We start from the raw sequence: 72,089 nt of genomic DNA, 5'->3' as shown, positions 1-72,089 counted from the left end.
ACATCCCATGCTCATGGATAGGAAGAATTAATATTGTCAAATAGACTTCCTGCCTAACGTAATCTACAGATTCAACGCAATCCCTTTCAAAATACCAACAGCTTTCTTCAATGAACTAGAAAGAATAGTTCTAAGATTCATATGGAACCACAAAAGACCCTGAATAGCCAAAGCAATCCTGAGAAGGAAGAACAAAGCTGAGGGGATTATGCTACCCTACTTCCAGCTCTCCTACAAAGTCTCAGTAATGAAAACAATTTGGTAGTGGCACAAAAACAGTTCATAGATCAATGGAACAGGACAGAGAGCTCAGATTTAAACCTACACATATATGGCCAATTAATATACGATAAAGGAGTCATGGATATACAACTGGTGTTGGTAAAACTGAAAGCTACATGTAAGAGAATGAAAGTGGATTATTGTCTAACTCCATATACAAAGTAAACTCAAAATGGATCAAAGACCTGAATGTAAGTCAGAAAATCATAAAACTCATAGAAGGAAACAGGCAAAAATCTATTGAATATAAACACGAGCAACTTTTTCCTGAACACATCTCCTCAATCAAGGAAACAAAAACAAAAATGAACAAATGGGACTACATCAAACTTCTGTAAAAAGCTTCTGTACAGCAAGGGACACCATAAGCAGAACAAAAAGCCATCATACAGTATGGGAGAATATATTTGTGAACAACATATCTGATAAGGAGTTAACATACAAAATACATAAAGAGCTCACATGCCTCAACTTCCAAAAAGCAAATAACTTGATTAAAAAATGGGCAGAGGATTTGAAGATACACTTCTCCAAAGAAGAAATTTGATAGCTAATAGGCACATGAAAAGATGCTCCACATCACCAATTATCAGGGAAAGGCAAATTAAAAGCACAGTGAGATATCACCTCACACCAGTTAGGATGGCCAACATCCAAAAGACAAGGAACAACAAATTCTGGTGAGGATGCAGAGAAAGGGGAGCCCTCCTACACCGCTGGTGGGAATGTAAATAATTCAACCATTGTGGAAAGCAACATGGAGGTTCCTCAAAAAACTAAACATAGAAATACCATTTGACCTAGGAATTCCACTCCTAGGAATTTACCCAAAGAAAACAAGTTCTCAGATTCAAAAAGACATATGCACTCCTATGTTTATTGCAACACTATTTACAATAGCCAAGATGTGGAAGCAGTCTAAGTGTCCATCAGTAGATAAACGGATAAAGAAGAGTGGTACATATACGTAATGGAATACTATTCAGCCATAAGAAGAAAACAAATCCTACCATTTGCAATGACATGGATGGAGCTAGAGGGTATTATGCTCAGTGAAATAAGCCAGGCGGAGAAAGACAAGTACCAAATGTTTTCACTCATTTGTGGAACATAACAACAAGCAAAACTTAAAGAACAAAACAGCTGCAGACTCCAAGAAGGGACTAGTGGTTACCAAAGGGAAGGAGGTGGGAAAGGAGGGAGAAGGGCATTAAGGGACATTATTATTAGCACACGTAATGTAAGGGGGGCACGGGGAAGGCAGTATAGCACAGAATAGACAAGTAGGGACTACAGCATCTTACTACAGACTGATGTATAGTGACTGCAATAAGGTGTGGAGGGGTACTGGACAATATGGATTAATGTTGAAACCGCAATGTTGCTCATGGGAAACATTCATAAGATTGTATATCAATGATATCTTAATAAAAAAAATAGATTCCACTTCTTATCCCAAATCTACTAATTATGAATTTCCTGGGCTAGGATCTAGGACCTGCATTTTAAATAAATATCCCAGATGGTTCTTGCTCATGCTAAATTTAAAATGTCTTGTCCTTGGTGACCAACTTTCTCAAAGTGCAATTGATTTGTTTCTTGCTCTTCACCTTTTGAGGAAGTAACCTTATAATAGCACCTAGGGCGTAGTATCTAGAGAGGTGGGAATCCTTAAGGGCCTCTCATGCCTACTGAGCCATGGAGAAATGCAATGGAGCTTGCTAAAGATTTAATAATTCTAGATGTTCTTTTAGATGTTAAATGCAGCTCTTTAGTTGACCTGCTGAAATCTGAAATTTTCCATTTTGTTTTTACCTATGTAAGGAATCATTTCTGAGAGGCCAAACTGTGGTGTGTATATGTATATCTGGCCAAGTAAGGAAAATAAAAGTGTGTGAACTACTTAATTTTTTGTGATTCAACTCCTTAATAATCACAAAATGTAAAAATCAGAGATGATATCTCTTGTTCCTTAAGGAACACTAGTCCAATTTCCCTAGTAATTCAAGAATACCTCTGACAACATCATATTATTAGGAGGAGCTAATAACAACAGCAAAAGTAACATTAATGTGTAACCTGGTTTATTATGAGGTTACATATCATACTACATGTATATCATGCCTCACAATGAAGCCCTTTCCATTGTTTTACAGTTCAAATGATTAGGAAGTACTTTGTAATATTAAACTAAATCTGATTGTTTATGATTTTCATGGTACTCTGGTGGTAAATAGAAAATGCTGATTTCCCCTTAACCTCTCAGCTGGAGTATTTCCACTACATGCTCACTCTCACCCAATTTTCCAAACAATACTGGCCAAGACACAGGAATTGTAATAACTGCCACATCCCCCACGAAAGGGTCTAACATTAGCCTTGGAACTATAGTTGTGAATGATGAATCCAACATATCCTAGGTCACTCATTCAAACCTCTTTAGCTCACCATCCATTTTATCTCCTCTGAAGCTTCTTTTGTCCTCATTAGGATGTCTGTTGCCTTGATATCTCTCATCATATCTTCTTCTCTCTCTGTGTTATTCTTCCTCCTGGATGTACTTCTTTTTCACTCCAAATTGGATCAGTACAGTGCGCCATTTTTTTTCTCTTGCTAGGATATTCATGACTCCCTACTTTGAATCAATGCAATGATATATCTGCCTTTTAGCTCAGGTAAGCAGTCAATGCCAATTTAGAATTCTACTGCCTGATGCAAAAACTACTCCAGTTTCCATTTACCATAAAAATTCCTTTGTTTACCCATTTATTCACTCATTCAATAAATCCTTACTGATAACCTATTCAGTATCTGCTACGCCTGATGCACATCCCTATATATTCTCAAGTTCTCCTGCCTGTCGCTTTTGTTTCAGTAGATTTGCTAGACTTCTTTGCAAAGAACACTGATGAAAAAAACCACGAATTCTTCTAATTGTATTTACTCACCAACCTCTTTTCATAAATTCAGATACAGTCATTTCTGTTTTTAAAATGAGAATTTGTTTCAACACAATTAATATATTAAGAAACAATTTAAACATAACTCAAATTTCATGTTTGCTAATGAAGGATTTCATCCAGGAGAAACACTAGGTAAACAGAGAAAACTTCAGCAAGTTGAACTGATTTGCAAAAAAATAAACAAAATACACCCAACAACCCACTTTAAACATTGACCAGTTCAATTTCCCAGGGGTGTTATGAGCCACACCCATCCACATCCAGCATTGCTACTTTTTGGCCAATTTTAGCGGACTCATTCCACCAACAATTTTGCAATAATTCAAAAACTTTGCAACATCCACTTCCACAAGTATACCAGTTTTTCAAAATAAATTGACATATTTATTGTAGCATTTATATATTCCTTAATCATTTAAAGAAAGTACACAGCTGTGCTCACATTTTTATTAGGTATCCATACTTTTGTCTGTTTTTTTATTTTTTTGTCATATTTTTCACTGATGAAGGTTTTGAATGTGGTTCTCCCAATCCCACATTTTCCGTAACTCCTGTGGTTTTTATTGTATGATTTTGCATAGCCCAGTCTCATGGGTAATTTTATAGGCTAGCTTAACCAGCCTAACTGGCCACAGTACCCAGATAGTTGGTCAAACACCAATCTGGATCTGGCTATGAAGTTATATTTTAGGTGAGATTAAGATTTGAATCTGTAGGCATTGAGTAAAGTGGATTACCCCTCCATAATGTGGATGGTCTTCAACCAATTAGTTGAGAACCTTAAAAGAAAATAGACTGAAGTTCCCTGAGGAAGAGAGAATTTGGCCCCCTGACTGTCGAAGGATCCAAGCTGCGATGTCAACTCTTCCCCGGGTCTCTGGGGATCCTCCCTGCGGATTTTGGACTGGCCAGCCTCCATAACTGTGTAAACTAATTCCTGAAAATCAATTTTACTCTCTCTCTTTCTCTCTCTCCCCATCCTTCTCTGCAGAGATAGGTAAATGATGGCGAGAGATAGAGGTAGAGATACGTTCTATTGGTTTTGTTTCTCTGGAGAATCCTGACTAAGAATAGCTGAGATTTTAGGAGTGATATGTCTCACATTATGGTGGCCTGACTGTGCCTCTGATTTCATTCTTATTGTTTTCCAGCCATTTTGGTGAACAGGGCACTCTGTATCCAACAAATTTGTCCATCTCTGTTCTGTATTACACCTTTTCCTATCTCCATGGGAATTTTGTTATTTAGTTTTCTTCTTTCCTTCCTGTCACTTTCTCTTCTCTTGCTAGTTCCTTTCTTTCATCATATCAGCTCAGATCACAAGCACCAGAAGTTGGAGAGGAGTGGAAAAATATTAAGATAGTTTTATTTTAGTTCATAGAAGAGAACACTGTCTCAAAATAGGACTGTAGCAATGAATATTGAAAAAAAATCTTAAAACTGTGTTGAAGGTAAAATTGACAGTATTTGACAATCAGTAAATGACCAAGTGGGGTGAGGGCAAAAATTAGCGTTCCTATTTTCCCCCCAATCTCTGGATAAATGGTAGCATCAATTTTATAAAAATGGGGAGGAGGGTTCATTTTGCATGTAATTTTAATGTTTTTGGTAAATCTCCAAAGGTCTTCTTGAATTTGTTCCAAACTAACTTCGTTCTCTATCAGTTCTCTAAACCACTTCTATCATTTCCCCTAATGAATTCAGCTTCTTCATTCCTCTTTTTCCAGGGGTGTCTCTCTGCTCCAATTAATCTGATTTGTTTACAGGATGATTCCTAGGTCATATTTAGGTACAAATCAAGTGTCCTGTCTCAGTGAAATGATTCCTGGATCATTTTTATTATACCAGGGATGTTGCAATTGTTAACCTGTTTCCCCTTGACGCTACAATCTCCTTGAAAAGGAAATCCATACTTCATTTATTTTGTGTCCCTGGCAACTGACACAATGCTTGGCACATATTAGTTACTCAGTGAATATTTGTCAAACTAAATACAAGCTAATGTGATTGCGTTCTGCCTTAATGACCCCAGTAGATGTGACTTACAGAATTAAACTCCAGCTGGCTGGTGGGGACTTTTTGATTTCACTTTTCTTTTTAATTCTTTAGCTTAATAATCTTCCCTCTGAATACTTAAAAAAATTATAAGCCTAGAGGTCATAGAGCCAAATTTCTTCCAAACAATCTAATGGAAAGGTCTGCTTTCTTGGTACATTCAACACTTTCACTTCAGCAACAACAACTTCTGTGTTGATAAAAATATCATCTGGGCACAACGTGCTGCATAGCAGATCTGGATAATGCCAATGAACTCTTCATGGCTACTTAACATTGGGTTTATGTGGAGTTGTCAAATTAGAAAATTACTGTAACATTTAGCTGTATTAATTCCTTCAGGCTTACCCAGTGGCACATATAGCAAGTTGAGATTTCCATCTGATACAATCAAGAGCCACAGAAAACTGAGAAAATCAGATGCAATATAATTTACCGTAGACCTTAAAACCTCTTAAATTGATTACTACTTACTGTAGTTATACTATTATTCTATAAATATTAAATACTGCTTAGCTACCAAATCCATTAAAAAAAAACGCTTTCATTTCTAGATGAGTGAATTTTCTTAAAGAAAGTTAGATATATTGCTGAAAGCAATAATAAAAACTTGATTTGAATCCTGCTTTCACTCTTTCCTAGCTGTGTGACCTTGGACAAGTTATTTAAATGCTCTGAGTCTCTATTTCTTTATTGATAAAATGGGGAATGAGTATTTATTTTTAGGATGGCACAGAGGATAAAATGCAGATGTGTATTTTAAATACCTACTACAGAGACTGGTATTTATTATATGTACAATAAAATATCAATGCCTTTATAATTTGCTCAAAATTTATGTACATATTTCCACTATTAAACCTAAAACATTTCAAAAAATATCTATGTAATCTGATTCATTTTTCAAATGAAAACATTGTTATTTTATCTCATAAAATAAATATGTGCATATCTAAAGTTTTTACATAAGTCAGAAGTGAGTATGAGTAGTAAGAGAAGTCTCTTATCATTCTTAAAATCATAACCACCATTAACTATTTGCTATAAATGTTGTCAGTATTTTTATGAGTGTCTTTTTTTTTTGTACCAAAAAGAGTGGGTCATATGTTTTGTTGTATAACTGTTTTGTACTTAATTTGTAATAAGTAATTTCCCTAGTCACCTATTCAGGCACCTTTAATAATAATTGAGTACTAATTTGTGTTTATGACTTAATGAGAGAAAATTTGTGTCTTTTTGTAAGCAGAACGAGAAAACTAGGAAGAGAGAGAGGGCTGCCTTTGTTAAGAAAATCCTATGAAACTCCACTTAGAAGAGGAGTAGCATCCAGGGTACCAGGCAGGCAACTAGGAGTACAAGGGAATAGGGCATCTCCTCTCTCTGAAAAGGGAGGAGAATACAAAGGTTCTTGACATGAAGGGTGGAAAAATCCAGAAGCAACACATCTACATGAGTCCATAATGATCTCTTTCCTTTCAAATTCTTTATCACTTGTCACTTCCTACCCAATGATTTAGGATGCTTATCATGTTCTACACATTTCTTGCCTGCAACACTGCGCCATAATGTCTGATGATAGGACTGTCATCTTACCTACAGGACTTATTGTGGAGCTCATTCAGTGAAAGGCTGCCATAAATATGTATCTTAAAATGCTCATATTTTGAATTTCATGTTTAAAGAATTTCATAAAGAAACTATATCCTCAAATTCTTAAAGCATTATGATTGACCTCAGAGGAATTTTTCTGAATTGAGTAATAGTTTATATTTTGCTTTAAATGATTCCTGTTATGAATTCAGGAACTGAAAATAATAATTAAGAGATAGTTACTAATAACCACATATAGAGCGCTTACTATGTACCACAGTCTGTCCTTAAATCTTTGTATAATTATTACATTTAATCTTTATAACAATAGTGACTTTGATATTACCATTTACTGAAATTGACTTTGGTCTAAAACAATATAAACAACATAACGAAGGACACACAACTTGTATGTAGTAAACTTGGGAATTAAATTCAGGACTGTTTGACACTAGTTTAAAACCACTTCTGCGTATCGTAACTAATGCTTAAATTGAACTACACTTCTTGAAGAGCTTGTATTGATTCACCCTTCAGATAATTTTTTAGATTAATTTGTCCTAATAAAATAAGAGGCTGAAGTTAGTTTTCCCTTGCAAGTTAATTTAATGAAGCAATAGCCTCTTGAAAATCCTCTAGGATTTTAAATAAACTCTAGGTCAAAAGCAGACAAATTAGCATAACATTCATATTAATGCCTCTCAAAGTGTGTTACATGAGAAGTCAGTGCTTTGAAATCTATGCAATGCCAGATACATTATTTTCAAAGAGGCTTTGGTTACTCATTATGGTGATGGATGACTGTAATGAAAATATCAACAAAAGTCCAAGTTTTTCCTTCATTGTTTCTCCCATCAATATAACACAGTGATACAGAATGAAGATTATTTAATGAGACAAACAATGGGATTATTTGCAATGGGTACAAGTAAATTTGATTTTCAAATCGTACAGTGTGACATTCCTCCTGATATTACCTACCGATTTTATTTGACCTTGCCATTGTTAGAATTAAGAAATGTCTGAACAGACAACAACCAGTTCAATAGTTTTCAATAAATTGACTGTATTCATTATAAAATAAATATACAAACCCAAGAGAGACAATTACTTTAAGGTGAGACAATTTTTTAATCCATATTAGACATGGCAGGCCCTTATATACTGCCTAGTACATGTATAGAATTTGTGATCTCTACAGCTATTAAGACTATACTTGCTTATTTAGCACAGAGACACCTCAAATAGGAGAAAATGAGCACAGGCAAATCTGGTTCAATTAAATATATGGTAAGAAAACATTTTGTAATTGTAACTCTTTTAGCCTGTGCTTGTGGTCCAATAGGCTGAACATAACAGATAAGTAGATTGAACTTGAGATGTTCAAGATGTAGGTTGAACTACCACCCTTGCACTTAGTGAAGTTGTGCACATTTTGTATTTTACATAAATAAATATTGTATTTCTAGGTAATATGTAATTGCAGTCAGTTCAAAGGGAAATTGAACAAGAGATAGAAAGTGGCAGAAATGGCATTTGCAGAATGGCTTCAGGGTCCATGCTTGTGAAACTCTGACACACCTTCTGATTAAAGTTAGCTAGTCACTTGTTTGCAGGGTTAAGCCATCCTCTATGCTCAGGTTACTCAGCCCTCTATTCATCAGAAGCAGTATCCTGCCTTTCTGGACTCTAATTGTTCACAAATTCCTATTGCAAATGCTATGTTCAAACTCCTGATGTGCACAGCAAATATTCTGGGATATGAGAATGTGAGAAAAGGCAAACTATCTCTAAATGAGATTCTTCACCACTATGCTGGTCAGATAGGAGATTGTCAGAAATTCTCTCACAACTCTAAGTTAATCTTGGAGTAATCAGTTAGAATGTGAGATATGGGAAGAGTTGTCTAATGCTTGTGCTACAATTGCTGACTTTACCACTTTCCAACTGTGTGATCTCAACGGATTTACATATCCTCCCTTGGCCTCAGCCATATGTAAAGCATTTGGTCCAGTATCTGATATGGATAAAAATGACAGCTTCTGCTTCTGAAAGAGCTTCTGTGCAAACAAATCTGACCTAGGTCCAAATTAAGATAAACTCTGAGTCTTTACCATATTCTAATGTGTAATAATGTGAGAATGGGTTGATAAGTGTATTTCTCACTTTTCTTATAAAAATAAGATAAAGATAAGAAATTATTCCCTATATAATTATGATTCCATAATATTAATTTTCAAACAGAGGCATTTATAAGAAGGATGCTTACTCCTTTAAACACAAGGGCAACTATAATATAAATCTGTGAAATGTACAAGTTCTGTTGAAGAGCCATTACTGAGAGCATTTTTCTTTGGTATTTGAATACATGTTAAAATGTACTATCTCTAAATGAGAAGCAGTTGTTTAAACAGATTTTTCACAACATATATATTCAAAAAATGCTGCAGAAATAGGAACAGTTTCTTCCTTGTGGAAGGAAACGTTAAATATAGTTACTAAGACAAGTGCTGGATCAATATATCCATCTAGTTCAGGTTTCATGATTTCCAGAAAGATGTGAAGCCTGAAGCAAACTAATACATAATTGAATTATAAAAAGAATCCATCATTACTTAGGGGCATTTTCCTGAGGAAAATATTGTTTCTTCTCCCATAAATTATGCCTACTTTGTAGTTCTGAAGAGAGTTATTTGCCGGAGTATCCTGGTGATCAATCTATCTCTAAAGACCATTTCTCACCTTTCATCTCCATTAGTAAGTGTGGTAGTTAATTCTAAGTGTCAGTTTGACTGAGCCACACAGTTTCCAGATATTTGTTCATACGTTATTCTGGGTGTGCCTATGAGAGGATTTCTGGATGAGATTAACATTTAAATTGGGAGCCAGAGTAAAGCAGATTGCACCCTCCTCTCCAGGTGGGCGGACCTCAGCCAATCAGTTGAAAGTCTGAACAGAACAATAAGGCGACCCTCCTACAAACAGGAGGGAGTTCTGCCTGCCTGACTGCAGGAGCAGCATATCAGTCTTCTGCCTTGAGACTTGGACTGAAACATCAGTTCTTCTCCGTTCTCGAGACTGTCATCTTTCAGACTGGAACAGCACCGTTCGCTCTCCTGGTTCTCAGACTTCAGCATCAGACCGGAACTACAGCACACTGGCCCTCCTGGCTGTCCAGCTTGCTGACCACAGGTTTGGGGGCTTCTTAGTCTCCAAATGAAGTGAATTAATTCTCTGTAATATATATTTATATCATATATTATCTTACATAACAAGATAAGGAAACAACAATATAATCCTTATATATTTACAATTATGTAATGTATATTTTCTCCTTTTAAAATACATATCATATTAGTTCTATTTCTCTGGAGAATCTTTGCTAATATGGTATTTTAAAGGTACAGGTAAATAAATGTGGCTACATAATAGAATTTCCCTTTACCAAGTAATTTTATATAAAACAACTTTCTGTTCCCAAATGTGAGCTTAATTCATTTGGATTTTTATGTGATATGAGATCTTTGTTTGGAAAAGAATGTTATAGTTTAAAAAATATCACCCTACATATAACTTCATATCTATGTAGAGAGTTTATCGAAAGATTGTCTTCTTGATGCCCCACTTATGCCAGATTTTCTCTCTCTTCCCTATCAAACTCAAGGGTTTTAAGAGATTGCAAAAATAGTTTTTACTATCACCTTAGTATAACATAGTAAGAGTTTTGCTTTAATGTATTTAAGAGTTTTTAGAGCTGTTGACTGTTAATTCTCTGCCTTACCTATATTATTATAGACTGACAACTACAATTCAATAAATAATTATTGAGCTCTCTTTACAGGCACATACTGTACTAGGAAGTAGGTAAATAAAGAGAATGAGATAGAATCCCTACAATCATGGAGTGGTCAGGTTTCTCCAGGAAAATATAACCAATGGGAGATATCTATATTTTATGGATATAGATATGAATATTTATTTATTTATTATGAGGAATTGGCCCAAATGGATCATGGAGGCTGAGAAGAATAATCTGCAGCATTTGCACCTGGAGACACTGGCAAGCCAGTGGTGTAATTTAGTCTTATGTTTGAAAACCTGAGAACCAGGGAAGTTGATGGTATAAATCCTAGTCTAAGGGAAGAAGATGGTAAAATGAGATGTCCCAGCTCAACAGTGAGACAGGAAAAAAGGGTATGAATTCCTCCCTTATCAGCCTTTTGTTCTATTCAGGTCCTCACTGGTGTGGATGATGCCCACCCACACAGGGAGGGCAGTATGCTTTACCAAGCCCATTGATTCAAATGCTAATCTCACCTGGAAGCACTCTCACAAACACCCAGAAATAATGTTTAACCTGAGCACCTTATGGCCAGTCTCACTGACATAAAATGAACATTTCAGGGGACTTAATGTATTCCACAATCCCTCTCCTCTGTCCTTATTAATTTATTTGCTTGATTTATCAAAGGTGCTTGCTTGTCAAAGGTGACTTTGCCAGCTTCCTACTTCAAAAGAAGTAAATAGAACCCTTTTGACATGGTATTCCTGAAGAAAGGTTGATTCATATGGGCAAAGGAAGAGAGCCAAGACTCTTCCTGGGTGGATCTTGGCATCTGCCTGGGACTATGCCTGTGATGGCCTGGAACAAATGCACCTCATGTGTAATGAATGACCTTCCCATGGAGGCCAGTGACAGCACACATTTCTCTTGGTAGTTTCTTAATCAGTAAATATGGATGAGTGGGAGAGGAAACCTAGACAGGAGGATAAAAGCTGAATTTGCCTTTAAGCCAAAAAGATTCGTGTTCCCTTTATTTCTTTTATTATCTGCTTTTTTGCTTTACTCTTGGCTCTTTTGTTTTGGTACCTGTTACAAAATTTATGTGTTATTTCTAAAAGTGTCAAGATGAAGATTCTAGGGTTTAAAGGATGAATGTGAGCTGCACAGTAGAGTAGCTTAAGTATAAGTAAGGGCTTCCTAGTGAAATGGACATGCGTTTGAAAGATTGTACTATCTTACAAGCAAATTTCTTAAACTTTCTATACCTATATTTCTAAACTTAAAATGAAAATAAAAATCATACTGACCTCTAAGATCATATCAAGGACTATATTTAATGGTATAAAAGAGAAGGGGAGGCAACCACAGAACAATGACTCTCAGATGGTAGGAGGGTGGGATATGATCTCCTCTTGGAGGGTTCAGCACATGGGAAAGGGGGTTGGAGATTTATGTAACTTCAGATTGCCTCTCCTCACTTTGAAATTTCATGCCCCAGACTCTGATTTCCACTTTAGACCAGAACAAAGATATGGTGTCAGATAAACACCATAACTAAATGATAAGGGTTTATTCACTTTCTGAATAAGATTGAAAGTAAATGTAAAGAACAGAATTAATTTATTCCTTGAAAACCCAGTTCAGCAATCTCTTTCAACCTTCACCAAACCCACTCTCCTAAATACAATCTCAGAGGTATATTAGCATACATAAGTAAAACTGCAATCTTTTTAAAACCTTTATTTTGATTAAAGGCAATAATAATAAAAGGCATCTTCATCTAGTTCTACAACACACGAGGCTTAAAATCAACTACAAAAAAGAGTGAGAAGAAACAGCCCTGAATAAAGGCATATGCCATCTCCATATCAGAGAGACCTCTACATGGAGGAATTCAGCAGAAATCTAAGGAGAAGCTGAGCAGGGGAAGGAATGGGAAGAGTTTTATTCCTATAAAAATCTGACTCCAAAACATAATGAAGAATGGATGATTCACTTGTCTGACTGACGCTTTGTCACACCACATCAAGAAGTGTCAGCTCTAACCTGGGAATCGGGGTGTTCAGCCTTAGGGAGAGTTGGGGGGAAGTCCCTTCAGAAGAAAGCTTTTGTTCTGCAAGCAGATGGTACCTACTTTTCTAGATATTGTATTGCAATTACAGGGTTTTAGACTACGTTGTCTCTGCTACCACAGTTGTGTGGGCTGGGGGAAATCTGGAGGAACATTCTATAGAGAAGCTGTGGAACAGAGTAAAAGGAAGGCAGGGGCCATGAGGCAAATGAGGTGGCCGACTGAAGAGCAGATGAGATGGACACACACCAAAGCACACACTACTTAGATTAAATGTTTGCACGATTGGCTTTTTCAGGTACAATTATTATTTAAGTGTAAGCAAAATAATCTAACATGGGGATTCTTCTTTCTTTTTTTATGCTACATTCATTCAAACAGATGCTATAGATTTTTTATCCATAGAGGTAGAAAACCAATTGCATGGAAACATATGCCCCCTACACAAACTCAACCTGCACTGGAAAAATGTCTACCATTGAGTTGTTCAGGTGTCTCCTTCCCTATAAAAGAAATTAATTAGCAAATAAGAGCAAGATATACATGACTGAAGATCACAGTGACCTTTTAAATCCTGACAGTTTGCTCTTTTCTGGGTATTTCTAATGGTACAATCACTGTTAGTAACCTTGTAGGGTTATGTTTTACAATTTGCTTCTGGATGCTTTATCTGACAAACTCGGCTTTAATTTCTCACTGAGAAAAGGCCCATTCAGAATATCGTGAGAAAGGCAGCCTTTGCTGAGACTTGGAATACAAAGAAACGATCTGTTTTGGGTCATCCACTAAGGTGGAATTGCTCTCCAAGGGTAGCACGTTTCTCTGAAGGAAGGTATAGCTTCCCCTGTTGCCCTTGACCAGAATAATGAGATACACAGCTCTGCAGTGCCAGCCACCTTGTGGGCTCACCACCTAGTTTATCAAGAAGTTGGCTCCAGGAGCACCTACAAAAAGGAAGCTACTCTGATTTAGATGCTGCAGAAATGCAGGCAAGGCTTCTCTCTCCTGGTTCATTTGATCATTTTTCATGCTTTACTTCTGTTTCTAGAGGCCGATTCATCTTTTTTCCTCTGCACACTATGCTGTAAGTGTCTCCAGTACTAACTGGAATTTGTCATTGAACCAAAAAGATTTACATCTCTCTTGGTTCTATTCTTCCTTTCATTTCTGTGCATTCTCTCCCTAGTTTTTACAGCTCTTCTCTTGATAATATGAATGCTGCATCTATCCTCACCTCCTGCCCATGAACTTCTTCATCAGGGAGCATGTAGTAGAAAGGGCAGGGATTATCTGACAGGGATCTAACTGTGTGATCTTTGGAACATTAATTAACTTTTTTAAACAGGAGGTTTCTTCTCTCTAAACTGAAGATGTTAGATTTAACTACCTCGCTGATCATCCCCCTCTAGTTTTCCCTGATTCTATGTGTCCTCACGGTGTTCATTCTACCATTCAAGCTCAGTGCATGTGTATTAGTTTCCTATTGCTGCTGTAAGAAATGATCACACATGCAATGGCCTAAAGCAGGACAAACTTAATATCTTATATTCATGTAGAGCATAATTCTGACATGATCTCATTGGGCTTACATCAGAGTGTTAACAGGGTTGTACTTGTTTCTAGAGATTGTAAGGGAGAATCTGTTTTCTTGCACTTTCCAGCTTCTGAAGGAAATTGTATATCTTGGTTCCTGCTCCCTTTCTCCACCATCAATGTCAGATGCAGTAGGTGAAGTCCTTCCTTCTTCACATCTCTCTAAACAGCCATCGCCAGAGAAGATTCTCCACTTCAGAGCTCATGTGAACAGATTGGACACATTTGGATAGCTGAAGATAGTCTCCTTATCTCAATGTCTGTAACTGAAATTGTACCTACAGTGCCCTGCTTGCCACCTAAGGTAACATAGTCACAGGGTGTGGGCACCTTGGGGGGCTATTATTCTGCATACCACAACATGTTACTAATGTGTCTTATGTGTTGTCATAGCAAATAAAGCTAAAGTAATCAAATATTTCTCCCCCTTATCCTGCTTTTCTTGTTTCAAATGGCATCTTGGAATGATCCAGCTTAGCCTCAAATGATCACTATCTAGGATATACACTTCTGAAGCCACCCCTACACATTCTTTTAGATTTCAAGAATCCCCATTTCTACCTGAAACTGTTCTGAATCTCTACTATCTTTGCTTGGACTCACAAAGTTTTGCTAACTCTACTTGAAGGACTGCCCCCTTCTCTACTACCTTGTCAACATTTCAGTTTAGCTTTCCATTACTGTTCTCTACTTTGATCTCTGGTCACTGAGTGGCTACTGCTCTCTGTGATATGCATTATGTTCTGAATGGGGACAAACTTGACACTTGTATTTTGGCTTCCTGCTATGGTTTCTAAACCCTGGGATAAAAAAAGGCACTTTCTACCTAGCTCTCTAAACTTTCATTCTTAAGATTCCTGCACCAGCCATGCAGTCACCTCTTTAATCCCTTCCAGTGGTTATTATCAGTCCATAGGGCCAGCATCATAGGTGACCAACAGCGGTGCACTTAGTGGGGGCTTTGCCCTTAGCAGGCATCCCCCGGGTAGGACTATAACACTATGTGGTTGTCATCTTGAGATTCTTAGTCATTCCACCTTTGACTTGATGTTTATCAGTAAATTCTGATAAGACAATTAAAGCAACTACTGGGAGCTTAGAACCTTTACTCACTGTCATCCTTCTTTGTCCAGCTTCTCTACTTTTCTGGGATTAGTTCTCTGCCATATCTACTCCCCAATCCCTGTCCAAGGACTTGTACCATTTTTCTCCCTTTGCACAGCCTGGATGTGGGTAAAGAGTAAGTCAAAGTCAGTGTCTTGTTGCAGGCACTGTATTCTTGTGAGGACCTGCAGTTGTTCAGCCACTAATCCTGCTCAAGAAAATATGACATTAATTAGCAAATAAAAAAACACCATGGCAGGTAGAGAATACTGCAAAAGAAAGGAAAAACATTTTGTTTTCTGCTTTTTGGACTGGTACTCTGCATTTTCATTTTGTATTGGGTTCCACAAATTATGTAGTTGGCATTGAGAGTTTAGTTCAAGATTTCTCAATTTCAGCACTTTTCACATTTTGAACCAGATGATAACCATTTGTTGTGAGTTACTGTGCTCTGAGATATAGGGTGTTTAAAAACACCTCAACCTCTACCCACTAGATATCAGTAGCACTACCTTTCAGTTGTGGTGACCAAAAAGTGTTTCCAGACATTGCCAAGTACTCTCTGGAAGATGGGTAAAACCATCCCATCATCATCAGTTTGGTGTCTGGAAACTAAATCCTTGTTCTTGAGTTCCCTGTTCATATCTATGCCGTAAACTTTAAGTCAAACTACTCTTATTGTCTAATATTGAGTAAGATCACAGGTTCTAGAATCCATCCTGGATTTGCAACCTAGTTTTGACCTTGATTAATAATATTACTGTGGGCAAGTTTCTTAACGTCTTACAACTTAGTTTTCTGACCATTAATTAAAAGCAATAATAACAGTATCTACAACAAAAGGTTGATGTGAGTATTAAATGATATAATGTATATAAAATTCTTAGCATTGTGCCTTGGACTGCCATATACTGAGCAATCAATAAATGTTACCACTAATACTATTATTATTATTGCCAACTCCATCACTCCTAGTAAAACTCTACAGTGCTAGTTCCTTGGAAGTATAAATTTCTTACTTTTACTGATTTTCATTGATCTATTCACTTTTTAGCATAATCACCTATAGTTTTGCCCTTAGATAATGTTAGTCTTCTTTGTCTATTGTTCTAGGCTAACATCAGAGTCTTTCCTAGAGGTCGGAGGGTCTGATAGCAGAAACCAATATAATTGTATCACTTTTCCTGCAGGGCAACCCAAATGCCATCTCTCCAATGTTTTATTCCATTTCAACCTCCTGCAGAATTGCTGTTTACAGTGTGAGGGCTGACTGAAATTCTCAGATCATTTACAGAGCAGAAACTGGCTGAGCACAGTCTAGTAAGAGGCTTTCCAGTTCATCCATCAGCCTCCACGGATTCTCTCACAGGGCTCATTCAAATGCCCCCAGATCAAAGAAAGGCCTCTTTCATAAGATAAGAATTCAAAACATATGGAAGCAAATGGCTGCTATTTAAAAAGAAAAGAAAATGTTTATTCACTCCCACCAAAAATAAATAATTAACAGTAAAGATCATGGTGGTAAAGCCTATGTGATGAGTTAACAAAGAACCTGTGAGGATATATCACAAGAAAAATCTTTTTACAAATTACACCATTTACAAATGTGCAGAAAATCAACGTAAAAGTGACTTAATGCAGCACACCTCAGATATAGCTGAGGTAACAGAATTCCTATGAAGGTATTTGGATTGAATAAAATATCATTTTTACACACACACACACACACACACACACACACACACTCTGAAATCTGTTGCATAAAGCATCATTATTTACAGCAATAAAAGCTTCAACTCCTTCTTTCTTTTTTCAGTCAAATATTAGTCTGGAAGCTATTCAGACTGACCAAAACAATAATTCATTTAAGGGACTACCTTGAATTGACTACTTACTTTTGAGTTCTTTCTACTTTTTTTCAACAAATTGAGTTTTTTAAACAAAATTCTCAGTTCAGTAAAACAAACTGATTTGGCTAATCACTAAATCTACTGAACAACTTAATATTATATTCCCAGTAAGAACAGGGTTTTTGTTAAATAGGTCGGCAGTTTGATTCAGCTGAAGTTTGTGTGCCCATAGCTCTATGCACACGTCCTACTACCACACTCATCAGTTTGTACTCTAATCATGTGATCAATGTCCATCTGCTGCACTGGACTTTCATCTCTTCATGCCAAAGTACCTGGCATAGGTTAGGCCTCAAAACATATTCACCAATTTGTGAATTATCTATGCTTCAAGAATTTCCACCCACTTGAGTTTTTTCAAAGATTCAAATGTGAATAGTTAAAAAAAAAAGAAAAGGAAAAATTAAAAGACTGTATGTAAGATGCATGCCTGTTATAAATTCTTATTTGAGAAGAGAATATATGGTTCAGATTACTTAAAACACATTAATACTGAAAAACAGAAATCTTTTTTTTTTCATGAGACAGAAGAAATCTATCATGAACCAAAAAAAGCTTGAACAGAACTGAAATATGCTCTTTACCTGATGTTAAAGAATGAAGCATAACCTTAAATATTAGAATGTAAAACTAGAGACCTCTTATTATAAAAAAAATTGTACTAATCTGGGATAAGAATTTTTTCAAAACAGATGACGTTCCCTTCAAAACCTAAAATGTTTAATACATATTCATTTAAATTCCTAAGAGGATCTCATTATCTCATCCAAAAAAGAATTAATGATCCTTAATGGTTTCCGATGACACTTTGCCTTTGTCCCTTCCTCAACTGTGCAGATGACTTTAAGCATACAAATGTTTCTGCTCAAGCTTTGACCTCTAAAGTCTTTTGCATTATTACAGGATTGAAATCATTCTTCCTTCACTGTCATGAATTCTGTGTTCCTCTTTTACACGTGGTAAGAAAAAAAAACATGTACCTGGGTTTACTTTATTTATTTGTGTCAAATTATTGGAATTAAAAAAAAACCATAGCAAAATAAGAAAGAGACATGTGTTGAGTTATAGAGGAAAACAGGGTACAATTGTGAAGGCCTGTAAGTCTTTCCAGGGATCTAGGGCCTGTTCCTAGAAATGTGCAAATCAAACAGACTTGGGCTGAACCAGAGCTTCACTTGCACACAATGCCCTCAGCTCTACAATGCACATAAAATAGACTGCACCTGGAAATGCACCTCCATAGACTATGGTAAGAATGAAGTGAATGTAAGTGATTTAGTGTGTACCTGGTACCTAATAAACACATACACATATTCGTACACCCAGTCAACATTTTATTTAGAAGTGTATACTATGTATAAAAATGAACCACTGGTGGTTGAACAGAACCTGGATCAGGGAGAGGGCATGATCTGATTTCATTCGTACTCCCACTCTATTACATTATAGTAGAGAATCTATCCTGGTCTGGTTTTGGGATGAAAACAATCTCTCTTTCCAAGGCCTAAACCCTCTGCTATTGGACGTGGTTAGGGAGATAGCTGGACATCTGTCTGGCTTGGGACAACATTCCTGATCTCACACTGAATGTTTTTTCTGTATCTGGTGGCCTATACCAGTACAGTGGTCTCATGAGGACTGTGTGTGGTTTTCTTGGGATGGATTTATCTTCACTTCAGTCCCATTTAAAACTGAGTTCACCCTCAGAGAATGGCAGCTGCACATCTGTATGGCCTGCAACAGTCCAACCCCCAAGCCCTCTGTGGATATTATGTTAGTTTGTTCAACTGCCACCAAGAAAGTTCAAAAGCTTTTGTCTCTTCCTTTATCCACTGTGTTCTTTCTTGTAGGAACATGTCAGCTGCCCAGGTCTTTTTAAGAAACCTGGTGTGGGAAAGGCATTTTTTTCTTCTGAGGCACTTTACACCAAATTACAAACAATTGGGGAAAATTTTCCCTGCAACCCTCCCAGCTTTGAAATCTCTGGGTAACAAGTAGGCACCATATTCTAAATTCACTTATATCTCTTAACTCCAAGGCAATTGTCAAACTTGGTCAGGAACTTATTCTCCCTTCTCCTCTCTGCTTTAACTTGAGTGGACTTGCAGACTGCAATCCGGAGAGCTTCAGGCCTGGGACCAGGAATCCAGTCTCCCCTCCTTTCAAGGATCGTTTATCTCTCTTAGGGATTTTCTCTGAGCACAGCTCCCCTGACTAGGGGTCTGAGAGGTTAAGTATTTTCTCTTGGAACATTTTGCTGTCTTTAAAGCAGATGATCCCGAACTCTTCCTTCTTGTCCCCTCACCCTTACTTCCCAGGTACTTCCTTATATAATGTAGAAGGGTTGGATGGTAAGGAAAGCAGGACCAGTTCTACCTTGTCCTAGTTACAGGGAGGAGGATTCCTCCTCATTGTTTTGGGAGTAATTGGGCTACTTCTTCACCAGGAAATGGAAGAATCTAGTGTGGAGAGCAAAGAAGCAGCAGCAGCTATGATTCGGACAGAGGAAGAGAACAGAAAGGAGGAGGTTGAATGTTTTGAGCTAAAGCAACGGTTCACAACAGAATGAGAATAAATCACAAATCACCAAAGGGGAGCATACCACCTTCATAATCTGTACCTAAGTGTTCAGGCTGTCAACATCTAATTTTTCCAAGGCTGCCTCATTATGTACACAATTAAACAAAGACATTTTTGAGTTAAGAAATATTACCAAGACCCATATTCAACATTTTACTCCCCATAAAGACATGGATTCCATGTCACAGATGAGACTTTCTTCATCATTTCATTGGCTTTGTTTTAGGAACCCTGCTGGTTGCTCATTTAACTGTTGGCATGGCTCCCACTGAATGGCAGAGCTGTGAGGGTGAGAGTCATACAAGTCTTTTCTGCTAGAATTGCTTTGTTATTAGGAATGGATGCAAAACAAAATCTATTTTTCCAAAAAATATACTTGTACAATTATATTCCAATTTCTCCTTTTTCTTAATCCTTACTTGGGGCTTTTATTATTTAATTTTTCAATTAAGATCACAGTTTGGTAATTTGAAACTTACTGGCAAACCATGTATTTACAGTTGCAAATAGTCAGGGAAAGTTACATTTTGTATTATCCTTAGGCATTATAAATTCCTGAGTGTTATGCAAAGCATTATTAGAATGATTCGCACAACAGGGGGTTCAGTTTTTAATAAAAGTAACTCTTATTTTTAATTACAGCAATTAAAATCGTCTTATTGGCAGGAAGACTACTGCTTTGCAATTTTGAGATTTTGCTTCTGGAATCCCACTGGGCTTAGAATATATATCCTCCTCCATTGGTTGTGATTTCCAAGTTTCAAGATTATTGAACATAGATAAGTAATATACAGAATACATAATTCTTCAAAATATGTCTCAGGAACTGTTTTTATCTAGATAGACTCAGATTCTCATCAAATCTAAGGAAAAGGAAGGAAAAAGTAGCAATGCATAAGAATGAATATGTATTTCTGAGGAACCCTTGGTTGCAAATATTTTGTCACTATAACATATTGTGAATGCATATTATACTACAGCTTGGGTACATACTTGAACAATATGTTTTAAACAAATGACATGTTCATTTTCTCACCTCTCTATGTGATCCTCTTAAAGAAGATTCCTCACACAGGAATGAACACCGACAAAATGCCAACTCTGTGACTGCTCTATTTCTGTGGTAGACCTAATTAAACCTGAAATTTTCCAATATTTTTACTGACATCATTTATGTTGTAATTAGCACTTTTTACTAGTAAAGACGGTTGTTTTCAGATGAAGTGTTTCATCTTGTTGTGGTTAAAACTACAAAATCGAAATAATAAAACCATAATTATGAAAATTTCCTAGCCACAAGTTTGCACAGGAGACTGCTCTACACCTGAGCAACAACTAAAGGTAATTAAATGCAGATGGGTATAAGATTGCAGAACCATAGAACACAGCCTAGTGTTTCTATCTTTCTGGTATATTTTAACAATATTTGCAATTTGGCAAGCTATTTAGATGATGGCATTATTATAAACCTATAAAAATGTATATTTTGAGCAGATGGCTGAGCAAACTACAACAGTGTAGATGATGAGGAATCAGAGAACTATATATAAATATTATGATGACACCTGGAAATCTGTACAATTTATATAAAGCAGCATAACACTTGGGAACATATGAATCTGTAGTCTGACTGATACAAACACACACACACATACATCTTCATGGGTATAAAATATTAGCTAGATAATATGATAGGTCCTAATTGAGAAGTAATCAAAGATATTCCTTAAAATTATTGTAATATTTAAAATGTGTATCTTGTAATTTCCATATTTCACCCAAAATCATTTCAATAAGTAATATAATAAAGAAATAGAACTCCATATAAAGTAATTTTCTTTTAAGTGGAACAAAGTTTCAATAAATGGGGAAAAAATGACATTCTACCTTACTGGTCATCATAAACAATGAGGAGGAAAAAAATAGACATTGTTGTTATAGAATGATTTGATCTGTTGTATTGATGGGAGGAAATAAAAGTGCTGAGAGCCCTACCTCTCAAATTGGCACAGCTCACTGAAAGCAAATTTGCTGTGAATGATGATAATTTGTACTGGAAGAAATTAGCATCAATTTGATTAGGAATTGCCCTTCTGTTCAGATTTCACTGGCTAATCTATCCTGTCCTGGTTACAGCTTTATCTAGTATATAGAAGTAAAATAAAGATGGTTCAGAGAAAAGAGAATGAGAATAAGAAGCATTCTACTCCTTTGATTTGTAATTTCTTTTTCTGGGCCAAGAGAAGGAACACAAAAGAGATATTTTACATTTCATGAAAACCAATACATTTTCTCCACCTGCAGGGCATTATGATAATTTATCTTAAACTTGAATGATGCATGAAATCAAATGTTTCTAGCTCCTGCTTTCTCTTCATTTTACAAATGAGAAAAATTGATCTTCAATTAAAAAAATAACCTTTTATATAGAACATATTATTTGGAAAGTACTTTCACAAATTTAATTTTACTTTATTTCCACAACTAAAACAAAGTCATAGAAACATTAAGACTCACAGAATCCAGATCCTCATGACAAGTATATTTACCTAAGCTAAACTGTTATGCATGTTCCTAGTAGGGAAACTGAGTCACCATCCCAGCTTTTATTGGCTCTCTTTCCATCAGTAAGTCTGCAGAATTATTTTAAACTTTAGATGAAATTCTATAACCATATTTTACTTGACATTTTCTTAACCATCATGTGTGTGATATCAAAAAGTCTTGGCTCTGCCTTCTTTATTACTAGATGACAAAGTTCATATCCTTTCTCTCTTGAGTTTTCAAATTTGATATGTGCATATTCCATTGAAACCTATCAAGCTATATTTAATTTGTGACGTAAATCAACTGAGAAATCAATCATTAAAAAAATATACTTTGCAAGGTAAGTGAGGATTATTAGGTAATGGGGAAGAAGTAAACGAATAACTTTTAAGTGAGCATTTCTAAGGTTCACTCTCTCCATTTGTTTCCTTCAGATACCATATTTCCAGAGAGACTTTTAGTCTTCATTCTAAGTCATCTAGTCATAACCTCCCTCCAACAATACACACATCATATACTCTTCCCTGTTTTATTTTTTCCAGAGCAATTATTATGCCTAATTTTACTCAATTTGTTAATTTGCTTATTTTGTCTCTAATAGAATATTATCTCTATGAGGACAACCATTTTGCTCTAGATCTAAATAGTGTCTGGAACATGTTACTACTATTAATTAATTAACACTTAACAAGTGTTTAGTGCAGCATTCATTGAATTTATTTTGCTATGAAATATATACTACTAGCTCCTCCATTTCAAATATGAGAACCCTGCAGCACAGAGAGGTTAAAGTAATTTGTCCAAGGAAACAGTTAGACCTGGTGAGCTGGAATCTGACCCCACAAGTGTGGCCTGAGTGTGTGCCTTAACCATTATAGTTCAGACACTTAAGATATATGCTTAAATTAATAATTTGATAACTAAAATTTTATTATCAGTAGGATATAGGATATAAGATTCTCTCCAATCCTTTCCAATCCCTCCCTGGACTGGCAATCTCATGACTGATAATGCTTGGGTATAAAGCAAACAGACTTCACTAAAAACCATGGGTTACTACCTTTCACCTGTGGCCTTAGACAAAGAACTATTAATTAATTTGGAACCTGAAAAGATAATTTATTCAGCTTTTTGGTTTAAAATTTCCCTAAACCATGTAGTCAAGAAACTTTAAAGCTGTTGTATGTGTGTGTATAAATATTTTCCTTTATATACTTATCTAATCTTTTGTAAAATGGGAATCATTATTAGTCAACTGGCTAATTAGGGTCATATTTACCTTGTTGAGAAAAAACAAAACAAAACATTACTTGATTATTTAGAGTTATTCCTTCCCAGCACTTGAAGTTCAGAACTGGTCAAATTATGCTCTAGCTGCCTGTAGCTCCAGGAGGGGAGGCAAGTTCTCTATGAATTTGATGAGACCAAAGGAAGACAGGGGGAGAGACTGGGAATGAAAGGGTTTATTCTCATGGCTCACTCTCTCTAGCACACTCTGAACTCCCGCTGCTCAGCTCTCTCTCCCTGCTCAAGCTGGGCCACACTACCGCATGGGAAGGAACTCCGTGGGTGAGTCGCCAGTGACTGGCAGGCACCCGACCAATTACATACCAGGAACAGAGGGAAGGAGAGAATGGGCGCATCCTCTCCACTCCCACCTGGATTGGCAATCCGTGACAGACCAGTGGCTCTGCCACTGGTGAACATCCCATAAATGTGCAAACCTGCTCTTATACACACAGTGGGTTCAGACTGTGGCTAAAGCAGAAGCAGTGGGCTCTGATTTGAGGGATAACCCCCTCTAAAACTTTAGCTTCTTCTGTCTTCACTGAACCTGCTTTTCCCTTGGGAGGTCTCACTGGCAACTATCTTCATTCTTTCCCAGGCAATGCTCTGACTTCTCTCTTGCCAGAGTAGGTGCCTGGGGCTGGGGTCAGGCACGGGGAAGAGCAGCTTTGGCTGAGTTCAGGACCATGAGAAAGCCAGGAGACAGTTGGTCTGGGTGTGCCTGGCAAAGGAACATAGGACTTGGATGGGAGTCAAAACTGGGTGGGACCTGGTGATCTAGCTTTGACATTAGGTGGGATGCATTAAAGCCCATCTGATGCCAAGTAGAGAATTGGAGGATACATTCTCTCTCTTCTTTGGGTCCTCTTGCTCACAGAGCCCACAGGTCCTGTTATTAAGAATTTAGTCACTGTGTAGGACATGGTGTTAATGCTACTGTGAGATGTTGCGTCTCTGGACAAGGCTGCTGTGCATTTAGTTCAGTCCAGGAACCAATGTATAGATGTCAGGAGTATAATAACAAAGCCAAAGGAGGAATGTGTGGGGTCATGGAGTCAGAAGTATCCTAAGGAAGGACACCCAACATTGGACAGGAGCTGGTGATTTTTTTTGCTAATCCTTCTTTGAAAATTAATCCATTAAATGTTTTCATAAGTTTTTAACCAAAGACTGAAGCTAATATGTGTCTCTTAGAACAGTGTAGTAACAATGTAGTAAATGCTCAAAATGTTAACTATAATCACATATTAAGGGTTTCCTACTATTTTCTGTGGGAAAGTAGAAAATCATGAATAGCATGATAAATGAAAAAATGTATTTCTTGCAGAAGAAGCTCCAGGGACCATAGCTGTTTACTACACTAAGACTGTAGTTAGGAGCTTATGGTTTTCTGGTCTAAGCTTTTATTACTGCCAAGATGAGATTTCTGACTCCACATCCATCACCTTTATGACACCTGTGACTGGGATCAGAACGATGGATATGGCTTTGTTTCAAGAGGAGGACAATTTGGGTTTCTGAGGCCTTCCATCCTTTGTTCATTTTTTTTTTTAATCATTGCCTCCCATGTCCTTCTTCATGCTATTCTGCCAAGAATGACCTACCCAACCCCTCATGTAATTCCCCCTATCCAAATTCTCTGTCCTTCAAGTTCATGTCATATTCCAGTGATCTGATAAATCTCTCTAAATCCTTTTAGTAGCAAACAATGTTCCCTTCCATTAAAGGGAAGGGAAATTGAGGAATTTTTAATGTTTGAACTTGTTTTAAACTTCTGTTGATTCATTGATAGCAGTGAAATGTCCAAATAGTTCAACATAAGCTACCCTTTAGCTCTTGGTATTTAATAACATTCAGTGCTGTTAAAGTAATAAAACAAAAATTTTAAAAATTGAATTGTAAGCATTGATAGGTTATGTATTTCTATTTCAAATATATTCCAGGTAACTAATGGTCGATTGGATGTTATAGAGGTAGAAGGAAAAGAGGAACTGAGAAACACTCCTTGGTTTATGGTGTGGATAACAGAATAGATTATGATGACCCAACCTAAGATAACTGAAGAGGAAGACAAGCCAAATTCAAAAGGAAAGGTGATTAAATTCTATCTGGAGTATATTAATTTGGAAGTCTTTGTGATATATTCATGAGAGAGATGTTCAACAGGCAGTTTAGGCAGCATCAGTCTGTTTTAATACTGGGAGCATTCAAAAATAAAGGTTCATCATATCCCCAGCTCTCTTAACTGAGGTATTTGTGTTCCATTCAGTGGGCATCTTAGAATCACTGAGTTCCAGGTCTTTCCCAGGCTACAATCATGATCAAATGCATCCAAAACTTTTCATGAGGTTTGCTTGCTGGATAAACAACATTTTTCAGATATTGTTAAATTTAAGATCAAGTCAATTCAGCAAGGAATTATCCCATATGAATCTCACAGAGAGAAGTTTCCGCAGAATTAAGAGTCAGAAACAGGACAGGAGCTGGCTAGAATTCCTAGGATGCTAAGGAAATTGTTATAGAGAGTACTAATTTGAAAAATTTTAATGACAAGAGGAGGAAATAGCAGCTAAGGATATAAACTCAAAGGATAATTTTCTTCTTTTGGTTTGCCTTGGTTCTTATAATAGAAGATGGTTAGCATATTAATATAGGTTAAAGGCAAGAAACCAGTAGAGGAGAGACTGAAACTGTAAGAGAAGCAAGAGGCCACCGGTTAAGGAAGATTCTAGAAAAAGTGAGAGCAAATGGAAAGAGGACACAGATAGTTAGAGAGATTATCCTTGAATGGGAAGAAAAATAATTCATTCCATGAAAGATTTTATGAATCATTCTAGGATTCTGGAGGAAAAAGGCTATTGGAAAATTTCGGTGGGTGATGGGCATAAATTTAATTAAGACAATAACTATATCCTCAGTTTTCTCTGTGGACAGGAAGAAAGGGTCACCTGCTAAGGGAAAATTAGCAGAGAATCAGGAAAGATGGAAATGATGGGAGTAATTGGTGAGAGAAATAAATGGGAAGATGGTAAAACACAAGTAAGAAAATGACAAGCATTATTAAAGTTTCAATGAATATTATGGATAAAATAATTCCATAATGTGTGCATGCATGTGTGTGTGTGTGTATCTGGGCTGTTAGATACTAGGTAATATCTTTGGTAATATTTGTTAGAATATTTTGTTAAGACATTAATTTGAATTTAATACAAATAGATTACTGGGTTACCACTTTGACATGATGTGTCTGTAGGGCTGTATACCAAAAATGCTTTTCTGGTTACCTGAAATCCCTCTATTAAAAATTCTAAGAATTCTCTCCTAAAATTCCCCTCAAAATTCTCAGCATTATTAGCTGAGGACAAAGTCATAGAGTATTGGTAAATTATTATCTGTAATAGAGGGCTAGTCCCTTGGGGCAGAGACTTAATAAGGGGCTTTGAAATAGGATTTGGAGAGATAGACTCTGAAAATGGACAAATACCACTGTATTTTGTTAAGGGCCACTTTGTGTTTTTATTTATTTTTTTGGTTCTATAAAAATCTAACTCAAGAATTTCTTTATCAACAGTTAATACAATGAGAAATTTTTTCCATGCAAGGTCAGAATTATTTTTCCCAGACTTCATCCTATGATCCACCTTTGTTGAAATCATGGATATATTTGTCCTAGAGTTTCTTCTATTATGTAGAAGCTACTGTGCCATCCATGTATGTGTATGTGTGTGTTCTCCTCTCTGAAGGCAGGAGGCATTGATTTTGTTGTCTGAAAAGGTACTGTGCCTTCAACAGAAATGATAAGTTGCCATTTATTATGAAATCTGACCTCTGTGGTAAAGCAATGAAACTACTGAAGATCAGTGTGACGTCTTGGGAAAAGAAAAACACATTTAAAACAAAAGTTGATAAACATCATTTTATCTTATTATTCTCTTCTGTACAATTTCCGTGCACTCCATTTCTAATGGAGAAATTAAGAAAGGAAAAAATCAACATTTTTATTTCTTCTCTGAGAGACAATGGCTCTAGAAGAGACCTCTTAGTTTAGTAAAGCAGAACAATGTATCTATACCTACACATAGTGGGAGAGTTCATGAACTTTGCAAAATCAAACTGGGGTAGATCCCAGAGAAGAGGCATGGGAGATTTCAAGATGAGGCCAGATATTTGGGAGAATCAAAGCAAAGATGATCTATCACATCTGTATTCATGATGAACAAAGTGAGAACAGCCTGGAGCATGAGAGGGAAGTAAAATGGACTGGACTGGAAGTCATAACCTGAAGTCAGAGGAGGCCTTGTAACTGTGAACCCCTAGAAATCACATGTATTTGGGGAGGGCTTTCCCACGGTACTGGATTAGTGGGCCCAGCCCCATTTATTCAAGTGTCATAGGACAAGATGACTTCATGTGATATCTAAGTTACCATTCTAAGTTGTAAGCTTCATGCACATTCATATCACTCTAGAAACGTTTGACTTAGTCGAGCTATCAGTGCCTTTTTGACGTATTTTACACATTTTATATGTTTATAAGTGCTTTTTCTTTTTAGAGTCACCATATTACATGTCAAAAACGTAAGTGAGTATTTTTTTGTGGCTTATCTCCACTTAATTAAAGTAACTCCTCAGCTCAACCTCAACTCATATTCTGTTTCCTGGATCTCATTGCAATGGCTAATGAGTAGACTGAAGAACTATCCAGATTATGATTAGTATAGATACAAATATCTAAATGCTATGTGTAACATAGACTTCAATAAATGTATCCACTGATGGATTGCATGATGTCTTATTATAAATATATGAAATAAATGAATCCCAAACTAGTTTGTATTACACCAAATTTTTACCACGCCCTTTTCATTGTTCAGCAGATATTTTTAAAGTGAATATTAAATGTAAATTTCATCAGATTTAGTGTTGGTATTTGGACTTCCTACAGAAAAAGAATAAAATTTTTAGGTAACTCAAACAAAATATATATAGAAACACAAATGAACACACTTACTAAAAGAGACTTGTTTAATAATAATCAAAAGAAATATTTCTAAATTATCTAGTCAACATTATGAAAAGACAAAAAAAATGACAGATGGGCTGCTTACCAATTTCCTTAATGTGTTTTGCTTCATAGTCACCTTCATATTATTATATCTTTTTAAAAACTGATAAAAATACACATATAATTATTTTTAGGGCTAAATTCAAGAGTCTTAGTCCAACCTAAAACATGGATTTGCTGGTTGTGAGGTTAATAACAAAAAAGAAAATTATTTATTTATTTGTTTATTTTGGTATCATTACTCTGCAATTACATGATGAACATTATGTTTACTAGACTCCCCTCATCACCAAGTTCCCCCCACATTCCCCATTGCAGTCATTGTCCATCAGCATAGTAAGATGTTGTAGAATTACTACTTGTCTTCTCTGTGTTGAACAGCCCTCCCTGTGCCCCCCCCAACATTATACATGCTAATCGTAATGCCCCTTTTCTTTTTCATCCCCCTTATCCCTCCCTTCCCACCCATCCTTCCCAGTCCCTTTCCCTTTGGTAACTGTTAGTCCATTCTTGGGTTCTATGAGTCTTTTGCTACTTTGTTCCTTTAGTTTTTCCTTGGTTCTTATGCTCCTTAGATGAGTGAAATCATTTGATACTTGTCTTTCTCTGCCTGGCTTATTTCACTGAACATAATACCCTGTAGGTCCATCCATGTTGTTGCAAATGGTAGGACTTGTTTTCTTCTTATGGCTGAATAATATTCCATTGTGTATATGTACTGCATCTCCCTTATACATTCATCTACTGATGGACACTTAGGTTGCTTCCATTTCTTGGCAATTGTGAATAGTTCAGTGAAAAACACAGGGGTGCATTTGTCTTTTCCAAACTGGGCTGTTGCATTCTTAGGGTAAATTCCTAGGAGTGGAATTCCTGGGTCAAATGGTATTTCTATTTTGAGTTTTTTGAGGAACCTCCATACTGCTTTCCACAATGGTTGAACTAGCATACATTCCCACCAGCAGTATAGGAGGGTACCCCTTTCTCCACAACTTCACCAACATTTGTTGTTGTTTGTCTTTTGGATGGTGGCGATCATTACTGGTGTGAGGTGATACCTCATTGTGGTTTTAATTTGCATTTCTCTGATGACTAACGATGTGGAGCTTCTTTTCATGTGTCTGTTGACCATCTGAATTTCTTCTTTGGAGAACTGTCTGTTCAGCTCCTCTGATCATTTTTTAATTGGATTATTTGCTTTTGTTTGTTGAAGTGTGTGAGCTCCTTATATATTTGGAATGTCAGCCCTTTATTGGATATGTCATTTATGAATATATTCTCCCATACTGTAGGATGTCTTCTTGTTCTATTGGTGGTGTCCTTTGCTGTACAGAAGCTTTTCAATTTGATGTAGTCCCACTTGTTCATTTTTGCTTTTGTTTCCCTTGCCCAGGGAGATACGTTCATGAAGAAGTCAACTCACATTTATGTCCAAGAGATTTTTGCCTATGTTTTTTTCTTAGAGTTTTATGATTTCACAACTTACATTCAGGTCTTTGATCCATTTTGAATTTACTTTTGTGGATGGGGTTAGACAATAATCCAGTTTCATTCTCTTACATGTAGCTGTCCAGTTTTGCCAACACCGGCTGGTGAAGAGGCTGTCATTTCCCCATTGTATGTCATGGCCCCTTTACTGGATTCTCTATTCTGTTCCACTGGTCTGTTGGTCTGTTCTTGTGCCAGTACCAAATTGTCTTGATTGGTGTGGCTTTGTAGTAGAGCTAAAGTTGGGAAGCGAGATTCCCCCTGCTTTATTCTTCCTTCTCAGGATTGCTTTGTCTATTCAGGGTATTTTGTGGTTCCATATGAATTTTAAAACTATTTGTTCCAATTCATTGAAGAATGCTGTTGGTATTTTGATAGGCATTGCATTGAATCTGTAGATTGCTTTAGGCAGGAGGGCCATTTTGACGATATTAATTCTTCCTAGCCAAGAGCATGGAATGAGTTTTCATTTGTTAGTGTCCTCTTTAATTTCTCTTAAGAATGTCATGTAAATTTCATAGTATAGGTCTTTCACTTCCTTGCTTAGGTTTATTCCTAGATATTTTATTCTTTTTAATGCAATCGTGATGGAATTATTTTCCTGATTTTTCTTTCTGCTAGTTAATCTTTAGTGTATCGGAAAGCAACAAATTTCTGTGTATTAATTTTGTATCCTGCAACTTTGCTGAATTCAGATATTAGTTCTAGTAGTTTTGGAGTGGAGTCTTTAAGGTTTTTTATGTACAATATCATGTCATCTGCAAATAGTGACAGTTTGATCTCTTCTTTACCAATCTGTATTCCTTTTATTTCTTTGTTTTGTTTGATTGCTGTGGACAGGACCTCCAGCACTATGCTGAATAACAGTGGGAAGAGTGAGCATCCTCTGTGTTGTTCCCAATCTTAGAGAAAAAGCTTTCAGCTTCTCGCTATTAAGTATGATGTTGGCTGTGGGTTTATCATATATGGCCTTTATTATGTTGAGGTACTTGCCTCTATACCCATTTTGTTGAGAGTTTTTATCATGAATGGATGTTGTTTTGTTGAATGCTTTTTCAGCATCTATGGAGATGTTCATGTGGTTTCTGTCCTTCTTTTTGTTGATGTGGTGGATGATGTTGATGGATTTTCATATGTTGCATCATCCTTGCATCCCTGGGATGAATCCCACTTGGTCATGGTGTATGATCCTCTTGATGTATTTTTGAATTCTGTTTCCTAATATTTTGTTGAGTGTTTTTACATCTCTGTTCATCACGGATATTGGTCTGTAATTTTCTTTTTTGGTGGGGTCTTTGCCTGGTTTTGGTACTAGAGTGATGCTGGCTTCATAGAATGAGTTTGGAGGTATTCCGTCCTCTTCTACTTGTTGAAAAACTTTAAGGAGAATGGGTATTATGTCTTCTCTATATGTCTGGCCCAGGGGTTTTGTTCTTGGGTAGCTTTATGATTACCAATTCAATTTCATTACTGGTAATTGGTGTGTTCAGATTTTCTATTTCTTCCTTGTCAGTCTTGGAAGCTTCTATTTTTCTAGGAAGGTGTCCATTTCTTCTAGGTTTTCCAGTTTGTTAGCACATAGATTTTCATAGTATTCTCTAATAATTTGTTGTATTTCTGTGGGATCTCTTGTGACTTTTCCTTTCTCATTTCTGATTCTGTTGATATTGGTAGATTCTCTTTTTCTTTTAATAAGTTGGGCTAAGGGCTTATCTATTTTCTTTATTTTCTCAAAGAACCAGCTCTTGATTTCATTGATTTTTTCTATTGCTCTCAATTTTATTTATTTCTTCTCTGATCTTTATTATGTCCCTCCTTCTGCTGACTTTGGGCCTCATTTGTTCTTCTTTTTTCAGTTTCAATAATTGTGATTTTAGACTATTAATTTGGGATTGTTCTTCCTTCTTTAAATAGGCCTGGATTGCTTTATACTTTCCTCTTAGAACTGCCTTTTCTGTGTAACACAGAATTTGGGACTTTGTTCTGTTTTTGTCATTTGTCTCCATATATTGCTTGATCTCTGTTTTAATTTGGTCATTGATCCATTGTTTATTTAGGAGCATGTTGTTAAGCCTCCATGTGTCTGTGAGCCTTTTTGTTTTCTTTGTACAATTTATTTCTTGTTTTATGCCTTTGTGGTCTGAGAAGTTAGTTGGTAGAATTTCAATCTTCTTGAATTTACTGAGGCTCTTTCTATGTCCTAGTATGTGATCTATACTGGAAAATGTTCCATGTGCACTTGAGAAGAATGCATATCCTGCTACTTTTGGGTGTAGAGCTCTGTAGATGTCTGTTAAGTCCATCTTTTCTACTGTGTTGTCCAGTGTCTCTGTGTCCTTACTTATTTTCTGTCTGGTGTATCTGTCCTTTGGAGGAGTGGTGTGTTGAAGTCTCCTAGAATGAATGCATTGCATTCTATTTCCTCCTTTAATTCTGTTAGTATTTGTTTCACATATGTTGGTCCTCCCATATTGGGTGCATATATATTTATAATGATTATATCCTCTTGTTGGACTGACCCCTTTATCATATGTAATGTCCTTCTTTATCTCTTGTTACTTTTTTGTTTTGAAGTCTATTTAATCTGATACAAGTGCTGCAACACACCTGCTTTTTTCTCCCTTTTTTTTGTATGAAATATCTTTTCCCATCCCTTCACTTTTAGTCTGTGTATGTCTTTGGGTTTGAGGTGAGTCTCTTGTAAGCAGCATGTGGATGGATCTTGCTTTTTTATCCATTCTATTACTCTGTGTCTTCTGATTCGTGCATTAGGTCCATTTACATTTAGGGTGATCATTGAAAGATGTGCACTTACTGTCATTGCAGGCTTTAGATTCGTGGTTACCAATGGTTCAACGGTAGCTTCTTTACTATCTAACTGTCTAACTTAACTCTCTTATTAAGCTATTATAAACACAGTCTGATGATTCCTTATTTCTCTCCCTTCTTATTCTTCCTCCTCCATTCTTTATATGTTAGGTGTTTCATTCTATACTTTTTTGTGTTTCCTTTGACTGCTTTTGTGAATAGTTGATTTTTTTTTTTTTTTGCCTTTGGTTAGTATTTGGTTGGTCTGCTTTCTTTGCTGTGATTTTATTTTCTCTGGTGACATCTTTTTAGCCTTAGGAGTGCTTTCATCTAGAGCAGTTCCTTTAAAATATCCTATAGAGGTGGTTTGTGGGAAACAAATTCCCTCAACTTTTGCTTATCTGGGAATTATTTAATCCCTCCTTCATATTTAAATGATAATCGTGCTGGATACAGTATTCTTGGTTCAAGGCCCTTCTGTTTCATTGCATTAAATATATCATGCCATTCTCTTCTGGCCTGTAAGGTTTCTGTTGAGAAGTCTGATGATAGCCTGATGGGTTTTCCTTTGTAGGTGACCTTTTTTCTCTCTCTGGCTGCCTTTAATACTCTGTCCTTGTCTTTGATATTTGCCATTTTAATTATTATGTGTCTTGGTGTTGCCCTCCTTGGGTCCCTTCTGTTGGGAGTTCTGTGGGATTCCATGGTCTGAGAGGCTATTTTCTCCCCAAGTTTGGGGAAGTGTTCAGCAATTATTTCTTCAAAGACAATTTCTATCCCTTTTTCTCTCTTCTTTTTCTGGTACTCCTATAATGCAAATATTATTCCATTTGGATTAGTCACGCATTTCTCTTAATATTCTTTCATTCCTGGAGATCCTTTTATCTCTCTCTGCCTCAGCTTCTCTGTGTTCCTGTTCTCTGATTTCTATTCCATTAACAGCCTCCTACACCTCATCCACTCTGCTCTCAAATCCTTCCAGAGATTGTTTTATTTCTGCATTCTCCCTCCCAACTTCATCCGTTAGCTCTTGCATATTTCTCTGCAGGTCCATCAGCATGATTATGACCCTTATTTTGAATTCTTTTTCAGGGAGATTGGTTAAATCTATCTCCCTACACCCTCTGTTGGGCTTGTCTGGGTAATTCTGGACTGGACCAAATTCTTCTGCCTTTTCATGGTGATAGAGGTAGCTGTAGGCAGGTAGTGTGTGCGTCAGCTGGGAGAACAAAGCCCTTCCCTGCTTGTTGGTCACCTTGCCCTTCTCTGCTGCCTGTATCATTTTACCCGCACAAGTGACACAGCCTCCAGATTAATCCCCTAAGCTGCTGTGGGCAGGGTCACCATCAGGGTAGCCCAGAGCCCTGCGGGGAGCGGCAGGCACTCCAGGTGTGCTCTCCTGCAAGAACGGCACCCCTTCGCACCTTGCCCCAGTTTCCTCTGCCTTTGCCATTCAGCTGCACGTCATTGGTTGCCTCTGCATCTGGCCCAGGTGGCTGCATGCCAGGAGGAGTTTCTGTACAGTTGCTCTGGGCACGTCTGCTCTCCGGCCCTTCTACAGGTGCATGTACGCACTCAGCCGTCCCCGACTGCTTCACCACTGCATACACACGCGCAACCACTGCCTGGCTGCTCGGCCCCTGCGCACACGCTGTGCCACTGTCCGGCCGCTCAGCCGCCATGGGGGGGGCAGGACCAGAGGGGGAACAAACAGCAGGCTGTTTATCTCTGTGAGGGGCTTCAGAGCTGCGCTGCCTCCCAGGCATCTGCAGTACCTGAAGTTCTCCTGGATTCCCAACTCCTGGGCTCAGTGTGCCCAGACACTTTCGTCCCACTGTGAGGCCTCTCTCTATTTAAGACTTTCAAAAGCACTCACTTTTGTTTTGTCCCAGGGGAGCTGGCTGTGGGGGACCTGCTCGCAGATTTTACTTTTCCATTTCTCTAAAGCCAGCACAACATGCAATGTGTGTCTGTGCTCCCGGTGTGGAGTAGTAGAGCTTGTTATTCAGCAGTCCTGTGCTTCCACTCCCTCCCCGCTCCAACTCCTCTCCTCCTGCTGGGGATCTGGAGTGTGGGGAGTGCTCAGGTCCCACTGGGCTGTGGCTTGTATCTTACCACCTTTGTGAGATGCTGAGTTCTTGCAGATGTAGATGTACCCTGGCTGTTGTACTGTATCCTCTGATCTCTCTTTTAGGAATAGTTGTATTTGTTGTATTTTCAAAAATATATATGGTTTTGGGAGGAGATTTCCACTGCCCTATTCACACCGTGATCTTGACTTCTCCCCTCTGAAAATTAATTTTTAAAACAAAATAGTAACTTGCTGTGTTTTCTTGATCTAATTTATCTTAGGGTTGGCACCTCATACTCCCTCATGGCTGAGTTAGGTAATAATCTCAATCTCCTATTTTACAAAGTTGTGAGTTTAATATGAAAATGTGCTCAAAATTTCTCAGTGAATATCCCTATTCCTCATGACTAAATCAAGCATTTGAGGTAATATATCAGCTATTTAGTTAATAGTTTTGTTTAATGTATATAAAACATCAATGCCACAACTGGCATCCTGGAGTTTCCCATTTCTCTGTAGCACATGAGTTAATATAAAAGTATATGCAATGGCAAAGGGTCAAAGTAAAGCAACCACATAAATATTTATTTAGGAGTCCTTTAATTTTTTTTTTGAAGTAGGTGAAAATGAAGTCCTATTCTGATAAAGGAGGAAAAAGCATTCAGTCAACTAAGTCAATATTTGAAGAAGGAGAGTGAATACCAACTGCCAATTTGCTAATCATCTCTCATCAATGTCCAAGATGACTGCCTTTCACTGAGAATGCATTCCAGTCTCTGTTTATTAAATTCCAAATGGGTTACTAAAACTGCCAACAAGAGAACTAATTGATGCCAATTATAGGGTCTTTCTCAGAGGAATTGGAATGATTCCACACATTCATTTCACACACATGACTCATCTGCCCTCAATTTAATAGTGATGATTAGCCACCTTGATACCATTGTAGATAAAAATACAATCCTTGATTTGTCTTATACAATATCTAATCTGAAGTTAAATCAAGATATCTTATTACTGGAACTGATATAACAGATTTCCCAGAATTTGGACTTAATTTTTGTTTTTCCCAATGTTACCATCTCTGTAAGAATGCAAAATTCAGTTTCAAAGGAAACAAATACCTAGTTTTAAATATTTTTGAAAAGCTACCCTTGAAAAAGTATATTTTTAGAAAATATAAAAATAACACAAACTGTGCTACCACCGCTCAGTGTCTGAATTGGTAATGTAGGAAGCACAATTTTAGTCTAATTCTGAATGGCAGTTGACATTTATAATGCTGATCATATCCCCATAAATTATCCTACTTGCCTGGCTATATTAAAATACTCACTTCTATTTAAAAACTACTACATATCTCTACAGCATCACAATGTTTTTATTCTTATAGGTAAATGATGGAATTCTTAGATTGCAAAAGGAATGTATCTCCGTCCCAAATTCTTAATAAAAGATGGTAGGATTATGCCTTAAAATGAAGTAAAACAAAAGATAAAATCTATAATTTATTGTATTCTACTATATGCCAGGCATTGCACTAAAGTGTTTTATATGCACTGTCTCATTTAATCCTCAGAGCAACTTTATGTTGTAAATATGATGATACGTTCTCAAGGATGAGGAAATGGAAACTAATCCTCTAGTGGCTCCATTATGCAAGGGAAAATACAGATAGAAATGAATGGAGGCCTTGAATACCTTGGAGTAACTACAGAGTTTAAATGGTGGATGACTTGGCTTTGAGTCTCAAGATTTTTGTATGAGCCCCAGTAATTATATACATGCTTAAGCAAATGTAATAAGGAAATTCAACTTTTCGGTTTTCGCTTAAAAATAAGTAAAGAAACTATTAAACTCGATCTTTTTATTTTGGTTCTACATACAAGTGTATGATTTTGGTAAAAAAGACTGATGGAGTTTCTCACGTAAGTAAAATTGTATTTTTAAAATTCATTACCTCACCATCACCCACATGCCTTCTTGAGAACACAGTATAACTGAAGACTGCTAAAAAATGACCAGGAATCTAAATTTCCAAACATCTAGTAAAAATGATCCTGGAGATCAACAGTGCTGCCTGGATAGAAGGGAGATGATCCAAAGTCACTGTCAAAGCCTGGGTCTGCCTATCAGAACCCTTACTCTTCCTGTGTTGAGGTCATTTAAGCCTCTACCTTTTCATGGGATTTAGAATAACTATGGAAGGCCATTGTCTCTCTGTACTAACATCTAATCTACAGAATAAACTGTTCTTGATAATAACATGGTGTGAATTCTCTTATGACATCACCGAATCTAAGACTTCTGTATTAGTATTTAATCATTGTTTCAAAAGGTGCATTAAAGGGCTAATGGCTAACGATTATTTTGAAAAACAACTCATTTCAAGTGACTGTTGCATTGTCATAAATTCCCTAATAGATAACCTCCTTTTACAGTTCCCTAAAATAGATTTCAAAAACCTTTATAAATTGAGAATGTTGAAAATCCTCGCAGAGCTCCATGGCTGTGTTAGTGAGAAATTCAGGTAAATTTCAGTTTATAACTTTTTGCATTCTCCATATTTTTAAAGCACCTCAAAAATATCTTAGTAGTAAAACAGGTATGTCCATAGCATCCATCAGGTTTCTCAAAGAAAAGTAGTGGATGAACGTATTGAGCAAAATCACAAAAATGCCTAAGAAGATAATTGCTTGTTTCATCTGGTCCTGAGACACTGCAAATCATATTGAGTAAAAGAAAGATAAAATACGTGTTTGAAAACAAATAGCCATTGCTTTATTTGAGAATTCACCTGCTGCATCAGTTTTACGAATTTAGATTTGCCAAAACAGCAGCAATAAAATAAAACACAGAATACTAGGCAATACATATCTAATTTTATTTCTAATTTGATTAGCTTCATTCATTTTATATGCTCTGCTCTTTGCTCTTGGCATATTATGGTTCACTTTTGTGCACATCTTTCTATTAATTTTTAACTTAACTGTAGGAAATTCCTTTGACCTGAAAACCCCGGCATAAGTGGGCTGAATGAGAAGGGTGCAGAAATACAAAAGGATTTACTTTAACAAGGATCTAATGAAATATGATGAACTTTTCTAGGAACTGCATGATCTTTTCTTATTTGTAAGATCAAATATGGAAACATTTGCAAAAAGATTTCATGAGGTATGTTAAAGAAGCCATGAAAATGTTTGATGCTTCCATTGATAAGGAAAATATGGTCATATAGAGGAGGGAATTGTGTTTTGTTTTGTTCTAACACCATCAGATAACCTTGGGCAAATGAATCAAGTGAATGAATGTGCAAATAACTGAATGAAGGTTACACTTAGCATGGGAAAGAGAATTTAATTATAGTAAAGGCTTTTTAAAATGTCAAACATTATACCACAGCTGAATAAAATGATTTTTTCCTAAGTTTATTTTCTGAAAGACAATATGTATCAGACATTGTACATTGTATCCTGAAAGCATTTTTATGTTTAATGTTACAAAATGTCTGTAGAGAATGCAGCCTTAGCATGTTGGAGATTTTGTTTTAACTGAGTAATTTATACTCTGGGAACTTGACATAAAGAAAAAGATCTTAGTGTTGTGGTAGAACATCGTTTTGAATGTCAAAAAATCCTCAGAGGGCTTGGTAACAAGAGCCACTCGGTGCAAAAATATTCCATGTACTGTGATATGCTGAGAACAGTTCACTAATGAGAAGCAGAAAATAGTGAGAGGTGAATGTAGATGCTTAGAACACTTGCTTGAATTGCCAGAGGGATAAAGGAAAACTCGGATCCATATGTTATAGGAATGAATAAGAAAATGCTTGTCTAAAAGAGATTTCTATCAGAATTAACTTAAAATACCCACCTACTCTGGCATTACTGTCTTGCACCTAGTGTTTCACAGAAATGTTTAAATTTTAAACAAACTCTACATGAGACCAACATTTATGCCAAGAAAAGCCTAAGTCCTAAAATAATCATTCTTAGCTGGCTAAATCAATAAAAGCATTATTAGTTCAAATGAGGGAAGAAAATATAGCGATTGTATGATATATTCTATGAATTTGCAAGCTAATAGTAATTGAAATACTGTAAATAAAGGCGAATCAAGTGAATTACATGATTATTGAACACATTTATTACAAAGAGGAGAGATTAGTCCTAGGAAATATTTCAATCATCAATACTCAGCATACATAAATCTTACCTCTAATTTATCATATATTTAATATATACTTGTATATAAATATGTTTATAAGTGGTATAAAATCATTTTTATTCAAAACATTTCTATAAAACTTCACATCTTCCCATAAAAAATCTATTAAAATATAATTTGTGTACTTGATATGGTTGGTAATGCTTTGTGTAGAAGTTACCATGATCTGGTTTTCTTATAATTTAGAAGAGAAAGTTCAAAAATCAAAGGAAGATGTTATAATTGAAAATGAAGTTTATGCATGGAATGATAGAACTTTATAACTAAAACTGTTATTAAGAAACAATAAAAGATAAGTAGTAGGAGGTTCTTACTGATCAATTTTGACTAGCCTCTTTGCAGCATTATGGTAATATATAAAACAAATTTAATGCATTTGACATTGATGCCTTATACACATACATAATGGTAACTATAATTGAGTATCAACTACAAAATGTAGAGGTACAAGGCCAAGCATTATAAATACAGTTTAACCCTCACAATGTGACATATCTACTATTAAGCCCATTTTTAGAGATGTGGAAACCAAGTAGTCAAAATGCTGAAACAAGATGCTAGTTAGTTAGAAAACAATGAGGCAGGGATTAACCAATGCTCTCTAGCCTCAAATCTCTTGTTCTTTTCCCAGCATACTGCTTCCCATTCATACTTATTCTGCAAACATTTTGGTTTGTCTAGTATGAATCAAGCATTGTGTTAGGTGCTAGGAGTTCAAGAGGCAGAATGTATGCAAAAGAGTATGCATTTTGCCATCAGACAAACTTGGATTTAAATTCAAGTTCTGCTGCTTGCCTACCCAGTTTAAGACCATGGAATGATTATTTAACTTCTTAGTGATGGTTCCACCTCATAAAAATGGAAACAGCAGTGAGATCTCCTTCAAAGTTGCTATGAGGTGTAGTTTTATGAATATTGTATACTTAGCACAGTTCCAGGACATAGTATATACACACAAAATGAATGTTATTATTGGTACCTCATAGAGTTGTGATGAAGATTAAATGAGTTGGCATCACCAAATTCTTGGCACATCAAAAATACTAGTTTTGATATTTCTCATTACACAAGGAAAGATATTATACATACTTATTAGCTCAGATGATTCTGATTTTATGGAGCACTGAAGCCCACAGATAATTAACAAGAAATTATGGACATAGCTTATTGAGGGCATAATTATTACTGACCAAACTACTTAGGAATCCAGTCTGGATTTTGTAGGTTATAAGAAAATAAATGAATAGGAAATCATTATCTAGAAGATAGCTTTCTATTCATGGGAAAGAAAAAAAAGGTCTTGCTTTTGCAGGCTGAGATGCTGTTTTTCCCAGGATCATGTCTCAGAGGTGACAAAGAATGAAGTCGGCAGACAAGAGTACGGAGCAACCAGCAAAGGTTTTAATGAGGAGTTAAAAGGAAAGAAAAAGACTCCTGGTAACCAGGTGGGGCTCCAAGATAGGACACCACTGGGGCTGTGGTGTCTAGGGTTTATGAGCATGGAAATGGGGTAAATCTACACAAGTGGCTGGGAGTTGTTGCTAGGGCCGGTTGCTAGGGCTGAAATGAGATCAGGAAACTTCCTTGTTTCTCAGGATGAATTTTCCCAGATGTCCAGCATGAAACGCATGAAACTTCTTGTTTATTGGGAAGCCTTGACCCTAGTTCCCTTCTAGGCCTTGAGCCTTACTGGGTCCTTGAACTCTATCTGCCTGTGTCTGGAGCCTTGAGTTCTATCTGCCTGCATCTGACTAACAACTGACTCAATCCCCACTCAGAAGATGTAACCCTAACTGCTGTTAGGGAGAACGGCAAAGTCCACTTGAGCCACTTCCTGCTGGCAGTGGGCAATGGCTGGGGAACAGCAGTCTGGGCTCACTCTCTCAGTGGCCTATCCAGTGGCCCACAGTAAAAGTTTTGAGGAACTGTCTTACGGGGTTCCATTTGCATCAACATTTGGAGATTGATGGACTCTAAATGAGAGTAGACAAATTTAATTAGAAGATTAAGTAAACATGGTCTGAATAGTAGGGCAAGCAAAAGCATTAGTAGGGATCTAGTAAAGGGAAGGAGCCAGAATGCCTAGTTCAAAAAGTGAGACTAAACACCCCATGACTCTGAGAGCTGCTGATGAATCTGAGAGGCTCGATAAGCTAGTTTATTTGCTGCCTGTCAGGAGAAAGGTCATGGAGATGTCTTTGCAGTGGTTGACAAGGGCAGATATCCAGCATGAGCTTCTTGTTTACTGCAAAGCCTGATCCTAGTTTTCTTTTGCCTGTGCCTTACCAGGACCTTGAGCTCTATCTGCCTGCATCCAAGGCCTTGAGTTCTATCTGCCTGCGTCTGACTGACACCTGCCTCATTTCTTGTTATGCCTCATATGTAAAGAACAAAAGATTAAATTCTTCTTATTTGAACTCAGTTGACAGTATTTATTGAATGGTTGTATGATTCTTTCTTCAAGATATCAGTGTGTATGTGTGTGTGTGTGTGTCTTTCCAAATTAGGCTAATTCATGAAGAATATGTATAAGAGAAAAAGAAAGTAAGGAAGAAAATAGGATAATCAAAAGGAATATTTTGGCCTTGGGCAATCTTTTCTATCGTGATCTTAAAATCAGTAAAATTGTTTGGTTCTGGATGCTTGTGGCCCTAGGGTAGTGGGATGTCTCAGTCAAAAGCAGAACTGAATCTGAATCTGCCTTTGTCACTAACTCAGTGGGGGCAAATCACATTTCTGTGAGGCCCTTTGGGTGAATAATAATATGTAACATGTATAGAGCACCTACCATTTAGTCAACTTCTTTATACACATTAAATCATTTAATCCTCCAAAGAATATTATACCATATTGTTGACAGGCAGCTGTGTCTGGGGATGAGGTCTCTCTGTCTGTACTAGCTGAAAACCTCAACCTGGACAGGGGAAGGTTCTTGACTCTGGATGAGAAAGAATTCTTGAACAGGTCTGGTGAGTGTAGATAAGGAAGGAATTCATTAAAGCAAGGTAGCAGCAAATGTCAGCAGCCATGCAGGGTGCAGAGAACAAGGAAGAACAGAGGGAGGATAAGGAAGCTCATTTAACTCCTGCTCAGCGTATAGCAGATCCCTTGCCAACTCCTGAAGCCAGAGTCACCTGGTGTCCAGTGGCTGCTTGGATCTGCACAGCATGGGAACTAAGTCCCAACCACCCCAGGGTTTGGGGGAGCCACAGAGCCTGGATGGGGTGAGATTATGTCCTGAGAACTTCCCAAAGGCAAAGAAAGGAGATTTTTAGGCCAGCTACTAAAGAGCATGATCATACAGCTGTAGTCCTGTCCAGGTCACCCAGGCAATGGGAACTTGCAAGCCCACGTCAGAGACCTCAGTAGCTCCTCCCTACTTGTCTGAAGTAGAACAGAGAGTGAAGACGTGTGCTTAAGCCTGGAAAATTGAATGAGATAGCGAAGTAACAAAGACACTTGCCACTGGAAGAGAGCAGAGACAAAACACAGTAAATTGGGCAGAGAGAAGTCTTTATTTAAGGCAAAAATACACACTCAAAGGAAGGGGAGTGTGGCCAACCTCAGAGAAGAGGTGCACTTAAAGGCTTAGGAGTCTGTCTTTTAAGGCTTTCAAGAAAGAGGCAAGGGGCCTGGGGGTTGGGGAGGATGTAGGCTTGACATGTGGTCTCACGATCTCTTTCTCCAGTAAGAGACATTATGTCACCATCCACAGTCAGTCCTATAGATACTCTGTAAGACAAACTTAAAACAAGGAATTTATTGATCCTGTTCTTCTCCAAGATGGTGGTTTCTCTCAAGCAGTAGGGACATGTCAGGGAGGACTGCCTGCCCTGCCCTTGGACAGGGCAGTTGGTGGCTAATTACAAAAGAATACATTAGGAATCTTACCTCCTAAATCACTGTTTTTTAAAGTGGAATCTTAGTTTTAAGATGAGGTCCCTCCTGTTTTTACTATATAATTTATGTATCAGCATTTTTCATCATAGGCAGGAAAAGTTAATCATGATATTTGTCCTATGTCTCTGCCCTACCTCAATATTACAGATTAGGGTCCATTGGCACTGGGAATTTTTTTAAAAATATCTTCAGTCCAAAATTACTTTGTATTGGATTCTGAATTAAAATCCAGTCTAGCACAAGGGTTTCAATCAATACATTGTAATAAATGAAAGAGTGCAGTGGACTCAAGGACTCCCTTCCAACACTACTATTCGAGTTCATGAGGCTATGAGAAATAACTCCACATAAAGTTGACAGTAAAAACATGGGAATTATTTTAGCTCAGAATCAATATTCTTCACAAATACAGATTCCAGTTTTTGAATAATTGGGGAAAGAATCTTACATTTTAAGAATAATTCTCATAGGATGTTTTTTGTTTCATTTTGACCCTTCTCCTAATTTTACTCTTGTGATAGAATTTCATAGGAAAATGGTTTCTTGTCCAGTAGAACTTTCCTTCTTTAATGTCAATATGACATTTTTATTATAAATTTAAAATGTTTATTGTATTTTTCATTTGTCCATTGTTTGTTAACATCTGTCAATATGTACAAGAGTGGAAGAAAACTACAGTCCCTAGTAACATGGTTTAATATCACTGAAAGACTATATTAACATAAGGCACATTAAACACACACACACACACACACACACACACACACACACACACACACACACACACACACTACTGGTAAATGATTCAATCCAGAATTTCAGATGCCAAAGTCAATTTGACACCCCATGACAGTTTCAGTCATATTCCTACGAATTCGGGATGAGGAAAGAGGGATGGTAACACTCAAATCCTCATTCATTTTCACTTTTATTTGGTTAATTCATAATGTGAGCAAAACCTGTATTTTGAAAGAAAAAGAATGGGGCTGCCTATTCACTCTCTCTAGGTATATGCAAACCTCTTGAAACCAATTAGATGTCAACAGAATTGTTTATTATCCTGGGGTCACCACCTTTTGTGAAGCCTTTCAGTGTAAAAGGAAGGTGTGGCTTAGCTCACAGCAGGCTCCAACAGCCCTCTAATTGACAAATTTTATACGCAGCAGTTGAGTTGGCTAGAGAGGTTGAATCACATTTACTCTCCACAGAAGAAAATGGATGGACTATTACATTTATCATTCATTCATTTATGAAACAAATACCTACTGATTCTCTGGTTTGAGCTCCAGAGCTTGGCGATCCCTTGGTAAATAAGAGGGGTAGTCGTTGCTTCATGAATCTTCTCTGTTTATGAGAAAATACCACTAGTTCCTAATTTACAAACAACTAATTAAGATGAATCAGTTGCAGAATACTCCAGAAGAAAACAAGCCTAAAGACTTTCAAAACCCGGGCTGTTTGTTTCCAATTCTGAATACCTGGAGGGAGAAGGTGTCACACCTTCACTCAGGCTAAAGAATTAACACCTGCCTCATAAAGACCGCCCCACACCACCAATAAGACACCGGTTTTCCCCATCTGCTCCCAGTTCCAAGTTCTCATTCCCCTTTGAGTAAACCATGACCACCACCTTCTTATTACCGCTATCTCAAACTGGAGCACGGATTTCACTGGAACCTACACTTTCCCACAGAGTCCGTTAAGGATTACTTTTGGATATACTTGAAGTACTGTTAATAGTTTTAATATGCTGTATAGAAATATCCAAAATCAGGAGCCAAAAGCCCTGGGTTCTGATTCCTGCTCTGTACTTAACAGCTGGCTAATATTAGGCAAGTTTTAAACTTTTCTTTTATTACCCTCATCTATAAAATGGTCCTAACTTGTCTACTTAACAGTGCTAGTATAAGGCTCAAAAAAAAAAGAAAACTATATATGAAAATTAAAAAATTAAACAATAGTATATAAATATAGAGCATTTAAAAAGTACCATGCTTTCATTCTACAAATTGAAAATAATAATAATAATGCTTATACTACTCTCAGCATAATTGCTCAGCTAAAACAGCAGTTTTCAAAGTGTGGTTAAGGAATGATTGGTGTTCCTCACACTGTCTAGGGGGTCCATGAGGTCAAAATTGTTTTGATAATAATACCACTAAGTGTTATTTACCTTTTTCACTCTTGTTCTCTCATGAGTATGTAGATTTTTCTAGAAGCTACATAACACATATAACAACAAATTAATGCAAAAGAAGGTATAATAATCCATAATAATATCTTCTTTAAACCAGATATTAAATAGCTTTTCCAAAATATTAAAAATATCACTCTCCTCAGGAATTTTTTGTTTTTGAGAACTATTCAAAATTATTAAGAACAGTAAGAACATGTAATGAGTTTCTTACACTATTATATTAAATTGACGTATGATAAGTTTGTTGTGTTTTTTTGAATGAAATATTTTTTAAAATTTCTCTATTTAAATTTCTAGTAGTTACTATTGATAGATGTAGTCTGTATTTTGTATATACAAGCTCTTTGGGGTCCTCAATATTTTTCAAGATTGTAAAAACATCATAAAGCAAAGAAGTTAGAAAACTATCTTTGTTAAACTAGTATGTGGAAGCATCACATATATAAAAATGTTTATGTAGTCACTACATTATAACTAAGTGGGACATTTATGAACTGTCCTGTATAATATACTAGTTCTTCCCTACTTTTGTGTTCCAAACAAACTATTTCAGTACACAAGTTGGTAAAAAACCTGTTCTTACATAGGGGTTTGATGGCATATTTATGTACATTTAAAACTAAAGGGACAATGCTAAATAACGGTGGGAGAGTATAAATAAAATTCATGTTCACATGACTAACCCATACTACAGCATTATTTAGGATGTAAAGAGTACCAATATTCTAATATTTTCTCTCTGGGGAAAATGCCATATTGGTGGCAAGTAAATCCCTGACAGATAAATAAAGGAGTTAAAGGTTGAAGAATGGGGGCACTTATCCCCTTTCCCTCTTGCTCTGGAAGCTTGGGGACACTGGATCAGCAAACTGGGTACTCATACCTGGGCTATAAACCCTAAAACAGAAATACACAAAGAGAGACAGAAAATTCACCGCTTTGATGGCCGTGTTCAGAATCCGTCTGTGAGCTGGTGTGTGTCTGCTCTACCCCAGTGTGCCAGCTGTGGTGGTAATGAATGTCCAGTAATACTGGCTGCAGTTCTCATTACCTAGCCTCTCTTGGCTCAAGTCTAAGTTCTGAGTCTGATTCTATAGCCTGCCTATGGATTCTGTAACTTACCTTTACCCATAAAATTAACTTATTTCCTGCTTATTTAACAAGGATTGGGTTGTTTTGTGGGCTGCTAATCAGAACCCTACAAATTCTGGCTGCCCAGTTAGATAGGTTTGAGTATTTAAATATAGTTTTGCTATGTACAAGCTATGTAAACTTCGTCAAATTATTTCACCTTCTAAAAAAATGAACAGTAATAATTGTCTCTTTGGTTTTAGTTTTTTTTCATGTGTATAGTAGGCATACTGTTTTGAGGCTCAAATGAGGTGATGCACATAAGAACTTGGCACAATGTGCACTTGAAATGAATTTGAAATATACTGAGAAAAGAGCCAACTTCAAAAATAAATTTAAGTAAATATGAGTGAATACAGACAGCAGGACATCACTCTTACATTGTTTTAATGTTTGCTTCCCTCATGTAGAGTTTAACAAAAAGTAACCAATGGCTTTTCTATGAGACTACTGTTGCCTTAATACCCCTGGTGACATATCAAATCATCATTTCTCCTTTCTAATTAAAGCTCATTCTAATATTGTTTCTCAAAGCTATGGTATTGGTATTTTGGGTGGAATAAATATTTATTACACAGTACTGCCCAAGCATAGAGGCAATTTATATCATTGACTTTTGCCACTAAATGCGAGTAGTTCTCTAAACTTATGGTAGCCCAAAACCTTTACCTATAGGAAATGATTGCAAATCTTGATTGCTCTACAGTTCCTTCTCATAGCAATCTATTTTAAAATATTATTAAATGATCAGATATGGAAAAAAGGATACTTGTTAAAATTAATAATGTTCCCATTCTGAAAATAAGTATTATGAAGAACCAAATTCTTCAAATCATAATGGTCTGAGCAAATTAAAGATAGTTGGCAAATAAGGATTCATTATACTATATATAAGACTAAAGCCATTGAAGAAAAACATATTCACGATATTGTGAGTAGCTTTGAGAACAAATAGCCCAGTCTTTCTCCACATTGATAGGCCTCAAAATTGCCTGTTATCTTAATGTGTGTGTGTGTGTGTGTGTGTGTGTGTAGGCATTAAATTCTATTCCAGAATTACTGAATTGGAATCTAAAACTAGTATATATATATATATATATATATATATATATATATATATATATATATATATATATATACATGGATTTAAAGAACTTTATTATGAGGAATAGACTTATATAACTATGGAGACTGAGAGTTTCATTATCCACCCTCTGTAAACTAGAGACCCTAGAAGCCCACTGGTGTAGTTCAGTCTGGATCTGAAGGCCTAAGAACCAGGGCACCTGATGGTTCAAGTCTCACACCAAGGACAGAAGACCAATGTCCAGATGGGGCTGTTCTGTTTAGGCCCTCAATGGATTGGATATTTCCCACTCACATTGGGGACGGCAATCTGCCTTACTTAGTCTATTGATTCAAATGCTAATCTCATCCATAAACCCACTCACAGACACGTCCAGAAATAATGTTTGGCAAAGAATCTGGACATCCCCTGATCTAGCCAAATTGGCACACAAAATTATTCACTATGGTGTATGTTACACCTTTGTAGCTGTCCCACAGTTCTTGGATGTTCTGCTCTGTTTTTTCAGTCTCTTTGTTCTTTTGTTTTCAGAGCTCTTACTGACATATCCTATAGTTCAGAGATCCTTTCTTCAGGAGTGTCCAGTCTGCATGAGTCCATCAAAGGCATTCTTTACTTCTATTACAGTGTCTTTATCTCTGGTATTTCCTTTTATTCTTTCTTAGAATTTCCATTTTCTGCTTACTTTGTCTATCTGTTCTTACACATTGTCTACTTTATCCATTTGAGCCCCTAACATATTAATTACAGTTGTTTTTTAATTCCTGGTCTGATAAATTCCAACATCCTTGTCATACCTGAATCTGATTCTGATACTTCCTGTGTTTTTTGCCTTTTGTATGATCTGTCATTTTTTGTTATTAAGCCAGACATAATAGGCTAGGTAAATGGGAGCATTATAAATAGACTGGGTAAGGCGATAAGCCGCTGGGAGAGGGGAAGTGTTCTGCAGCCCTACGGTTAGGTCTCAGCCGCGGCCAGTCTGTGCCTCTGGGCATCTCCATCCCCAGCCTTCACCCCCTTAGGTGGAACGGCATGGCTTCTGTGGGCTGCAGTTAGGTATTTCCCATTCCCCAGGTCAGTTATCCCTGTAATTTAGTTTTCGGTAAAACAGTTTCTTTTGAAAGCCGGTCTTGTTAAGAATAGAGCCGCTGTTTCACCTTTGTTCTTTTCCCCTCGTCCTGCCAGAAGCAGGAGGGGATTTTCTCCAATATTCACCCTAAGAACTTTACAGGGCTCCTGGAGGTAAAAATCACAAGTGTGTGGACTTCTTGATGACTGAGTCTTTTTGGCGCATTTGTCTCTGACTTGTTCACACAGAGCCTCTGACAGTCGTTCCTTTGAGTTCGGTTTCCTTCTCTGGGGTGCCTCTGGTCCTCACAGAGGTTTTGCTCCACGAAGGTGTGATTCTCTGTATCTGCTTGTCTGTCTCTCCAATTTGGGGGTCAGTGATTTGCCCTGCGACATCACTTCTCTGACAGGTCCAAGAAATGTTGATTTTCCAGTTTGTTCAGCTTTTTACTTGCTCAGGACAGAGTGACAACTTCTAAGTCCCTTGCATGCTGGTCTGGAAATCCCAGTGAGGTTTTTACTTTGGTTTTACTGTCAAACATTCCCATTTGTATGTAGTCCACACATTTTCTCCAAACTGGTCCGAAATTGCCACTGTCACTTCTAGAATAAGAACCGCATTTAAAAAAATCTAAATATGCTGTTTTTCTGATTATATTAAATACCACAGGAATACTATTACTAATGGAAAAATGCTACAAATATGGTATCTTTTTTATTTCACAATGAGTTACTGATGTGAGGGAAAAAAGTTCTATGTATTTAAAAAACACTTCCTCATATTCACTTGCATTAAACACTTTCTGTGTCTTTCAACAGTATACCTGCCTATACATAGGCACCATGATAAAGTTAATTCTACTCACAACTAATTTTGGAAGCATTTTGTTAAGCAGAGGAAAACTGAACTGTGAAATTAAAACTTCCAATATGACGCTGGAAGTACATAGAATTTAAGCAAGGTAATAAAGAATATTAATGTATTTAAATTTCATGAAGCATGTCAATAGGAGTAATTTCATTGTGACATAATATCTTATTTCAATGAACTTTATCAAAGAAGCTTTGTCTCTTTTTTTTGTCTACTTTGTATATATGTACGTGTGGTTTAACTATTCTATGCATAGACATCATCTTAATATCTCTATTTAAAAATATTCAGACACCTGCAATAAAACATAGGCATAAAGCTCTTTTATATCAAATTATTCATCCCTCAGCTTGTTTTCATTATAGATCTGTTGGAAGATTTCCACCCTTAGCTGTATTCTATTAGCAGTTAATTAAAATACTCTTGCTATTGAAATGCACTGTATAGTTTCTGTGAATTAGAGGATGTCAAATATTGTAGTTTACTTGGAGTAGCTAGGATTCAATTGTTTTGTTTTAATTCCCACTATTTCATACTTGCTGCAATTTAGAAAAATTGCTGATGCATCAATTAATGCAAATTGTATAAAGGCTTCTATAATTTAGGCTTAAAATGCCAGATTCAGCCATGGAGCTTTTTATTTGCAGGAGCTGCAACTTAAAATATGGGGTTCAATTTTCATTTACTTACTGTTCCCCAGTAATAAAGACATGTCTATTAAGGACATCTGTTACAATTTGGTAACCTCTAATTTTAATGGGAAATAATAGAGTTCATGTCTGTAAGATTAGAGGTTATGGACTAGGTCCTTACACTGGTTTGGCGTCCTTGATATAATGTTCTGCCAGCCAAACTAATATATTCACAAAGGGCCCAAAGTCTTGGTTCTGCAAGCCAAAAAAAAGGGGGGGAGGAAAAAAATAACTTTTCTATCTTGTCACTTTGCTCATTGCCTTGTCGAAAATCTGTCACCACCTGCTAGAAAATAGTATTTTGTTTCTCTAATTTAAAATCTGAAGAGACAAGAAACTAGTGCATAATTATATAGTAAAATGTACTCTGCCTAGTAACTCTGAACGGGAAAAAGAAGGAAGGAGTGAGGAGAGAAGGGTAGCGGTGATAGTCTTTAAATCTCTGCATATGCCCCAAGGTCCCTAAGTGGAGCCCAAGGAATCTCACTGAAGTTTAAATACTTTTCTCAGCAGGGGATGGGTGACAGGGGGTGGGGAAGGGACAAAACCTTTCCCTCCCCTTTCCTCTCTTGAACTGACAACCTACCGATACTGAAGAGAATGCATCTGAGAAAACAATTGTATCTGCCAACTTGGCAATTGTAACAATGAAATCCTCTTTTTTTTCTTTATTCAAAGAAACTTCAGCATTCTTTTTGAATCCAAGTGCTTAACGCTATTTACGGCTCTCATGGGTATTTATTTTAGCTGAATATATTGCATTTGCTATGCCAAGAACAATCCTGAGTAAAAAAAGATCCCTGTCACTTTATTCAGGCTTCAACAAAAAGCAGCCAAACCAGTAAATCACTAAGTGGAACTACTAACTTCCTATGACATTCATGAATAATGCCTTAGCAGTCTGCTCACCAGAAAGATTAGAATGGGAGTGAAGACGACCCTATAAAAGTATGCCTACACAAGCTGAGCCCAGAACTCTAGCAAAATCAGTTTCTTCCATTTGACATCTAAGTACTGTGAAATGTTCTAACAGGAAGCAACAGAATCAAATTTCTTTCTAATTTGCTATCTTCAGAAAGGAGGAAGTAGGATAACCAAACCCACTAGGTTTTAAGTATCACCGGAAGTTCAGCATTAACTTGAAGTGAGCTTGATAGGGATAAAAAAAGATGAAGACAAACATTTGGTGTTAAACGCTGAAACTGATGAAAATTGAGCAAGTCATGTTTTGCACAAATGTTTTCTTTTTCAGTTGGGTAAAGGTGGAAACATCCTTGATCCAGTTGCATACTGGAGTATAAGAGGAAAGGTAAATTGTCCATGCAAATTACCCTAAAGTTAGATAGTGACAAGGTAATGGAATTTTAAATATGTATAGAAAATTGATGAATATATTTTATTATACTCAGTCCCCTAGTAACAGTCTTTACCTACCAGCTCATTCATCAAAATCATAAGAAAATCCCATATATATGTCACTGACTATGTGCTTTACATTCCTAAGGAAGGAAATAGAGTCATTCAAATGGCTTTTTGTTACCTTTAGTCACATTATACTGTCAGTTACCTTCTCTCTCTAAAAATAATAAACTGAGTTAAATCTTACACAACTGCACTGAATATGTAAATGACTGACCACCTCTCATATTTCTGAATGAGTATCTTTGTTTTGTTTTCCAAATGTTTTTTAGTTTAAATTGATTACTCCCCACTAAAATGACAAACTTTCAGATTCTAGGGAAAAAATAAAATGGAATTATTTTCATGGCCCAATCAAACACATTTCTATTGGATTTTCAAGTAAATTAGATCATCTTAAAGTGTTACTAAACTCTCAAACAACCACATGTGTTTTACTGAGTTCATTTCAAAATGACTTAATAGTAACTAGTTTTCCCATATTACTAATAAATATTTTTACCTTTGATGTTTGGAAGCCTTGACTTACTCTTTTTTTTTATTGGTAGTAATACAGAATTAAAACTTAAAAATAAATAAGAAAGCCAGGGAATCTTCTTTTTTTTTCAGGCTCATGGGGCTTTTTAGGTGATTTATAGATTAATCAATCATCAATGGGATTAAAGGCCATTTACACTAAACAAATTGCTTATGGCTGCAGCAAATTGTGTTTTGAGATTTAGTGATAGGGACTATAAATTGCCAGTCATGTTATTAGACACATAAATCAGAGAGTTACTGAAAATTGATTAGCTGACTCTAGTTTTTCTGAACACATTGTTACTCTGGCTTATTATTTTTCCTTCCCAGGTCAGAACAGCTCAACTTTACTTCTGAGTGAAGGAATGTACATTTCTATACCTCAGGCTAATACTCAAGGGATTCTCTTTTTGTTTTTTTCATTTCTACAGATATTATTTGAGAATTTGAGATTAAAAAAAAAGAACTAGACTTTTACCTTCATGTGTATGTTGCAGAGTTGTTGGTTTTGTTTTTCTTTTTTCTATTCTCTATCTGAGTATAATTATGCCAGATATGGAAACCAAGATATTTTAATAAAATTATTGCAAATAATTTCTTGTTTTTGTTAGAACCATACTATAATAAATCCATAATGAACACAGCCTCTTCCTCCTCCTTTCCTGAGATCCTTCTAAGAATACAAAAATCACAAAAGGGAAGTTATGCACTATGTATATTTTGTTGGTATGATGACCTTTACTGTAAGTAGTCATCACTGAAATGAAAGATTGCATACATTTTAAAAAGTGTACATAAGTTGTTTGCTTTCTAGATGAGTAACCACTTTAGGAGAATATTCTGGATGAAGACTCTGAGTTCTGCATTAATATGCTAGTTTCCCTGACCCTTTTCTCTTCCTATAGCAATACACCCTATACTAGATTACTAGAATATTCTAACATACAGCTCTGACTTTATTCTTGCCCTGCTTGAAAATTTCAGTGGCTCCTCAGTTATCTCCAGTATAACTTTCAAGAATTCATTTTCTCAAACTAGTCTTTACAAACTATCATCTGCTCAATTTCAAAAAGGGTTTATTACTTAAACACCCTCCTGCCTCACTCACTATCACTACTTGTTTAAATGGTGTCTCACATCCCCAACTATTACTCTCAGATTCACCCTTCAGGGCCCAGGTCAACCACTATTTTCTCCAGAAATTATTCTACATCCCCCTAAAAAAGTATTGCAAATTGAATCAGCTCATGTCATTTATTTATGGATCTATTAGTGCATTTCAACCTATTGAACTCCTTTTTTTATCTGAAAACTGTGCCTTTCTATAATATATAATATTAAGTAAATTTTAACAAATGGTTGGTGATAGCTTTATATCCCGGCATTCAAGAGATAATGTACTTTACAGAACAGATAAGGGTTATTACAAAATCACCTGATAGCAATCTATAATACACAATAACCAAATGATTTAATTCATCAAAAAACAAGCCTGCCTGCAAATTACAAATGAATTCCAAATATATGACAAAATTCCCCATTCTCACCATTTCCATTAATTTAAGACCTTGAAAACAAAATAAGACACTGAAGAGAAGAAAAGAGTGCTTTTCTTTCCTGATATCCCACCTCTGGGCCACACTGGTGTTTGTAGAAGTTAAGAAGAGAACCTTTGGAGTTAGAGAAACATGAATTTAAATTTAGCTTTACCTTCAAGCTCTATTATAATAGTAAACACCAGTTGTTATTTTATGCATATAATAATCTGTAGCTTGAACTTTGCAAAAGAGTGATGTAAAATCATAACTGTCTCCCTTAATTCTCCAAATATATTAAGAACTCATGCTCACAAAAGAACATGCAATTTTGATCAAAGATACAGAGTACAATGTAAGCACTGTTTCCTACATATTCACTGTGTATTTAATGATCATAAATGTCGTGACTCGTGCTTACATATGCAAGCTGAAGTTTAGAACAGAAATATAGATCCAATGAATTCTGCTACAAATATAAATATCAAAGAACTATTTCAAAATCTAGGAAAAAGAGGGATTTTTAGTTATATTTGTCGTTTTGTTTCAACTCGTAGTGTTCACTATTACAAGTACTTTATTCTGGACTCTCACTTTTTAGGATGTAGGAATGTACAAATGAAATATCCAACTTTACATAACCTTAAGCATTTTAAAAATAAACATTGACATTCATATTTCACCTTCCTATCACTTGAATGCAGAGTAACATTTGATTTATATACAAAACATATAAAAGACATGCATTATTATACGAGATTTATACATGAGGATTTTGGCAGTGGTAGGCCTTTTTCTTTCTTTCTACCTTTCCTTCTTTTTGTTTTTTTAAAAAATCATGCTGTGAGTAACTTCCTCAGAACAAAAGGTTTTTTAAAGTTCTGCTGTGGCTAAGATGTCAAAAATGTTTCTAAAGTGTCTGAAGTTTCCAATAAACAAACCCGTTTGCAGATCTTCCTTCCTTCCTCTCTCCTTCCCTCCCTCCTTCCTTCCTTCCTCCCTCCCTCCCTCCCTCCCTCCCTTCCTCCTCTCCCTTCCTCCTCTCCCTTCCTCCCCTCCCTTCCTCCCTCCTTCCTTCCTTCCTTCCTTCCTCCCTCCCTCCCTTCCTTCCTTCCTTCCTTCCATTTTTTAATGTATATTAGGTTCCCCATGGATGCACTACTTCATATGAACTGTTTTTCCAATAAAATAGAACACCCCTTTGATTCAAGGAAAGAAAAAGATGTTGTTTCTATGCTGAGACATTACATCAATATTTGCTTTGGTTATATAATAACAGTATTTCTTGTACAGAAGCTACCAAAGGAAAAATCCCTTCAAAACTATAACAAAGGAAATTCCTTCAAAACTACATGCTTTTAAAGACATCTACACATTTTAGGAGAGATACAGTCAGAATAATCTCAATTATTCAGGCTATAATAAATTAGTCTATTCTGTCTGCAAAATATTCTTTAATTTTTTTCCTTCTGTCTTAAACAGTTTCCTTACTAAAGAATTGGTATTTTTTGGCACTTGAAAATGTATTGAAACCAGACATAATCATTAGCAGCACTGGGAGACCAACAGTGTGAAAGAATTAAAAACTCCTTTCAAAGAGATTAACAACCAAAGTTGGTTTTGGACTCTTTAGGTTGCCCTGACGAGAACTAACAAGTGACCTATCAAGGTAGTCAAGTCACAGACACAGAGGACAGCCTTCCTTGGAAAACTCTTCAAATTTGCCTCAATGAACATGCAAGGGAAGAACCTTTACAGTTTTTACAAACATTAAACCATCAATAATTTTAGTCTATACCAAAAAATATTTCTTTTTTGATTGGGTGTTGCTTGATTTAAAGTTCCCTTTATCTTTCTTTATTTTCTTAATTTGATTGAATCTCTCACAGCATTTCTTAGTTGATGTTAAGGTAGAGTATAGACGGAGTAAAATTTATTTTATCAACTCTGTGAAACCAGACAGGCACCAAATATTTAGTTATTGGATTATCACACTGAACTGAGGTCAGCTCATTAATCTTGCATTTTCACCCCAAGATTCCAAATCGACACACTTATGCAATTTAGCAGTTACAGAAATGATTAATAGGTTTCTCTGGTGCTAACCTAATTGCTGTGACACTAAAGACAAGAACATTACAAAAGATAAAGCACTGAGACCAGAATTACCTCCCTTCTAGGTAGCAATCAGCTGTTAAAGGCAATTCTTGAACTCCTTTCAACAGCAAACAAATCACTGTCACCAAGTATGGTTTTTGCTTTGCTAGGTTAAACTAAAGGAAAGTCTCATTAACAAATCCTCATGCCCCACTCACTGTCTTCTGTTCTGTCCACAGTTTCTGCTATCAAATTTCCCCATAAAGAAAATCCTTCTTTAAAAAATCTCTAAATGACATTGTTTTATTTCACTTCACTTCATTTCACTTAAACATAGCAATGTATTTCCAAGTGGGCTGCAATCCTGAATTGTTGTTTTATGTGCATCAAATGAATGTGTAGATGCATTTAGCAAGTAAGAAGTGAAGTGACAAAAAGGCAACAATTTGAAAAATCCATGCATTAGTCCCATTTGTGTGGTAGAGTAGCAGAATGTGCCACCCCAAACATGCCATTTTAGCATAAAGACTATTCTGAGTTGAAGACAATTGTGAAGAAGCAAATGTAAGAAAAGCTTTCCACTTCCCCTCAATTTGTGTATAAGCAGAACACAAATTTATAGAGGTGTCACCCCTTCCACTGTCAGCCAGGAAGGACAGGACTTAATCACTGGAGATAACTCTAAACCCTTATGAACCCAAAGACAGCACTAGAGGAATCTAGATAACAGACTTTACTACCAAGCTCTTATATTTCATTAGTTTCCTCAAATATCTGCCTTATCACAATTTGCCACCCTAGAAACTCAGTCCTTTTCCTTTGACTCATCACTTCACTAAAAATTTATTGTTGTTTTGTTAAGATTCTATACAAGCCTAAGTTCTAACCACCACTTTGAGTTACTCATCATTGAATATTACCATTTGTATTCAAGAAGCACATGTTAATAAATTTTGTTTTTCTCTTGTCATCTGTCTTTTGCTAGTTTAATTTTTGGGGCTAGCAGCAATGAATCTAAGATAGGTAAGGAAAAAATAATTTGTATACTTTTCTTCTGTGCCATCTATATATTTTCAAGAAAATTTCTTTTCTATGGAAGTACCCAGGATATTGTTTCAGTTTTTCTATTTGGCTTTCACAGTTTAGATGACCTAATTATAAAGTCTTCTTTTGGGTTATAAAAAAACAAAAATATATCCTACAAACTAAATTTTCAAATATCTTAATTTTCTAGTGTTTTTAAAATTTTTTTTTAAATTTCTCAGTTCTAATGGAAATGTGACTTTTGGTCACTTAAATGGGCATAAATTGGTTATTTTCACCATAAACTTAACTCTCCTCATAGGCTATCTTCTCTTTATCAAAAGCAAGTTAATGAGTAGATGCCTGTATTTTATATTTAAATCCCTACACAACAGTGATGGAAACATGCACTTCTAAGTTGAAAAAATATGTATATGTTGACATTGTTGGCTACACGTTCATTCGTATCATCTTAACATAATCTGTAGTACCTGTAATTTTCTGCTAAAACAGAGTTTGTCAGTTAAAAGAAAAATATTTTCTCTCCTTTTGTACTTTGTGATTCTAATACTTTATTAAGCTGTTTAAAAAAGACATTCTAGCCTTCTGTAGGTTCTCTACTTGGTGGCATTGCCACCACTGAGTTTTTATTATGTAAATTATTGCAATCTGGTTAGCTCCTTCCGTCTTTTTTCTTAACAAAAGGGGTCTGCAAGTGCTAATCAAAATGCTGCAATTTACATATTAATGAAGTTTTATAATGACATTTCCTTCATACACAGGGTGAGCAAAAGGGAGACTTCTTATCTTATTTTGAGAAAGCAACCACTGAATTCTGATCTTGTGAAGTATCTTTGAAACTTTCCAAAGCTTATCAGAATGGCATTTATGTATTTTAATCACATACAGAATGAAAACACAAGGTATCAGCTTTACACATGCAGTGTTTATAAGCAATAATTTTTTGTATACATTCACGCACTTGTAATTACACTGAATGCCAAGGATACATTTGGCAGTGAGGATGGATGCTGTGCACAATCAAATCCTAATCATTTTCAGGAAAGGAAAAACATTCCACTAAATATGTGGAGAGACAAGAAGTGTTCAAAAGCTATGTCAACAGTGTCCAGCTGTTTTCACAGAATATAGGTGATTTCCTGGTGATAGCAAAATCCAGAAGAAACATTATAACAACTAGAAATGTCTATAATTGCTATGAAGCCCAAGGATGAAGATTCACAAAAATAGAATTAAGTGGATGAAATTAGTTAAAACAATCTTCTTAATAATGAGTCACTCTGATTACAAAAGTACTCTTTAGATTGTGTCACTGAAAACCAAGCTGAAAAATACAAATTAGTGATCTGTCACAGAATATGATCTCCTGCAGATAATTTGCTCATAGTAAAAAGATAGAGATTCCAGTATTCATCATTACTTAGCAGGTGACATTCTTTGGAAGTTCAGGGAAGAATTAAGTTATGTTATATTTTCTTTAATCATCAAATGAGAAGATAGGCTCAATACTTGTAGTGGGACTTATTCTCACAGTCAATAACACCCTGAAAGATTGTATATGTACAGAAAGAGAAGGTGGAAAAAAAGAAAAGTGGCCCAAACATTCTTTGTGAGCTCCTGATTGCATTATAAAAAGTATTTTATGTGAAAAATGTATTGTCTCTAATATACAAATGTATTTTTTTCCAAATCCTATTCATTTTTTCCCCATAGGAATCGATGAGAAAATTAGTAATTTTTTAGATATTTCTAACAGATCTAATAGTTGATTTGTTTTTTCTAAAATGATTTCATGTTATAAAAGGCAATTGGGTAGGTAGTGAAAGGGACTTAGCTTTTCCTCAGGATTTAATTTTCCTTTTAGACTCACCCTTAGCATAAGTGCTGCCATTTTAAAACGTCATCAGCCAAATGGAACCCTGATTCTCCCCCAGCCAATCAGAACCAGATTATCCCCCAGCCAATCAGGACCCAGATTCTCCTCCAGCCAATCAGGACCTGGATTCTCCCCTCACCAGTCAACAAAAAGCCTGCCAACTCCTCAACCAGTCTGCCAAAGCCACACCCATCACCCCACCAACCGCCCCTAGAGACCTATAAAATCTTTTGTGCTTTTGAAACTGCTCTCACTCTCCGGCATCTTGCAGCTGCTTTGGTGCAGATAAGAGATTGAGTTCAAGCTAGCTTGAATAAAGGTTCTTTTGCTTTTGCATCGGTGTTGCTTCCTCCGTGGTCTTCTGGGATTCGCAACTTTGGGCATAACAGGTAGGATCAGTAAAATTAAAATGTTAGAGAATCTTAAATTAGTAATACTCAAAATTATCTAAAGCACAAAAATAGTTTTTAAATCTGATAAATAAAATGATTATATATTTATCATATATATACATATTTGATATATATATATAAATTATCACATATATGTGTCAACTCATCTTGGCTTAAATATAATAAGGTTGACATTTAGGAAATGACAGTTGGTGAGAACACAACTGCTGCTTTGGATTCACAGGAAGATACTCTAACACATAAAATAATAAGGCAGGTCTCACTTCTTTTCACAGCAGGACAAGAACACCCATTCAATTGGATTAGAGGACATCATGCCAAGAGCCATTAGTCCAATCACTGACTTGTGCCTGTAAGTGCTGCCATTTAGACACATGGAACCACTTCCAGGCCCATCTGGCCACTTGGGCATGTGAGTTGGCGCAAGAATGCTGTGGAAAGAATGAGGCTTCTGACCAAACTATCCCAAATCCTTCAATATCGTGGGATTATTTAACAAAGGAGAATCCTTAAAACTATGAAACTCTCAGCTGTGCATTTATGATCCGCAGAAAGTTTATTTTTCTTCCTCTTCTTCACTTGAGTGCTTTGGTCTCCGAATAGTTTCAGTCTTGCTCCAGGCCTTTGAACTGCTGATTATTCATGTTCAGGCATTGATTTCAGGTTGTGCCAATTCATTGAAATTGTACTTAATTTCGAAGAACCTCCATCACTTGCTCGAAGACCAGTTTGCATGGAAGTGGACAAATGACTTTCCTCCAGGGATCCTGACCTCTTCTAACCACAGGTATATATAGGCCTCCCAGTGACAGAGAGTGATTGTTCTAATCTTTGCAGGTTATCCCATAGTTCTCACAATTGTTTTAATCTTCAAAGGGATAGACTATTTGGCTTAGTTTTGTTCACTCTTGTTTTTCCCCATTCCACTGCTTACTATAACTAAATTAACATACTTGGACTAGTTAAAACACTATACTATGAACTATGGAGAACTGAATAAGATATGATTATTAGTTATCTCTTATTTTTGTATAGTATGTCATCCAGAATTAAAGCCACATGTCAAAATTTGCACACACACACACACACACACACACACAGTCAGCCATAACAGACACTATAGACAGACAATTGTTTTCTAATTTTTTCTTTGCAGTCATCAAGTTCTGAGCCACTCTTTGTCTGCTGACTTGCCTCTTTTATGGAACCTCACAGTGCCCAGTCAGTTTATCTAAACATCATGTGCTATGATTATGTCTGGTACTGTTTGATTAGTACACACAACAGCTGTAACTTATCAACTTAATATATTGTTCCTAAAGAGGTGTGTTTTTATTTGTTTTTAACTTAATTCGAAGCAGCATGAACAAGCTTTCACCATCCTTTCCCCATGCCAAGAGGAAAATGTGGGAGACCAGAGAGTAGAAGAATGTTTTACTAATTGGCCTGTATTTTTCCCCTCCAAACTAATGATGGAAAACCGAATGTGCCATCCCAAAATATGACTCTTTGGTATAAGGATTATTTTGAAGTGAATATTTAGAAAAACTATAGACACAGGGGAATCTCTGACACAGTAGAACTTATCCTTTCATAAGGGAAATTTACATTTATAAAGGAGATATCTGCTTGTAAGGGTGTCTCCCTCTAAGAAACTCTTATCAATGGAGAAGGCACCCACTTCAATTTACATAACAAAGCTCGCTTGTGCTTATTGTGCTTTTCTTGATATCCTCCCATAACTGCCCCTAATTCCAACCTCTTTTGTCTGTAGCTGAAAACAGTGTTTAAGATGGTGGCTTGAGCCATCTACTCAGTTTCCCAATTTCCTTGGCGTGGGTAAAATTGCAATATTTTCAGATTCTCTCACCTGGCTAAATGGGTTTCTCCCACTATATTTCTCCCTTTGAATGATCTTGGTTTCAGACGTATTTTACCCCAGGATATCCCCCCCAGAGTTATATCTGGCAGTAGTCAGCAGGACCTCTGAAACCAAAATCTGTCTACATGGGTGAGACTCCTTGGCAGGCTGCCCTTAGAGATGGTGGGGAGATGCCCATAACTCCCATCTCCATGGATGCTGAAGAGGCACCAGCAGATGCAGCAGTAGAGGGTGCAGCCTCACCTGGAAGCCCCCTGTATGTGGAATGGAGGTCCCCCTTCCAACTGTGGAGCCCCTAGTGGGGGAATTGGTCTAGGGTAAAGTACCTCCTGAAGGGGTGGGGCTTTCCCCAGAATTGGGGGGAAAGGTGGAGACACCAGAAGCTGTGGAATTAGCCCTCCATGAGATAGAAGACTGCTTAGAGACCCTGAGTGGCCATGAGGTAGCTGGGATTGTAGGATCTCTTTTCCTCAAGACAGTGAAAAGTGTAATTGACGGGAGAGAGAGGGTTGTCAAGGAGAGAGAGAGAGACTTTGATAAGAGAGAGACACACTTCAGCATCACCTGGAGGAGCTGGGTGATGAGCTATGGGATGCCCTTAGGAAAGAAAGACAGTTATTGAGAAGATGGATCACAATCCTGGAAGATTCCTTAGCAGTAGCAAGGGAGAAAGAAGCAGGAGAAGTCACGTTGCAGGAGGCCATGGGAGGGGGAGGAAAGAATGGTGTCTTCAGCTTTGGAGATGATAGAGGAGATATTGGGAGAGGATGAGGGGGCGGAGCTGAGGGCTGAACTGCTGAGGCCACGGCTCAAGGCACTATCACCTCCTGTATTAGAGGCCCACATGGTTGTAATCAAGAAAAATAAAAACCCAACAACTATAGGATCCTCAGAGGGAGAGGTTGCCTCCTCCCCAGATTGTGGAGCACACCATGCTCTGCCCCTATAGCAGAAGCCATCAGAACCTCTCCCTACATGGCTTTTGCATATCTGGAATATGTGGACGGAAAACATTGTTATGTTGGGTTCTGAAATGAGTAGACTGGTTTCCCTGATGACTCATCTTTCTCTTCAGCAGTGGTTGCAAAGTGCCCAGTCACACCCCAGGGAATAAGGTGTTGCTGGACTGGCTGACAGCAGCCATCAGGGAAGTTTTGCCTGATCAGTGTGATTTACCATACGTACCTACTAGCTGGAAAATGTATGCAGAGTTTCAGCAGGTGTTACATGAGCTAGCCAAGAAAAATATCTATAATATGGACCACCCAGGGCCCCAATGGGAAACTGTTCATTATAGGAATGAGAAATGTGGTGCTCCATACAGTGCCCCTATCTCTCTTTGGGTCCCTAGTGACTATTATTGCCCCCACATAGGGCAACCCCTAAGTGAAGCTACTCATACTTAGCAGATCTGGGCAAGGTTGAAAAAAGAAGAGCACAGAAGGAAGTACAGACTACAACTGAAAGGAGAGGTGCAAAGGGCCCTGTGAAGGTATCGAGGACCCAGATGTTGGTTCATTTGATTAAGTCCAGGGTAGTGAAAGAAAAACTTGATGGGCAGCACAATAGGATCTTGTTAGAACTGTGGCACCACCTAAAGCCAGAGCAACATTTCCAGTCACTGAGGTCCAGGACACGGAAGCCAGAGGCAAAGTCCCATGTCCAGCCTGTGTCCCTGCATGACTTCCTGAGTGACAGTACTTGGCCTCTGCCTGGACCCTCACCCCCACAGGATGATGACTGGGTGTCATGATTTGAATGAGATGGGCTTCAAGTCCCCCACCTTGTAGTCATGGTGGAGACTTGAGGCCACATGTAGAATTACCAATTCAATCATCCCCCATGACTGTACAACATCTCCTGGCATTGGTGGACAAAGGAGCTGAATATTTTCCAATTTATGGTAACGCTGAGTGTTATCCTGGGACCCTGCTATAATAGACGGCTATGGGGATAAAACAATTAGAGTTAAGAAAGCCAAAATCCCATTGGAATAGGGTGTTTACCCCTAAAGGAGTATATTGTGTACATTTGTCCCATCCCTGAATACATTTTGGGGGTAGATATCCTGCATAACCTGTGGTTACAGACCACTGCAGATGAGTTCAGACTGAGGGTCTGAGTTTAAAAGGCAGTTCTGAGGGGACATGCTAAGCACATGTCTGTAGCTCTTCCTGTACCTCGGTGGGTGACAAATACTAAGCAGTATAAATTGCCTGGGAGACACAAGGGAACTGGAAAACTCTACAGGAGTTAGAGAAGTTGGGCATCATAAAGCCCAATCATAGTCCTTTTAATTCCTCAGTGTGGCCAGTGCAAAAGCCAGATGGCTCCTGGCATATGACTGTGAATTACAGGGAACTGAATAAAGTCACACCCCTTTGCATGCTGCTGCCCCTCTATAGCAGGCCTATGGACACACTCAGTCATGATCTAGGAAGATATAATTATGTTGTGGACCTTGCTACTGCTTTCTTCTCTATTGACATAGCACAGGAAAGTCAGGAACAGTTTGCCTTCACGTGGGAAGGTTGGCAGTGGACATTCACTGTCCTTCACAGGGGTACCTCCATAGTCCCACTATCTGTCACAGACTTGAAGCCCAGGACTTGGCCACATGGAAGAAACCACAAATGGTGCAGCTGTATCACTACCTTGATGATATCATGCTCATGTCTGATTCTCTTCAGATTCAGAAGGGACAGTTCCTAGACTGATGCAACATCTACAGGAGAAAGGATAGGCTGTGACAGCACCAAGGATCAGGGACCAGGTTTGTCTGTAAAGTTCTTGGGGGTTGTCTGTTTGGATAAAACTAAACTTATCCCAGAATCAGTCATAGACAAGGTCCAAACTTTTCCTACCCCTACCACTGTAGCAGTATTACAAGAGATTTTGGGTCTTTAGGGCTACTGGAGAGTGTTTATCCCTCACTTGGCACAAATTCTGAGGCCCTTATACTGGTTGGTATGGAAGGGCATGAGGTGGAACTGGGATGAGACATGAGCAGCTGCTGTTACTGCTGCTAAGTGAGCAGTCAAGGTCGTACAGGCCTTGGGTGTAATGGACTCATCAAGGCTCTGTGATCTAGATGTTCATGTAACCCAAGATGGTTTGGAAGTGGCTTGAATGGACACACAAACCTACTGGATTCTGGTCACAACTATGGAAAGGAGCAGAGGTCCAGTACACCTTGATAGAGAAGCAACTGGCTACTGTGTACCATGCCTTGCTGGCTATGGAGCCCATCACCGGGACAGCTCCAACCAAGGTAATAACCACTTATCCCATTGTGGGGTGGGTCGAGAGTGGACCCAAAGGCCACAGAGTGGCATGGGACAGACACCTAAACTAGCCAAATGGGGCACATACTTACAGCAGTGTAGCACCTTCTCTACTAGCCCCTTAAGTGCAGAACTCCAAATCTTATTGGGGACATAGACATATTTCAGTGGAAATCAGGAAGAACTTGCTTTTGAACCATTGGTAGTTGAGCGTTCTTATCAGGAGGGAAAAGCCCCTATACCTGAAGATGCTTGGTATATAGATGGCTCCAGTCATGGGCAGTCCCTGAAGTGGAGGGCTGTGGCTTTCTAACCTAACACTGAGACAATATAGATGGAGGACAAGGAGTGGAAGAACAGCTAGTGGGCTGAGTTGCAGGCAGTATGGCTCATGATCACCCAGGAGCCCTCCCCATAGTTGTCTGCACTGACAGCTGGGCATTCTATTGGGGCTTGACCCTGTGGCTACTGACATGGTACCATGCCAACTGAATGGTTGGTCAATGGCCCCTTTGGGGGCAAGAGTTATGGCAAGACTTATGTGCCTCTGGTCAGACTAAGACGGTTACTGTATATCATGTGACTGGCCATTTGCCTTTGGCATCCTCAGGGAATGATGAAGCCGACACATTGGCCCAGGTGCGCTGGTTAGCAGGAAAGCCTGCCTTTGATGTGGTCCAATGGCTATACCAGCATTTGTTGCACATGGGGCTAAAGACAACGTGGGCTATAGCCTGTCATTGGGGCTTGCCATTGACCTTTGAAGAAGTCAGCAGAGCCTCAAAGGAGTGCCTTGTGTGCTCCAAGAGGGAGTTACATCAAGTCCCACAGCAACATGGGGCAATAGCAAAGGGGCCAATACCCCTTGTCAAGGGGCAGATAGACTATATTGGGCCTCAGCCCATATCAAAAGGATATCAGTATGCCATGATTTGTGTGAACACAACTACTGGACTATTGGTTGCTTTTCTTGAACATCATGTAGATCAGCAAACCACCAAAAGGGACCTAGTTGGCTTTGCAGTCTATGGCCAGCTGCAGGTGACTGAGAGTGATCAAGGTACCCACTTTTCTGGACATGCATTACAAGAATGAGTATAGAAATTAGGAACAAAGTGGAAGTTTCATGTACCATATAACCCTAACAAGGCAAGCATGATAGAGAGGTATGATGGTTTGTTGAAATCTGGCCTGAGGGGGCCACCAGTAGTCTACAATTCTGGTCAGTTAATTTGTGGACAGTGCTACAGCATTGGAATGAGAATCCCCAAAAAGGAGCCTTGAGCCCTGTGGATATGCTAACACACATTGCTGCCTCTCCTTTGGTTTGTATGTGCAAACCAAAGAGGAGTTACTGAAGCAGGACACAGCCAACAGAGCAACATCCTGCTGCCAGCCCCAACTGCATTAAACCCTGGAGACTCTGTTGAGTGGATGTGGCCCTGGACATTTCGACACATGGACCAGTGGTAGCTGGCCCTTCTGGTACCTTGAAGAAAAGGTCTGGAAGCTGGCCTCCTGTGTATTCCTGGAGTAACAGCAGAGTGGCCTCCGAAGATCATGGTAGTGTAACCAAAACATCTGGAAGGTAAGAGCATCTTACAGGGATGTTTTGTTTTATCTTTATGGCCAGTGTATGTACCTCCCATAACCCTGTATATTGACCAATCTGTAATTGCCACAGGGAGCAGGTGAAAGTCTGATATAATAGACCAAGATGAGATTCTGTTCCTTCCACTGTCCTATTACAGGACCACTCTCTTGCAATTATCCTACCTGATGGACAAGATTTGCCTGTGCCAGTGCCATTAAAACATGTAAAACATGTATCTTATTATCCTTAAGCTTATTTTCTTCTCTATTCCCTGTGGCCTGGACACGCCCCCTGGTGGCAGCTGCCACGTGATGATTGCTCTAAGCTCCCTACCTGTTCAGCTACTGACCACCTGTGGAATGGGTGAGCTATGGACTTAACCTGCATAAGACTCTGAACTTAGCTCAATCCTCTGGCTTGAGTACTATCATGATTTTATTGCTATTGCCATTGTATTTTATTAGTCTGGTTACAGTGTTCCAGTTTTCTTGTACAGGGGCCACTGTGGAAGATGAGTAGATTGTAAGATGAGATTTCTGGAGAGGTGGGCTGTGGGTAAAATTGCAATGTTTCCAGGATCTTTCACCTGGCCTTAGTGCATCTCCATATCAGTAGGTATTTCCCAGGAGTGGAGAAAAGTAGTTCATCTTCATATCAGTAAGTGATTACAAGTAATTACAGTAAGTAATTACATATCAGTAAGGGCTTATCTGGACAAGAGAGGGAGCCTCTTCTTCTGCAGCTGGTTCATGAGAAACACAGGAGAGCAGGAGTGGACTGCTTGTAAGAAATAAACAAGTTTATCCAACTCTATTTCTTCCTTTGACTAAATTCGGTTTCAAAGGTATTTTTCCCTGGGATTTCCCCCCCAACCGAGTTACACTCTCTCATCTTCTTTTCTTTCCTTCTTTTCCTCTTAAATGTTCTTTCTATAATATACCAAGACAGTAATAGAGAGGATTCTGGACATTTCTATTTCTCCCACTCTTCTCCACAGGTTCCCTGTGCCCTAGCTAATGAATCTGAAAACTGTTATTAAGGAGGTCTCAGATTTTATGTATTTTGTGGTTACTTTTCCTGCAACATCTCTGCAGTGGGATGTCTGTAAGCCCCTATGTTCTCCAATAAAAGCAAAGCTTTATTTTGATTATTTCAGAAAGCAACTGTTGCTGGGCAGTTGTGTCTGGGGATGTCTCTCCCTGCTCACTAGATGAAGCACTAGGAGAAACCTCAACCTGGAGTGGGGAGGGTTCTTGACTCTGAATGAGAAAGAGTTCTCAAGCAGGTCAAGTGAGTGTAGGTAAGGAATGAATTCATTAAAGAGAGTAGAAATGAATGACAGCTGACTTGCAGGCAGCTGAGAGCAGGAGAATGCAGAGGGAGGGAGAGGAAGCTCTCTGCATAGGGTCACTCAGGAGACAGGAACTTGTAGGCCCAAATTAGAGCTCTCAGTGGCCCCCGGCTGCTTAGCAGGAGTAAAACTGAGACTTGGAAATAGAATGATGTAGCAAAGAGATGCTTACCACTGGAAGAGCACAGAGAGACAAAATGCAATTAAGGTGAGCAATGAGAAAACTTTATTTAAAGGTACACACTTAAGGAAAGAAAAAGTGTGGGCATCCTCAGAGAGCAGGCACACTGAGGGGCTGGGTTTCTGTCTTTTAAGGCTTTTCAGAAATGTGACAAAAGGCCAGGGGGTATAGACTTGTAAAGTGTTCTCAGAATGCTTGTCTCTGGTGAGAGACATTATGTCTCTTTTCTTCTATTATCAATCATACAGGTAATTCTGCAAAAAAACTTTACACAAAAAATTGGTTGTTTCCTCTCCAGGGCAGAACTTCCCTCTGGGAACATATTAGTCAAGACCACCTGCCCTGCTCCCAAAGTGGGTTGAGTTATTGTCTGTTTGCTAAAGAATATGTTAAGAATCTTACCTCCTAAATTCCTGTTTTTTAAAATGGAATCATAACCTTAAGATGGAATCTTTCCTGTTCTTACTATACTGTCTATGTGTCGGCTTTTTGGAAAATTAATCATGTTGCCTGTCTCATGTCCCTGCCCTACATCACAACCTTGAGAAAACTTCACATTTAGCAACTCTGCCACAAAATCTTTCAACTGGATCGTAACTGGATATTATTTATTAAAGAAACACAGTTAACATTTTCAGCAGTGAGTAAAAATGTAAAATTGTTAAATCTTTTGACTGAAAATAATGTTTTCCCTTTAAATTAAAAAAATAATTTATAGTAAAAATTTTTCAGTAAAAAATTTTCAGCACACTTCACAGGTTTATGATTTTATTCATTTAAGAATGTAAAATGAAACAATTTGCTTATTGAATTATCATAATTAAGGTTTTTATGTCAGCAGAAATGTTCACTCTCACCTGTTTCTTTCCCTTGTTGGTCAAAAGGGATCTTTATCTGTGCACAGCTTCTACCTCTACCTGTCCTTAGCTTAGTTTAAACTTTCATTGACTTGGTTTCACATAGCAACTGATTTTCGGAGTCACAGCATATACCTATGCATAAACCCTGTTGCATGGCTGTATTACCCACATGAGCATTTTGCAATGAAAGCAAGTGAAAAAGATATTACAATAAAATTCTCATATTAAAATATTAAAATGTAATATTAAATTCACATTAGAGAAACAGAAAGCATTATATTAGGAAAGTTTGTTTCATTCCTTATGAGTATGTTCTTCTCCTTGACACTCCCCTCACATTAGGGAGGGCAATCTGATTTAATCAATCTAATGATTTAAATGTTAATTTTATCCAGAAACACACTCACACACCAGAATAATTTTAAGTTCAAATAATATTTGACTAAAACCCATTCCCATGCCAGTCAAGTTGACACATAAAATTAACTATCACACTCATTTTCAGAGATAGAACTGAGATGAGATGAAGGAAAAATAATAAAAAGATAAAATAAATTAGTAAATTACATTTAAAAGTGCAATAGTAAATTAGTTATCTAAAATTTTACCCAGAATAAACCGGTCCAATTTTTGAGAAATCTCCATTCCCACTTTTGCTTCTCTTATATATTAATTTTTATTATCTTGCTGACCTTTTTTTTAAACATCTAAATTTTGACTAGATTTGGGGAAATTATCTCTACTATATTGTGTTTGGTTATTACTTAGATTACTATGAACATTTCCAAATACCAGTTTTTCTCACACATAACAAAATAAGAGAAACTCAGTATGTCCAGAATAGTTTAATGGTTGTGCTCATAGCACATCGTGGAGGACACGCCCCTGGTAAACCTCCAGAATGCAGTCCTAGACCAACACCTGAGCAGACACTGTGTTATGTTAATTCATCTCACAGGAATCTTTCTTCCTATAAGTCAAAATCTGTAGGTGTGTATGTACTTGTTTATTGGCTGAGTACCCCCCTCTGAAGTTCATGGGGGCAGAGTCATGTCTCTTTTGTTTATTATCATTTATCAATCACCTGGTCTAGTTCCTGGCATGTAATAGGAACTATGAAAATATTTGTTAAATGACCAAATGGATAAGGGTGAATTATACGTTGTGTTAGGTGTCCTGACTTCTATTTCTCCCCAAGAGCAAAAGTTGTAGGTCAGTTATATCTCACCTAACCCTTTAGCCATCTGATTTAGAATTTAGTCTGGCTTGTCTCTTGTTGAGTAAGTATCATACATAAATTACTATAAGATAAGATATAAGAATAACAAGAGTCAAATGGTAAAGAAAAAGGAAGATGCACATGAGGGAATAACAGATTGTGACAATGTCTGCAACATTTCATTGTGACTATCCACATGGTCTTAAGGAGCAGCTTACTTTATAATCTGGTTGAATATAGTGTCATGTTACCATCACTTACATTTACCACCTTTCATCTAGGAGTAATATGCAACAGCATAATTTGATTGGCACTAAAGTTCTTCTCATTTCCTAATGATGTTTCCTTTTTATTTTTAATTTTGCATGTAAAATGAGGCTATAGGATCTTATCAGATGGATTATCTGATATAAAAATTATAAAATGAAAGTTATCTAATTTTGTAACTATTATAAAAGGAGAAGAGCAACATGGGCAAACATAGAACTAGGATGTAGGTGATCTATATTAAAACCTGCATGTAATAAGCTGAAAAATGTGTGATTACAATTATCAGTCACATGAACTGATTACAGTATATAGTTTTTCATTTAAACCAATTACTCTATATGTATTTCATTTCAAAATGCCCATTTTATAAATAAAAGGGTGTGGGTAAATGAGAGCAATAAATTAAAAACTCATCTTACATATTTTATGTTCATAAAATGTCAGATTTGAATAAGACAATGACCACCACCACTTCCAAAAAGGGATAGCATTTTGTGGGGTTTTCCTCACCTTTACCTAGAATGCAAATAATGATAGAACAATTAGTATAATATACTAGTTCAGAAAACAATGTTAACAGCATACAAAACAGTTCAGGAATGACCTAATGTAATAGATGAAATAAGTCACTCTGAATTTTCAGAGCTCTCTAATCTCTCTTAGAATACGCCAGATTTTTTTCCCCATTTTTATAGCAATGATTGTAAGAGCTAATGTTTTACTAGGTATCAGAAGATGGAGTCAGGCAGGTGTTAGCATATGAAGAAAAACAGTTATATCGTTGTAGATAGCCACAAAAGAGAAGTGATTATCTTTATCCAAACTGCAGTCAAGAAGTATTATGTCCCTTATGCATTATATCTCCAGCACACAAAATAACAACAGTTGTTTAGTGCACACACATAATTAGTTATTTCCCTTCTGATATGCCAAGCAAGGTGACCTAGCTTCAAGGATCACCTTCCATTCAAAAACCATCTTGGGTACATGTTTGCTAAAGCTATTAACTCACCGCAAACAAAGGCTGCACTTTTGTATAAATATACAAAGCCTTGAAAAAGCTTTCAGTTTTAGACAGTTACAATTGAGTTATTTGGGTGTAAACATCCATCAAAGGCCACCCATCTCTCTCCAGAGTACAATGCCAAACCGTTTAATGGTTGTTAAATCTGAGTAACAAGAATGTTATCAGGCGCTCTTGTGATTGTACTGTCTTTATTGTTTGCCAAAATGTGCTCAGAATTAAGTAAGACGATAATTTAGATACGAGATTCTGATACACAGAATGTGAGGCATTTTTAATAGGAGAAAGTGTATAAACTTTGGCAAATGCTAAGAGGGACCTTTTTATTTTCCTGATCTCACATAGTGCTCTGCTTAGTCATTGACCTTAAATTCTGCATTGGATATGACATCCATTCATATGGAATCTTTGACTTTTCTACAGTCAAAGGAATGAATTCACCCTTATTTACTTCATCCTTCCCTTTCCTCAGTAGAACTCTGGCAGAGAAAATGCCCTTTCCTCTATAAAAGGCCAGAGTTTCCACCAAAGCTCTGGATCTCATCTCCCCTAACTGTCCATAAAATAGCCATCATTAACTACCCTATCTAAAGCACACCTCAGTGTAATCAGTGACACAGTACTTATCCTCACATGCCCCAAAGATATGAACCTCAAAAACACTGCACTTGGTGAAAGTCAGACTCAGAAAGTCACATATTGCATGATTCCATTTGTTAGAAAAGGTAAGCAAATTACAGATGAGCAGAAAGCAGATTGGTGGTGGCCATAGGCTGGTGGGAAGCAAGAATAGGAAATGACTGCTTGATTGGGTATACAGTTTTCTTTTGGGGTGATAAAAATGTTTTGGAACTAGAGGCAGTGGTTTCACAACAGTGTGAATGTACTAAATGTCACTGAGTGGTATACTTTAAAATAGTTCATTTTATTTTATGTGACTTTCACCTCAAGAAAAAAAGTATGTGGCTCAAAATATTTCTGGCACTGGAAGCTCCTGAGTAGGCAGGTCATTCAGGGCAGGTAAGTGATCAGCTCTGTGAGGTGTTCCAGAACTATTCCAGACATGCCATGCTCTGTGGTATTCCTGATAGTCTCTAGCATGCATAGTTGAAAGTGGTTGATTAGCCTCACTTCTGTGTCCTAGCTTT

Source organism: Manis javanica, chromosome 3 (assembly GCF_040802235.1).
Source record: "Manis javanica isolate MJ-LG chromosome 3, MJ_LKY, whole genome shotgun sequence".
In the NCBI taxonomy this organism is placed as follows: Eukaryota; Metazoa; Chordata; class Mammalia; order Pholidota; family Manidae; genus Manis; species Manis javanica.
This window is presented reverse-complemented; position numbering follows the sequence as displayed.